The sequence below is a fragment of the Trachypithecus francoisi genome, unplaced genomic scaffold (assembly GCF_009764315.1).
Source record: "Trachypithecus francoisi isolate TF-2019V2 unplaced genomic scaffold, Tfra_2.0 Lachesis_group4, whole genome shotgun sequence".
NCBI lineage: Eukaryota > Metazoa > Chordata > Mammalia > Primates > Cercopithecidae > Trachypithecus > Trachypithecus francoisi.
The window spans coordinates 117554704-117615651 of record NW_022681469.1 but is presented as its reverse complement, the minus strand read 5'-3'; the positions used below and the strand labels follow the sequence as shown (position 1 = coordinate 117615651).

At 54.6% G+C, this 60948-nt stretch overlaps 2 protein-coding genes and 1 pseudogene across 7 annotated transcripts; 2 read left to right on the top strand and 1 right to left on the bottom strand.

Moving 5' to 3' along the window:
- The first annotated feature begins 313 nt into the window (after positions 1 to 313).
- On the top strand, positions 314 to 45281 carry DTX2 (deltex E3 ubiquitin ligase 2). 4 transcript variants are annotated; one of them, XM_033192612.1, is made up of 11 exons: positions 340 to 495; positions 2185 to 2357; positions 18945 to 19301; positions 21016 to 21655; positions 30609 to 30709; positions 35860 to 36000; positions 39694 to 39773; positions 41592 to 41750; positions 42727 to 42888; positions 43652 to 43741; positions 44665 to 45281. In XM_033192612.1, the coding sequence occupies exons 3-11, from the start codon at positions 19034 to 19036 to the stop codon at positions 44890 to 44892; spliced, it is 1869 nt and encodes a 622-aa protein (XP_033048503.1). In that variant the 5' UTR covers positions 340 to 495; positions 2185 to 2357; positions 18945 to 19033; the 3' UTR covers positions 44893 to 45281. The 4 variants fall into 4 exon arrangements, with proteins under 4 accessions (XP_033048506.1, XP_033048503.1, XP_033048504.1 ...); XM_033192615.1 differs by lacking the exon at positions 2185 to 2357 and having other exon boundaries at positions 314 to 495; positions 44665 to 45280; XM_033192613.1 differs by lacking the exon at positions 35860 to 36000.
- Positions 8375 to 9472, bottom strand: LOC117072453 (annotated as a pseudogene).
- Positions 45282 to 50122: 4841 nt separating the features above from the next.
- Positions 50123 to 56742, top strand: UPK3B (uroplakin 3B). 3 transcript variants are annotated; one of them, XM_033192619.1, is made up of 6 exons: positions 50138 to 50889; positions 51055 to 51204; positions 51796 to 52021; positions 53286 to 53365; positions 54173 to 54302; positions 55268 to 56742. In XM_033192619.1, exons 1-6 carry the CDS (start codon positions 50790 to 50792, stop codon positions 55425 to 55427), a joined length of 846 nt encoding a protein of 281 aa, XP_033048510.1. In that variant the 5' UTR covers positions 50138 to 50789; the 3' UTR covers positions 55428 to 56742. The 3 variants fall into 3 exon arrangements, with proteins under 3 accessions (XP_033048508.1, XP_033048509.1, XP_033048510.1); XM_033192618.1 differs by lacking the exon at positions 53286 to 53365 and having other exon boundaries at positions 50135 to 50889; XM_033192617.1 differs by lacking the exon at positions 53286 to 53365 and having other exon boundaries at positions 50123 to 51204.
- Positions 56743 to 60948: the final 4206 nt, after the last annotated feature.

Here is a 60948-nt window from a genome sequence, read left to right as displayed (position 1 = left end):
CGCTTGAGGCCAGGAGTTTGAGATTGGCCTGAGCAACATGGCAACACTACAAGACCCCCATTTGTACAAAAAGAAAAATAAAATTAATTTTAAAAACAAAAAAGGGAAACACAGTAGCACATGACCTGGCACCATGTATGTGCTAGTAAAAACTAGTTAAAATTAAGTCAGTAATTACTGAAGGAATAAGTCAATGAGTGAACAGGTGAAGGAAGAAAACAGACACCGGAGCAGGTGCGCCTTGGGTTGAGCCCCTCCCCCCTGAGCCCCGCCTCCTGTCCGCCCCCTGGGCCCCACCGGGACTACATTTCCCAGAAGGCCGCACGCCCCGGGCATGCGCAGCGGCGCGCTCGGAAGCTGCGACGCCGAGTTTCACTCTGGCTGCCTTCTCCTGAGAGTCGGAGCCACAGCCAGAGCCCTGCCCAGGCCGAGCCGGAGCTGCAGCCTGAGCGCGGTGGTGCCCTCAGTCCCGTCCCCTCGTCCTCCTCAGCCTCGGTGAGAGGGCGGGCAGGCCACCTGCGCGTCGCTAGGGCTGCGGTCCCGCGGGCGTGGGGTGGCGCGGGTAGCTGGAGCCTAGCTGGGACCGGAAGGGGGCGGGCGTGGGTGTGAGGTGGGGGCGACGGCCGGGGCGGCGGGGACACCCGGGGGTCCCGTGAGATCGTGGGTCTCGGGGCTGTCGGTCTCCGGGATCAAGGTCCTGAGGGCGGGAGTTGGGGGACTTGGGAGGCTCCGGGAGCTTTGGACGGGACAGGGTGCCAGGTGCTAGAGAGGACGTTCGGGTGAAGGCTGAGGGGCTCGCAGGCGGAGGGGCGCCGCTCCCGGGAGTCCAGGTCGCTCGGGAGGAGCGCACCCCTTCCCAAAGTACCCGGAGGAGGCGGTGACGAGATTGCCACTGGCTCCCTGACGAGGGGTGGGTCCTGCTGGGGTCTACCCCCGGGTGAAGGGACTCACTGGGCCATGGGTTGTACTTTGGAGGAGTTTGCTTCCTAACTCTGCTTCCCTGCTCTCCTGTGGGGAGCCTTCCCGGGAGTTCTTGGGCCCCTGGGTCACTTTTTGGGGTCTTTAAGGGGTGCCGAAAAAGATTTAGAACTGGGTTCCCTTTTCTGGAGCTGCGCTTTCATCGCGACTGTCTCAGCCAGCTGCCCTCCTCCTCCGAGCTGGCTCCACTTCTCTAAGCTCCAACAGCGATGGAAATAAATAGCATGTGTACAGACGTCTGGACCCTTGAGAAACTCAGAATATTTCTGCATGCCCTCCTAGCTCCTCTAGCGCTCTAGAAGGTAGACTTTCCGGTAGCCACCATCCGGGCTTGCTTAAGCCATCTGGATAGCAAGCCCTCTGATTCGGTTGCTCTGTGACCTTAAATATTTACCGTCTCTGGTGTGTTGATTTCCTGGATGCTTAGCTGCCAGACTGGCTTATGAAGTCCTTTTAGGGCTTTCTGTGAAAAAGCTCAGGCCAGGCACGGTGGTTCATGCCTGTAATCCCAGCCCTTTGGGAGGCCGAGGTGGAAGAATCACTTGAGTCCAGGAATTTGAGACAAGCCTGGGAAACAAGAAGATTCCTGAGATCACTGTCTCTGTAAAAAATCAGATGGGCATGTTGATGGGTGCCTGTAGTCCCAGCTACTTGGGAGGCTGAGGCAGGAGGATCACTTGAGCCCAGGAACTGGAGGCTGCAGTGAGCTATGGTGACACCACTGCACTCCAGCATGGGCGACAGAGGGAGACCCTGTCTCAAAAAACAAACAAACAAACTTTTTTTTTTTTTTTAAAGAAAAGGGCTCAGAGCCAGGTGTGGTGACGCATGCCTATAATCTCAGCTACTCAGGAGGCTGAGGCAGGAGAGTTGCTTGAACCTGGGAGGCGGAGGCTGCAGTGAGCCAAGATCATGCCACTGTACTCCAGTTTGGGTGACAGAGCAAGACTCCATCTCCAAAAAATAATAATAATAAAATTTTTAAAAGGGCTCAGGGTTTTGTTTGCTTTTTGTTGTTTTTTTCAACCATCTCCTTGATTGTTAAGTGGGTGGAGGAAGACTATTGTACTTTCTGCTCCGCCCAGGCTATTGGAAAATAAATCTGGTGATTTTCAGTCCCCAGGCACAGCACTGGGGACCCAACATCTGTACCTTTGTTTTTTACTAACTGCTGTTTAATTTAAAACCTGATCATCTTCTTCCTAGTTGGCAAAGGTGCCTTGGAATTTGTGTCGCTGAGTCAGCAAGCCTTTCAGCTTTGCCCGGTTTGGTTGTTTGTGGTTTGTATCAAGATGGGAACTCAAACAAGTCATTCTTCCTAAGGAGCTGGTGTCTTCATCCAGAAGGGACGGTTTGTGCCAGCTCTCCAGAGAGAAAAGGTGAGAGCCATGCGAACTTGACCTTGCTGCCTTCTCTATCAGGTGCAGAGAAGGTGGGGATTGGGGAGGGTGGAATTTGAGGTCTGCAGGATAAACGTGCGCCCTGGAAGTTGACTGTTGATTGCCACCTGTCTCAAATAAATTGCAGTGGCGTCTTGCCAGCTGCTTCTTCTGTTTCAATAACTAGTCTTAGAAGATGCTTTCCACTTGAAGACATGCTTTATGGGATGGAAGACACAAGTCACAATTTCTGCATTTGAACTGGCAGTTTTCATTTCTTTTGTTGCATAAACCTTTCCTGGGTGCCAGACAAGATCTCTGTCTTTTGGGAGCGCATTGTTTGGTGGAAAAGACAAACCAGAGTCAGTGACAAAGTGTTGTCAGCGTGACATATACTGAGCTGGGGGAAAGCACAAGGCCCTCCTACCCACATCCAGAAAGGGGAGGGCTAGAGGGAGGGTCAGGAAGGCTCCTGGAAGGTGGTAGTTGAGGGGGGTTGTGAAGGAGGAGTAGGACTTAGAAAGTGGGGCACAGTCGTCTGGGAGAGGAGTCAGCGTTTGCAAAGTCATGAAGCTACCGGGACACAGCTGGGCTACTGTAAGTAGCTTAGTATGTGGTAGAGGAAGCTGGAAAAGCAGGCAGAGGGCTGAGCGGGGAGGGTTATGTGGGCCATGCCAAGACTCGGGAGCGGAAGGATTTTAGGAGATTTCCATGAGGGGTATTTTATTTATTCTTTTTTTGAGTTGGGGTCTGCTGCCGCCGCCCAGGCTGGAGTGCAGTGGAGTGATCATGGTTCACCATAGCCTCAAATTCCTGGGCTCCAGAGTGGCTGAGGTGCCTACCACCATACCCGACTAATGTTTTATCTAGAGACAGTGTCTCTCTATGTTGTCCAGGCTGGTCTCTAACTCCTGGCCTCAAGTGATCCTCCCATCTCAGCCTCTCAAAGTGCTGGGATTACAGGCCTGAGCCACCATGCCTGACCTCATGAGGGACATTTTAAAGGCGCACACTGGAACATGTGGAATGGGTTAGACTGGATTATTCGCTTTGTGACAGTCTTCTTACACCATGCCAGCTTCTTCGTGGGGAGAGGCACATAAGTGATTTTGCCCCCGGTTGCTCATAGTCTGGTCGAAGAGATAAAGTGAACATAGAGAACTGATAAGGAAGTTGATAAGAGGGTGTTTTCTTTCATTCTTTTTGTTGTTGTTTTGTTTTGCTTGTTTACTTTTTGAGACAGGGTCTCACTCCGTCACCCAGGCTGGAGTGCAGTGGTGCCACCTCAGCTCACTGCAGCTTCGCCTCCCAGGCTCGAGATTCTCGTGCCTCTGATCTTAAAAGACAAGATCAGAATGGTAGTTCAGGAAGCTTAATCTTGTCCCCCGCCCCGCCCCCCGCTTCTGTCTGAGATGTACGAGGGGAAGAAAGCAGAGTTGGAGAAGCTGTTTGGGAGGGAGCGCTTGTTTGTTTGTTTGTTTTGAGATGGAGTCTAGCTCTGTTACCCAGGCTGGAGTGCAGTGGCATAATCTCAGCTCTGCAACCTCCACCTCCCGCGTTCAAGTGATTCTCCTGCCTCAGCTTCCCGAGTAGCTAGGACTACAAGCACCTGCCACCACACCTGGCTGATTTTTGTATTTTTAGTAGAGACGAGGTTTCCCTGTGTTGACCAGGCTGGTGTCGAACTCCTGATCTCAGGTGATCCACCCACTGTGGCCTCCCAAAGTGTTGGGATTACAGGCATGAGCCACTGCACCTGGCGGGAAGGGAGTATTTATTAAAGTGAGAGGCATAAGGGTCTCGGCCAGGTGTTAGCAGGGGGCTTCAGAGTTGAGGAGAGAGCAGGGCAGGCAGCTGCTAGGCCTGGGGGAGCGGGCTGAGGAGGACTGAGAACCTGAGGTTTTTCTCTTGGCCGCCTGGGGGAAATCCAGGGGGAAAAGGAGAATGAGGAAGGAAGATGCATTTGGCCTCAGACGTGTTGAAGGTATTAAGAGGCCAACAGGAAATGAGGCCATGGGCTAGAGAGAAGAGCACTGATTCATTCCCCAAATGCCTCCCGAAATTCTGTGCGCCAGGGCTTGTGCTTGGCACTTGGAGTACAAAGATGAATTCAGCAGTCCCTTTGGTGTTTGCCTTATCAGCTAAGCTGAGAGCAAGATTGATTAGTACATACTCCTCAGTGTTCATGCCTGACCTACTTTTCCTTATTTAGTAAGTTATTTTTAATAAATGTAGTAAGCGCTGGCAATCTAGGCACCCAAAACAAAAGCTGGGATCATGAAACAAAAGTATACATCTACTCTTTTTTTTTTTTTAATTTTAAAAAACTTTAAAAAGTTTTCTGCTTTATCAGGTCCCCTTAGAACATCTAATCATTTCATTTGAACTTGTTTTCTGTTCTTACCCTGAGGTAATCATTATCTCCTTTCTTTCATTTTTTTCCCTTTATCTTACATGTGTATTTCTTTTTCTTTCTCTTTCTTTTTTTGAGGCGGAGTTTTCGCTCTTGTTGCCCAGACTGGAGTGCAGTGGCGTGATCTCGACTCTCTGCAACCTCCGCCTCCCGGGTTCAAGTGATTCTCCTGCCTCAGACTCCCTAGTAGCTGGGATTACAGGCATGTGCCACCATGCCTGGCTAATTTTGTGTTTTTAGTAGAGATGGAGTTTCTCCGTGTTGGTCAGACTGGTCTGAAACTCCTGACCCCAGGTGATCCGCCCGCCTCGGCCTCCCAAAGTGCTGGGATTACAGGCGTGAGGCACCACGTCCAGCCTATTTCTTTTTTTAGAGATAGTGTCTCACCTTGTAACCCAGGCAGCTGGAGTGCAGTGACATGATCATGGCTCACTGCAGCCCCAAATTCCTGGGTCCAAGGGATCCTTCCCCTTCAGCCTCCGGAGTAGCTGGGACTATAGGCACAGGCTACCATGCTCAGCTAATTTTTAAAGTTTGTGTAGAGGCAATCTTACTGTGTTGCCAAGGCTGGTCTTGAACTCCTAGTCTCAAGTGATCCTTCTGCTTTAGCCTCCCAAAGTGCTGGGATTACAGGCATGAGCCACTGTGCCCGGCCTCCAGGTTTCTGGTATTGTAAGCATTCTGTTCCAAAATTTCCGTGTATGCCTCCTATCATACATATATAAGAATATAAACTTAAGAGTGGTATTTTGCTGGGTTATAGGGTAAATAAATGTTCAACTTTTTTTTTTGAGACAAGATGTTGCTCTGTTGCCCAGGCTGGAGTACAATGGTGTGATCATGGCTTACTGCAACCTCTGCCTCCCAGGCCCATGTGATCCTCCTATCTTAGCCTCCCAAGTAGCTGGGGCTACAGGCACGCACCACCATGCCCAGCTAATTTTTTTTTTTTTTTTTTTTAATAGAGATGGAGTTTCCCCATGTTGCCCAGGCTGGTCTTGAACTCCTGGGCTCAAGCAGTTCACCCACCTTGGCCTTCCAAAGTGCTGGGATGACAGAGAGCCACCATGCTCAGCAGTGTTCATCTTTTGTAGCTATTGCTAGACTGTTTCCTGAATGAAGTGCTTATCCCAGTATCCACTTCACCAGCAGTGTACTGTGTCTTGCAACTCCACAGTCTTACCAACATTTGCTGTTGGCCAAGTGAATGAGGAGAAAATGGAATCTTTGGGAACTTGGTTTCTAGGTCTCTGAGCCCTGTTGCTGACTATCTCGTCTTACGTTTATTGGCATATGTGTTTCCTGTGAAATATTCATGTCTTTTGCCAGTTTTTCACTAGGGTTCTTGGTGCTTTATTTTTTGTTGATCTATAGGGCTCTTTATATATTGCTGATTTTAATCTGTCATGTCTATTGCAAATATCTTCTCCCAGCTTTTAACCTATTATTCTGCTTTCTTTAAGGTATCTTCTGTTGATCAGCCGTTCTTCATTTTAACATAGTGAAATGTATTTTTTCACTAGTACTCAGTTTTCTGGGTCTGGTTTGAAGTCTTTTCCTGAACATAATCCTTGCCTTTAAGGAGCTTATGCATTCCCCAGTGGAGGAGACAGATAATGGCACTCAGACGTCATATGGGCCTTGATTGTTAGAAGTGGCCACTTCTGCTTGTGGAGCAGGAGTGAACGTAGGAAAGATCTCACAGGGCAAAGTCTCAAGTTAGGAATTAAGAGATGAGTAAGTGGACAAGGGCAATGGGCATTCTCAGTGGGGGACGAAGGGCATGAAACAGCCTGACCTGCCCCAGGCACTGCCAGGAGGTCCAGATGGCAGGAGCTGAGGGTTTGAGGGGCTCGGGCAGGGCATCATGAGGATAGCTTTGGGTGATCTGTATGCAGGGGAATATTGAAGCCATGGGAACAGATCCTGAGGATCCAGGGAGAATGGAGAGAGGAAGGGGAGAGGGAGGCCAGGGCCTGATTCCTGGATGCAGAGAATGTTATCAACACCTGGTGTGGCTCTGTTGACATGCTGCCTGCTGTGCTGTTGGATGCTGTATTTCACCCTTAGGTGTTGGGCAAAGGCTGACATGTCTGCAGAGGGCAGGGCGTGTTGTTGGCAAAGCTAGCCAGAGGCAGAGCACTCTCTCCCTTTTTGATAGAGATGTGAGTTCAGAGAAGTCTTGCTCAACTGTAGGAGTGTGAAAGCACTGTAATAGATGTGAGGGAGGCCACAGGGCAGAGGTCTGCAAATGATGGCCCATCAGCCAAATCTGGCCCACTGCCATTTTTTTTTTTTTTTTTTTTTTGGAGACAGGGTCTCACTCTGTTGCCCAGGCTAGAGTACAGTGGCGTGATCTTGGCTCACTGCAACCTCTGCCCCCTGGGTTCAAGTGATTCTCCTGCCCCAGCCTCCCAAGAAGCTGGGACTGCAGGCGCATGCCACTACGCCTGGCTAATCTTTGTATTTTTTTGATAGATATGGGGTTTTCCTGTGTTGGCCAGGCTGGTCTCAAAGTCCTGGCCTCAAAGATCCGCCCACCTCAGCCTCCCAAAGTGCTGGGATTCCAGGCATGAGCCACCGTGTTCAGCCCCACTGCCTGATTTAGTTCATGAGGTTTTATTGGTACGCAGCCCCTCCTGTTTAGAAATTGTTTATCGCTGTTCTTGTGGTCTAGTGGCAGAGTCGTGGCAAAGACTTTTTCTGTCCTTTACAGGAAAAGCATGCTGGCCCCAGCCATAGGGAGTCGTGGTAGCTGTGGTCACCCAGAGAGGACGTCCCAGCCACCATTGCAGTTTAGCTGGTGTTGCCAAGGAGATCATGGATCTAGGTCCCACCTGCAAATGTTGGCATCTTTTCTGATTTTCAAAGGAAGCTGGAAATCTAGATTTTTTTTTTTTTACTATGAATATTCCTTTTTTTTTTTTTTTTGAGACGGATTCTCACTCTGTCACCCAAGCTAGAGTGCAGTGGTGTGATCTCGGCTCACTGTGACCTCCGCCTCCTGGGTTTAAGTGATTCTCCTGCCTCAGCCTCCCGAGTAACTGAGACTACAGGCGCCTGCCACCACACCCGGCTAATTTTTTGTGTTTTTAGTAGAGATGGGGTTTCACCGTGTTAGCCAGGATGGTCTCAATCTCCTGACCTCGTGATCTGCCCGCCTCGGCCTCCCAAAGTGCTGGGATTATAGGTGTGAGCCACTTAGCCTGGCCAAATATTCCAATTTTTAAACATCCGCTCAGTTTTTAGAAGCCAAACCTCAGTAGCCCAAGCAAAACACATCTATAGGCCGATTTGTCCGGCGTCAGTCTGTCTTGGTGGGAAAGACAGGAACTCTGGAAACAGATTTGGGTTTTCTCAGTCCCTGGATATCCTTGGGCAAGCCGCATGTCTTCTTGTGACTCGCTTTCCTCGGTTGTGGAATGGAAATATCCCGCTTCCCCGGTTGTGAGGACCAACGAGAATTACTAGTCAGGTGCAGGGGCTTAGCGCAGTGCCTGGTGCCTGGTAAACCTTTACCTGGTAGCCATTGCTGTTGTTTATTTATTCTAAACAACAATTTACTTATTGAGAGCCTTCTCTCCCCACCCTTGCAGTCTCTAGGTCACTTTTTCCACTTGTAGATTTTGCACGTAAGCACCCAGAAAGATGGCTCAGGGCAGGGGCGCTGCATACTGTTCAGTGAGGCCCATGACGTGGCTCTGTCTTCTTCATACTGCAAGAGCACCGCCGGCAGATCCAGCTCCTCGTATCGTGCCTTCACCCGGGCCACCTTCTCGGCCTCCTCCTGCCTGTAATTTTCCTTTAGGATCTGGTACTATTCCAAAGTGGCCCGCTGCAAACACTGAACCACCAGCCAGCTGCATTTGTTGTCCTGGATGTCATGTCAACTCTGCCGGTCACACTGAGGTCCCCAAAGAGGTCAAGGTAATCATCCTGAATCTGAAAGAACTCTCCCATCTCCACCAGGATCTTCTTGGCATCGGCGTGCTCCTTCTTGTCATTCATTCCTGCCATGTACATGGCTGCAGCTACAGGAAGGTAGAAGGAGTAGAAAGCTGTCTTGTACTTGACAATAGATTTGTACCTCTTTTCGGGGAATCTGCCAAGATCCACATTGCCCTGGGGAGCTGTGATGAGGTCCAGAGTCTGCCCAGTCTGTCTGGTAGGAACTCTGCAGGAAGAGCTCAATCAGGTTCAGGTAACAGGGCTGCTCCCGGCAATACAGCTTCAGCAGGCAGTAGATACATGCTTCCAGAGGGATAGCATCATTGATGGCATCCAAACCCACTCCCGGCTTCTGATACCAGCAGATCTCTCCCCAGTGGGTGAGGGATGAATTCTTGATGTCATCTGCCACCAGGAAGAAAGCTTGCAGCAGTTCCACACACCAGTCCCCGGTTAGGGCCCGCTGGAGACTATCAGCATCCAGTTTCCTCGGCTCCACCAGCTCCTGGAACGCTACTAGCTCCGTCAAACCTCGGTGATACTTGCCTCCAATCACATTGTACTCCAGGATCTCCTTGAGCCAGGCAATAGCATCTCCTGTCTCTGGGTGCCCCATCTCATCCTCAGTCAGCACCCTAACAATCTGGGAGTAGGGCTGAACGAAATCCTGCTTTTCTTGGGCATAAACATCTGATTTCTGGTCTCCATTCATTCTGAGGGAGGAGCAGAGGGCTCTGTTCCTGGATGCAGGTTCCTGCTCCGCTGTTATTTTTTTCTAAGAGACAGGCTCTCGCTCTGTTGCCCAGGTTGGAATGTAGTGGCATGATCATAGCTCACTGCAACTTTGAACCCCTGGACTCAAAGCAGTCCTTCTGCCTCAGCCAGCCAAAGTGCTGGGATCACAAGGTGTGAGCCACCGCCCCAGGCATACTGTTACTATTACATATCCATTGCTGCCCCCTTTACTCCTCCACTTTGCCCTCTGGGTAGGCCCGTAAACCGGGGCTCTACCTTCTGTAGGTGGTCAGATTGCTCTTGGCCACCCAGGAGTCAGCAGGTTCTTGGTTCTGGAGAAGCTGGTTGACCACAAGGGAATTGTAGGTTACTGGGGCCGGCACCATGGCTGCCCTTTGGAAGGTTCTGCTCTGACCTGTCCCCGGAGGGCTCGTCAGGCCCCAGCCAGAAGAGTTGTCACTTCCCTTCCAGCCACACACTGTGCAAGGGACAAATCCCATGCTGGTTTCGTGCCATCTTTCAGTAAGGTGTGGGAGGCGCTGGCCTGAGTGATCCCTTTTCAAGCAAAGCCCCATCTCGCTGTACTCACAGGACTGCTGTCATAGTCAGGAACGTGGATGGTTGGTTCTTCCATTTTTGTGGAACTCGGGGATTGGGGGGATGTGTCTGTTGTCAGGGAGGTGCCATGGTAAATTGACAGGGCCTGATAGTGAAACCTCACTGGGATAACAGCAGCTATTTAAAGTAATGATGGTAAGACACAGTGGTGGTGGTGATTTGGTTTATATTTATGACCTTTTAAAAGTGTTTGGGATTTTAAGAAGAGGTTTGTTTTGTTTTGATTTTTGAGACTCATGTTGCCCAGACGGAGTGCAATGGTGCAGTTATCAGCTCACTGCAACCTCCACCTCCCGGGTTCAAGGGATTCTGCTGCCTCAGCCTCCCAAGTAGCTGGGATTACAGGTGCCTGCCACCATGCCTAGCTAATTTTTGTATTTTTAGTAGAGACGGGATTTCACCATGTTGGCCAGGCTGGTCTCAAACTCCTGACCTCGGGTGATCTGCTGCCTTGGCCTCCCGAAGCTCTGGGATTACAGTCATGAGCCACTGCGCCTGGCCAGGAGAGTTTTTTTCTGATAACAGAAGTAATGCTTTCTCACTTTAGAAAATGTGAAAATTTCAGATATATAAGGAAGTCGAACAAAACATCTCCTATGTATGAAGAAGAAAAGAAGCAAGTAAAAAAGAAAAAAAAAGAAAGGTCTCCTATGGTTTCTCCACTCAAAGACAGCTGTTAACATTTTATTGACTTCTATGGAATTTGCCCTATGCTTCTGTTTTACTTAATATAGTGCTGTAGTGAATAGCTTCACATCAAAATTCTTCTATAATTTTCTCAAGTTAGAGTCTTAATTATTGGATCAAGGGAAGTGAACAGTTTTAAACCTCTCGATATATATTACCAAATTGTTTTCTTTCCCCTTTCTTTAATAAATAGAGACGGGGGTCTCTCTGTGTTGCCCAGGCTGGTCTTGACCTCCTGGCGTCAAGCGATCCTCTTGCCTCGACCTCCCAAGTAGCTAAGATTATAGGTGTGAGCCACCATGCTCAGCCACTGATTTTAATATGTACGTTTTAAACAAAATTTCTAGTAAAGTAGAACATTTCTTTGATATGTCTGTGTCAGGATTCAACTTTCTCAGGTCTTTGGAGAGGCTTTCTAACAAGGTGTCCCCCGTAGGTGGCCATCTGCCCTATGAGAAGGTCATTTCTAGTTCCAGGTCATGCACACTTGTCAGCTGGTGGGGTGTGGAGTTTCAGGCCCAGGCCTCTTGGAAAGTGCCTAAAAGAGAAACAGCTTAGAAAATAAGGACTTGAACAGTGGTGTGGGTTGAGTTTGGAAAGTTTAGACCATGTTAGTGGAATCAGAGCTGGGAAGAGGTTCTAGAAGTTACCTCCTCTCACTGGTTTCCAGTCCACACTTCTCAGAACTCTCCCGTTTTCCAGTTGGGTGCAGTGCCTCACATCTGTAATCCCAGCACTTTAGGAGACCGAGGTGGGTGGATCACTTGAGGCCAGGAGTTTGAGACCAGCCCTGGCCAACATAGTGAAACCTTGTCTCTACTAAAAATACAAAAATTAGCCAGGTGTGGTGTGGTGCACTGTAGTTCCAGCTACTCAGGAGGCTGAGGCACAAGAATCACTTGAGCCTGGGAGGCGGAGGTTGCAGTGAGCCAAGATCGCACCGCTGCACTCCAGCCTGGGTGATGGAGCGAGACTCTGTCTCAAAGAAAACTCTCCTATTTTGCAAAGGAGCTTCATGGTTCTCTTGAAGAAAATTAGGAATGGAGGCCACCTCTGTATCAAAAACAACATCCCACATTTCTGTGTTTTACTTTTCTTTTTCTTTTTTTAAGAGATAGGGTCTTGCTTTGTTGCCCAGACTGGTCTCAAACACCTGGCCTCAAGTGATCCTACCACCTTGGCCTCCCAAAGGGCTGAGATTGCAGGTGTGAGCCACCACGCTCGGCCTGTTTTACATGTTGACAGACAGCATATGATCACGTGTATAAGGGTTTCTGAACCCACTCTAACTGCTGGAATCACAGAGCCTAGAGAAGGGAACATAACTGCCCTGTGGCTACCCAGTGGCTTTCATCTTCTCTCAGGACAGCAGAGGCAGGATAGCCAGCATTCTGGTGAGGATTGAAGAATTAGTCGTAACAGATTTCAGCAGGTCTGCAGTGATGAGATGGGTTTCTCACATATTGTTAAGTTGAAAGTAGCCGGGTCTGAGTAGCTATTAGGAGCAGTAGCTCAGTCTGAGTTGAGTACCTGTTTAAAATCTGCATTCAGGGCCTTCTTCCTAGAGGCCACAACTGCAGTGAGATCCATGTGTGGGGCTCACCTGCCCCAGAGCTCACAGCTGGGCAGGGTGATTGCCACTCAGATTCTTGTGCCAGCGCAGATCTTGTTCTGAAGCTTTTCTAATTCCCCTGAGACTAGAAAGACTTTTGGATACTTTTCCCTTTTTCTTTTGGATGAAATTTCATCTCTAGTAGAACAGCAGCATTCCATGGTGCCTCAGCCACGATGCTATGGACAGATTTGCAGCGAAAACCTGACGAGAGACTGTAAAGGAAAAGCAAGGTTTGTTTTTCCTGGTCAAAGTTGTTAATATTAAAAAAAAAAAAAAAAAAAAAAAACTTTGGCCCGGCACGGTGGCTCATGCTTGTAATCCCGGCAATTTGGAAGGCCGAGGCAGGTGGATCACCTGAGGTCAGGAGTTCGAGACCAGCCTGGCCAACATGGTGAAACCCCGTCTCTACTAAATACAAAAAAAAAAAAAAATTAGCTGGGCTTGGTGGCGGGTGCCTGTAATCCCAGCTACTTGGAAGGCTAAGGCAGGAGAATCGCTTGAACCCGGGACGCGGAGGTTGCAGTAAGCTGAGTTCACGCCATTACACTCTAGTCTGGGCAACAAGAATGAAACCTGTCTAAAAAAAAAAAAAGCTTTGATTATTAAAAAGTTATATGACTATTTTAGAACATTTTTCTAGTACAGAAAGAGGTAAAGAATAACCTGGGTGCAATGACTCACACCTGTAATCCCAGCACTTTGGGAGGTTGAGGCGGGTGGATCACTTGAGGTCAGGAGTTTGAGACCAACCTGGCCAATGTGGCAAAACCCTGTTTCTACTGAAAATACAAAAATTAGACAGGCGTAGTGGTGTGTGCCTGTAATCCCAGCTACTTGGGAGGCTGAGGCAGGAGAACTGCTTGAACCCGGGAGTGGAGGTTGCCGTGAGCCGAAATTGTGCCGCTGCATTCCTACCTGGCGACAGAGCAAGACTTTCTCAAAAATAAAAAAAAAAAAAGAAAATCCCATAATTCTTTAATTCCAGTGACATTTTAGTGTTGTTCTTTCCAGACTTTTAATTTTTAATTAATTTATTTTTATGAGACAGGGTCTGTCTCTGTCACCCACGCCAGAGTGCAGTGGTGCAATCATGGTTCACTGCAGCCTCAACCTTCAGGGCTCAAGCGATCCTCCCACTTCAGCCTCCTGAGTGAGTAGCTGATACTACAGGCACGCACCACCACACATAGCTAATTTTTCTGTTTTTTGTAAAGACGGGATTTTGCTGTGTTGCCCATGCGGGTCTTGTCTTCCTGGACTCAAGCGATCCGCCTGCCTTGGCCTCCCAAAGTGCTGGAATTACAAGCATGAACCACTGTGCCTGGCCCTTTCTTTCATTTTTTAAGACTGATCTGTATTCCATCATTAGAATGTTCCATAATTGGTGCAAGAATTCCTTTATTGTAAAGTGTCTAGGCTGCCTCCAAATTGAGGCTTTTTCCCATGGCCAATTATAATACTAATAATTTTCATAATGAAGAACCCGCATCATTAGGAGCTGAAACAAATTAGGTTTTTAAGCTGCAGCTAAGTGATGGTTAAGCAGAGGCTGCTGCAGAGACTGGTGCACCGACACGCCGCTGTATTGTGCGTAATTGCTGGGTTCAAGGGGAACACAGTGGGCGTTTCTGGGCAGTGACTCAAAGGTGCCTGTGCCCTTGGAGCAGAAGGCTCACCCCTCCTTTGGTGTTTCAGAGCCTCTGGGATAATGGGCACCTGAAGAGCTGCAGCCCTAGCTCTGCCCTTAGGGAGTTTCTGTTTTGGTGGGGAGAAGGCCACCGAAACCAGGGAGTGCAGCTGTGTTTGTGTAAGTGGCCTGTGCCGTGCACACAAGGGTGGGTGGAGCCAGCCCTCTCTGGCGAGAGTGTGGGTTGGGGGCACAGGAGAGGGGATGCCATGGTTGGGTCTGGAAGGATGGGCGTGTTTGCTTGGAGGCTGGTATAGAGGGAGGATCAATTGCTAGAGGGTGGTAAGTGGCTTGGAATGTTCTGAAACTTTCTAGAATTAGCTGTAGGTATCAAAGGTGGAGGGCTTGGTGTGAGTACGAACAGTGGCTGGTCATGGAGGGGCTTGTGTGCCTTGTCATCCTCCTCTGGAATCTCCAGTACCCTCCTAGGGCCTGGGCCATGGCACACCCTCCATTGGGGAGGCTGCGTGCCTTCGTGGAAAGTTTTAGCTGAAGTCCTCACCTGTATGTCCTAGGCTGTTTTGCAGAGTTGTGAGAGTTGTTTCATCCGGGCCGTGAGGACATGTTGGGACATACCCCGTGTGCCAATGATGGAGGCGGCCCTGGCTGCCCAAGAGATGAGTGACATTCAGGAGTAATTGGCTTGGAAGGCAGTCCTCTGATTTGTACCTTATTGTGGTTACAGAAACTTCTAATTGAAGACACTGAGCTGAGCCGTTCAGCCCGCCCGCCGGCCCGAGGGCACCCCAGGTCTCATCTTCTGGGCGGGTTGTGGGCTTTTGTCGGAGGAATTGGCAGCTCTGTGGCAGGCCTGGCACCCACAGAGCTGCCAATTCCTGTGTTCGGAGTTGTGGCAGGCCTGACTCACCTGTGTTCTCATGCTGTGTACTCAGGGCTGCCCTTGCGGCCGTTCCTTCTTAAGACTGAAAGGGTGGGCAAGTGCTGGAGGTGAGGGTCCAGGAGAGGCAGGGAGGCCAGGATGGGCTGACTGTCTGCTGTATGCCTAGTGCTGTGTGGGTACCTTATACACACCTGTCTGTGTTATCCCTATGAAAAGCACTTAGGATACATGTTGATAACTCCGTTTTCCCAAATAAAGCAAGCTTGGAGAGCTTAGATACTACCATCAAGATGATATGATAGTCAGGCATGGTGTCGTGTGCCGGTAGTCTCAGCTGGGTGACAGAGTGAGACTCCTGTCTCTACAAAAAATTAAGAGATCAGTTGAGTGTGGTGGCACATGCCTGTAGTCCCAGCTGCTCAGGAGGTGGAGGCAGGAGGATGGCTTTAGCCCAGGAGGCCGTGGCGCTGCAGTGAGTGGTGATTACGCCACTGCACTCTAGCCTGGGTGACAGAGTGAGACTCTAAATAAATACATAAATGTCACCTTTTATTAAGTAGTGTATGTGTGACCTTGAGTTATTCAATCAAGGTCACACATACACGACTAAGAGGCAGCACAGAGAACAAACCCAGGTCGGGTCTGGCTCTAAGGCCTGTTGTCTTAGCGAGGAGGGCTCAGTCTGAGGTTCACCTTGGGCTTCACTTACAGGCCCTGCTTAAAGAGGGAGAAAAGGAAAGGAGAGCATGACCCACGTCTCTCAAGCACTACACACCCTCATTGTGACAACACGCCCATGCAGGGCCCTGGCCAGTAGGGCCCCACTGATACAATCTGGAGATTCCCATGACTGTCCCCTCAAGCGTACACATCATATTTTATCCCCATTTTGCCAATGAGGAAACTGAGACCCAGGTAGTTACAGTGACGTCTTCATAGTTGTGTGGCTCGTGATAAGACTGGGACCCTGGGCGTCTGGTGTGGTCCCAGACTGTACTACCCCAGCAAGATTTCAATGAGAAGGGTAAGACCGCCTTCCCTGGAAGGGAGACAGATCTGGAGCAAGCCCTGGAAAGAAGCAGGCATGGGCTCTGGCATCAGCGTGCACACACACGCTGCATCAGCTCTGATTATTATTATTATTATTTTTTTTTTTTTTTTTTTGAGATGGAGTCTTGCTCTGTTGCCCAGGCTGGAGTGCAGCGGCACAATCTCAGCTCACTGCAACCTCTGCCTCCTGGGTTCACGCCATTCTCCCTCCTCAGCCTCCTGAGTAGCTGGGACTACAGGCACCCACCACCACGCCCGCCTTTTTTTTTTTTTGTATTTTTAGTAGAGATGGGGTTTCACTGTGTTAGCCAGGATGGTCTTGATCTCCTGACCTCATGAGCCACACACCTCGGCCTCCCAAAATGCCGGGATTACAGGCTTGAGCCACCGTGCCTGACCTGATTTTTTTTTTTTTTTTTTAGAGGTGGGGCCTCTAGGCCGGCGCAGTGGCTCAAGCCTGTAATCCCAGCACTTTGGGAGGCCGAGACGGGCGGATCACGAGGTCAGGAGATCGAGACCATCCTGGCTAACACGGTGAAACCCCGTCTCTACTAAAAATACAAAAAAACTAGCTGGGCGAGGTGGCGGGCGCCTGTAGTCCCAGCTACTCGGGAGGCTGAGGCAGGAGAATGGCGTAAACCCGGGAGGCGGAGCTTGCAGGAGCTGAGATCCGGCCACTGCACTCCAGTCCGGCAACAGAGCAAGACTCCATCTCAAAAAAAAAAAAAAAAAAGAGGTGGGGCCTCTTGTCACCCAGGCTAGAGTGCCTTTGGATTATAACTCACCACAGCCTCCAACTCCTGGGCTCAAGCCATCTTCCCGCCTCAGCCTCTTGAGTAGCTGGGACTATTGGCGTGCGCCTCCACACCTGGCTAATTTTTAAATTTTCTGCAGAGATGGGATCTCACTATGTTGCCCAGGCTGGCCTCAAACTCCTGGGCTCAAACGACCCTCCTGTCCCAGCCTCCCTAAACACTGGCATTACAGGTGTGAGCCACCACACCCAGTCCTCTTTCAGCCTTGGTTTCCTGTCCATAAGTGTCACCTTATCAGTCTGTGTGGCTTAGGAGAGACTAGGACATTTGATGTTGGTTGCTAAATGTTGGACCCTAGACCGGCACTCCAACAGCCAGTGCCATGGGGGGCAGCCATCATGTGGGGCATTTGCAGTCCTCTTCTCATTCAGACAACTGCAGGTGCCAACTGGAATCATTGTCCACCTTCACTCTGTCATTCTGAAGCGGTGTATAGAACATTCTAGAACACTCAGCACGTGGCATGCCCTGGCTGGGTCCCGGAGATGCAGCTGTGAATGAGGCAGGCTTGGGATTGCTGCCACCTGGGGAGGAGTAGAAGGACCGTGGTTACAGCCACGGGTGGATGCGGTTACTAGGGTTCTGGTCGGTGCTGTGGAGGGTGCAGAGGGCATGTGATAGGTCATCCTGAGCGACGCAAGCTGGGCCTGGAGGATGTGGAGTGTTTGCAAGGGAAGAGGGTGGGCTGGAGCAACTACAAGGAGAAGGTCTCAGGAGGTGGGGTGCTTGGGATGTGGGGGAGAACTCGCTGGGCCTGGTGGCCGGTCAGCAGGGGCCAGGCAGGGGAGTGGGTGCAGACAATCTTGCAGAGGCCAGAGAGGGGTGATTCGGTGCCCATCTAGGGCTTCCTTTGTGGTCAGTGATGCTTCCAGGGCACTCTGGAGACATGAGGAGCTAGAACCTGTGTCCCAGAACTCCTGCTCCTTTCTGAGACATGGTGGGTTCTCATCTTCAGCATGGTGGATGCTAATAGGGAGGCTGAGATGGGTGGATCACCTGAGGTCAGGAGTTTGAGACCAGCCTGGCCAACATGATGAAACCCCGTTTCTACTAAAAGTGTAAAAAACTAGCTGGGCACGGTGGCGCATGCCTGTAGTCCTAGCTACTTGGGAGGCTGAGGCAGGAGAATCACTTGAACCCACCTGGGAGGCGGAGGTTGCAATGAACCCAGATCACACCATTGCACTCCAGCCTGGGCGACAAGAGTGAAACTCCATCTCAATGAAAAAAGAAATGCATGCATGATGAAATGATACACTAAGCAGCTGGGCCAGAGGGGAATTACCAGTAGCAAGAAAGAAGCTGTGCTGGTGACTAGCACCCGGAATTTCCGCTGCTCTTTCTTCATGGGCCTGTGCGGCGGTATGTAGGCTGCAGGATTGACTTTGAATTCTTCCTGGCTGCCAGAGTAAAGAGGCAGGATCAGGTTCTTTTTTTTTTTTTTTTGAGACGGAGTCTCACTCTGTCGCCTAGGCTGGAGTGCAGTGGCCGGATCTCAGCTCACTGCAAGCTCCGCCTCCCGGTTTACGCCATTCTCCCGCCTCAGCCTCCCGAGTAGCTGGGACTACAGGCGCCCGCCACCTCACCCAGCTAGTTTTTTGTATTTTTTAGTAGAGACGGGGTTTTACCATGTTCGCCAGGATGGTCTCGATCTCCTGACCTCGTGATCCGCCCGTCTCAGCCTCCCAAAGTGCTGGGATTACAGGCTTGAGCCACCGCGCCCGGCAGGATCAGGTTCTTGATTCATGGTGCCCTTAAGGTGTTAGGGTAAGAAAAGCAAGCGTGAGACCAGGTGCGGTGGCTCACACCTATGATCCCAGCACTTGGGAAAGCTGAGGCAAGTCGATCCCTTGAGGCTAGGAGTTTGAGACCAGCCTGGGCAACACAGACACCGTCTCTACAAAAAGGAAAAAAGTCAGCTGGGTGTGGCGGCAAATGCCTATTGTCCCAGCTGCTCTGGCGGCTGAGTTGTGAGGATTGCTTGAGCCCAGGAGTTTGAGGCTACCATGAGCCAAGATCACACTGCTGCACTCCAGCCTGGGTGACGGAGTGAGACTCTGTATCCCCAAAAAAAAAAATCAGCTGTAGAAAAGCATGGTGTGTTTCCCCTGCCCTGAGGCTGACTCTGCAGGGCTACTGCTGTACATTGGTAACTGCTCGTGTCTGTCCTGTTCACAGATCTGCCGGAGGCTCTGGGCAATGACCCCAGGACTCCAGGCCAGAGGGGTCTGAAGCCATTTGGGAAAGCAGCAGGACTCCTTGGGAAGATGGCCATGGCCCCAAGCCCTTCCCTGGTGCAGGTGTACACCAGCCCCGTGGCTGTGGCCGTGTGGGAATGGCAGGACGGGCTGGGCACCTGGCACCCCTACAGCGCCGCTGTCTGCAGCTTCATCGAGCAGCAGTTTGTCCAACAGAAGGGCCAACGCTTCGGGCTCGGGAGCCTGGCCCACAGCATCCCCTTGGGCCAGGCAGACCCCTCGCTGGCCCCTTACATCATTGACCTCCCCAGCTGGACCCAGTTCCGCCAGGACACTGGTAAGATGCTGTCTGCCTCTCACACATATCTGGGCGCCGCGCCTGCTTTCCCACAGGCTCTGTGCCAGGTGTTGGGGTGATGGATGTGACCTACAGAGCTGCTCTCTCCCTGCAGCACACGTGGTGGTGGGTGGGTGCAGTGAGTGGGAATATCCACACAGGTTGAATGCAGCTCACAGTGAGACACTGTGGGAGGCCCTCCCCCTTGTCTCGCAAAGCAGAAATGCCTGTCCCGACCGCAGAGGTTGGAGGGTCTCTTTGGCAGGCAGGCCGGCATGGAGGTGGTGTGCCATGGGAGTTCAGAGGGCCCTGTCCCACCACTCAATGGCTGTGTGCCCTGGGCAGGCAACTGCGCCCCTCTGCATGTGTGCACTTCTGCTTTTTGGTCTGCGATGTGTTTTGATCTTTTTTTTTTTTTTTTTGAGACAGAGTCTCGCTCTGTTGCCCAGGCTGGAGTGCAATGGTGTGATCTCGGCACTGCAACCCTTGCCTCCTGGATTTGAGCAATTCTCCTGCCTCAGCTTCCCGAGTAGCTGGGATTACAGGCACCCACCACCACACCTGGCTAATTTTTGTATTTTTAGTAGAGACAGGGTTTTGCCATGTTGGCCAGCTGGTCTCGAGCTCCTGACCTCAGGTGATCTGCCTGCCTCAGCCTCCGAAAGTGCTGGGATTATAGGCGTGAGCCACTGCGCCTGGACCTGCAGTGTGTTTTGATCGAGATTGAGAATGAGGCACCAGTTTCCTCTTGGAGCCGTCCCTTCCTCCAATCCAGGGTGATTTTGTCCCCAGGGCCATCTGACAATGTTTGGAGACATTGTTGGTTGTCATAGCTGAGTAGGTAGGAAGTGGGGGTGCTCCTGGCATCTGGTGGGTGGAGGCCAGGGATGCTGCTCGCCATCCTGCAGCGTACAGAGCTGGCCCTGCAATAAGGACTTATTGGCCCATAGTGTCACCAGTGCCGAAACTTGAGAAACTGGTTGTTCCTTTTTTTTTTTTTTCCAATTTTAATTTTAAATTTTTTAAAAAAGTATGGGATTTTTTTTCTTTTTTTGTTTTTGTTTTTTGTTTTTTGTAGAGACAGGGTCTCCATCTCCCTGTGTTGCCCAGGCTGGTCTTCAACTCCTGAGCTCAAGTGATCTTCCTGCCTTGGCCTCCGAAAGTGTTGGGATTACAGGCTTGAGCTATCACGCCCAGCCCTGGAAACTCTGTGTTAATCTTTGTCGGGAGTGTCGTAGAGTCTGTGAAAACTGTGGCTGTCAGTCAGCTCCCAAGTCATTGCCTTCACGTTCTGTGAAGTCAGCTGAGAAAGATAGCAGACAGGATAAATAATAACACCGAAATTGCATATTGTGGTGGAGAGCAGGAAGTGTTAATTGGGGAATGAAAGTGGCAGGTGTCATAGAGGCCGTCGATTTGAAGTTAGCTGGGTGTAGTGTCATGTGCCTGTAGTCCCAGCTCTTCAGGAGGCTAAGGCAGGAGGATCGCTTGAGCCCAGGAGGTCAGGGTGGCAGAGAACTATGATCACATCACGGCACTGCAGCCTGGGCGACAAAGGGGACCCTGTCTCTCAAAATAAATAAACAAATAGCAGCATGACTGTGTACCTACTGTGTTCCTATTTGTTTATTTGGGCTGTTGAAGAAACAATTTGAACGTTCCTTGTATTTTGGGGATGCTAGCAGACTAACCTTTTGTTTTTCTTTGAAAACAGGCACCATGCGGGCTGTGCGGAGACACCTGTTCCCCCAGCACTCAGCCCCTGGCCGAGGTGTCGTCTGGGAGTGGCTGAGCGACGATGGCTCCTGGACTGCCTACGAAGCCAGCGTCTGTGACTATCTGGAGCAGCAGGTGGCCAGGGGCAACCAGCTCGTGGACTTGGCCCCCCTGGGGTACAACTACACTGTCAACTATGCCACCCAAACGCAGACCAACAAGACTTCCAGCTTCTGCCGCAGTGTGCGGCGCCAAGCAGGGCCGCCTTACCCGGTGACTACCATCATCGCTCCGCCGGGCCACATGGGCATTGCCTGCTCTTGCCACCAGTGCCTCAGCGGCAGCGGAACTGGCCCCGTGTCAGGCCGCTACCGCCACTCCATGACCAACCTCCCTGCATACCCCGCCCCCCAGCATCCCCCGCACAGGACCGCTTTTGTGTTTGGGACCCACCAGGCCTTTGCACCGTACAGCAAACCCTCGCTCTCCGGGGCTCGGTCTGCGCCCAGGCTGAACACCACCAACCCCTGGGGCGCAGCTCCTCCCTCCCTGGGGAGCCAGCCCCTCTACCGCTCCAGCCTCTCCCACCTGGGACTGCAGCACCTGCCCCCAGGATCCTCCACTTCTGGTGCAGTCAGGTATCGTGGGCAATAGCCACTCGTTTTGTCTGCCCTGTGTTTCCGCTCTTACTTGGCTGGGAAGACTCAACCCAATTCCTGCAGACGCGGCTCCTGCCCCCTGGGTGGTCCCTGCCATGGCATCTCATGTGCATGTGCCATATGGGTGCTGAGGTGCCATGGCCGTCCAGAGCCTACCTGACCCCTTGTACCCGAGTCCTGCCGGTCACCACACAGGTTAGAATCTACAGTCCTTTCACTCACGATGATGGGACCCTCCATGGGGAGCAGAGTTAGAGGCCTGTGGCCTCTGCTTGCGGGCTGCACGGCGAGCATTGTGCCCAAGAATACCGGGTCACTGCCTGTACACTGACTCCTGCCATGTGCCAGGTCGTGAGGACCCAGAGACCAGAGCATCAGCCCTTACCTGAGCCCCAGTCTAGTGTAGGAGGCTGTCAGCGCGGTGTGAGGGAGGACAGAATGTGGAGCATGTGGCAGTGGCTGCAGGTGGCATGGGTGACCTGGCCCCCTGCTGATGCAGCCCAGCCCAGAGTGCCTGGTAAAGCACTCAGCTCCTTGAGAGAAAGATAATGATGCCACGGGCCCGGTGCAGACCAGAGCAGGTGGCATTTAAAGTGAGGAGATTGGCCAAGCACAGAGGCTGACAATTTTAATCCCAGCACTTTGGGAGGCCAAGGCAGGAAGATCATTTGAGCCCAGGAGTCAGAAACCAGCCTGAGCAACATAGTGAGACCTCATCTTTACACACACAAAAAACTTTTAATTAGCCAGGCATGGTGGTGCACACCTGTGATCCCAGCTACTCAGGAGACTGAGGCAGGAGGATCGCTTGAGCCCAGGAAGTCGAGGCAGCAGTGAGCTGTGATCGTGCCACTGCACTCCAGCCCCTAGGCGACAGAGCGAGACCCTGTCTTAAAGCTGGGCCCAGTGGCTCACGTGTGTAATCCCAGCACTTTGGGAGGCCGAGGCAGACATATCATCTGAGGTCAGGAGTTCGAGACTAGCCTGGCCAATATGGTGAAACCCCATCTCTACTAAAAATACAAAAATTAGCCAGGCGTGGTGGTCAGCGCCTATAATCCCAGCTACTTGGAAGGCTGAGGCAAGAGAATCCCTTGAACCCAGGAGGTGGATGTTGCAATGAGCCGAGATCACGCCACTGTACTCCATCCTGGGCGACAAAGAGTGAAACTCCATCTCAAAAAAAAAAAAAAAGATAAAATGAGGAACACCCCTGGATTTCCCTGGATTTGGCCAAGGTGAATGCTCTGGGCTGGCCGTAGCCCTCTGACACTCTGGCTGACTTGGGGCTTCGTCATTCATTATTGAGAGTGTTGGGCTTGGAGCACATTTTGAGAATTCAGAGTGGTAGCTGGGACGGGGCTTTCCGAGAGTGTGCTGGTGTGGGTGGTGAGGTAGTGTGTGGGCACTGACCCTGGTCAGCATCCTGCTGCCTCCCTGCTCACTGGCCCACCCCTGCCTACTGCACCCATGTCAAGGGCTGAAACTTCTCAGGGTGGTCAAGACCTCCTTGGCAACTTCTCGGACCTCTAGTATTTTTTCAGACTGTGTTTCTGAGGACCCTGCCAGTTTGTGTAAGACACAGTGACAGCGCCTCCCACTTATTGGTTCATGTCATGTGCCAGGCCCTCCTGAGCAGGCTGCGTGAGTGACTTCACTCATGCCACGACGCACTCAGGCTGAGCAGTGCTCTTCACTTACAGGGGAGCACGTCCAGGCCCATGAAGTTGGCGATGCAGCTAGCAAGTGCCAGAGCTGGGATTCAGCCCAGGCCCCAAGAGTGCGCTATCTGGGGCACATGGGGAGTTCTTGACGCTCCTGGGAGGCAGGGGGCTCTTTTAATACATTTTAATTTAGTTTTATTACTATTTTTAGAGACAGGGTTTTGGTGTGTCACCCAGGCTAGAGTACAGTGGTGCAGTCATGGTTCACTGCAGGCTCGAACTGCTGTGCTCAAGTGATCCTCCTGCCTCAGCCTCCTGAGTAGCTGGGACCACAGGTGTACACTACCACACCCGGCTGATTTTTCAGTTTTATGTATCGGCAGGGTCTTGCCATGTTGTCCAGGCTAGTCTTGAATTCCTGGCCTCAAGCAATCCTGTTGCCTCAGCCTTCCAAAGTGCTGAGATTATAGGCATGAGCCATCACACCTGGCCCAAAAGGCCTCTTGAGGGATGAGCTAGGAGGAGGCCAGTAGACAGGAGGGTGATGGGCCTTGGGTGAGTCAGAGTTTTCATGGGCATCTTCTGCCAGGAGTTGGAGCACGTGCGTCTGAGATCTTTCTGGGAGTTTCGAGTACAGGAAGGTGTTATTGGGGTTCTTCTCAGAGGACATAGACATAGGCAAGTCAGGCTCAGGGAGGTGCTGCCTCAACTTCCCGCCCTGAATATCTGGGTCAGCCTGTTTCAGAGAACAGTGTACTCTATCCACAGGCCCAGGAGGGTTCTTAGAGGCACTGGGACTTCTGTCATTTCTGTTTCACCCAGCCTCCTGGAGCTTCTTAAGTTCTTAGGAATTATTTTGAGGCAAATTTCTGGATAGTGCTAGAGTGGGATTCTGGAGTTGAGTCAAGTGACTTAATGTGGCTTTGTTCCTTTCTCCTGGTATTGGGCCCCACCAGTCTTTACTAAACCATTTCTGTTTCCCCCAGTATTTCTCTGGGGTCCTTATCCCTAGCCTGAGGGCCTGTAGAAGTGCTGATGTGGGTCCTACTGGTATGGGCCAGGCAAGTTACAGAAAAGAAGGTGGCTGGGCCAGTCTGTCTTCCCTTGGTGCTGGGCTGGGCGTGCTGTGTCTTGCCCCACATTGTAAGTCAGGAGGGAACCAGGCCAGCAGGCTCTGTTAGTAGAAACAGCCTCAAAGGGGCCTGTCTCCTGGGGTAGGTGTAGGTGCATCCTGATTCCTTTGGTTTTCTTGGAGCTGGAGAGGTGTAATTCACCTGCACGGGCCTATCCATGCGCTGAAATACAGGCTTTTCCCCTGCCTGATTTGTAGTGAGGCCCCCTGCAGTTAACCCTCCTCTGATGGGTATAGAGCCAGATAGGGCTTGGTAAATACCTGACCTCTTAACCTAGCAGGCGGCAAGGTTCTCACAGCCAAGTGCTTGTCAACAGCAGCAGGTGAAAGTTACCTTGGATGTGAGGGGGGCAGGCAGGGCAGGCAGGGCCCGTCTAGAGCCAGCGCCATGGGGTGGGGAGGCCCGAGAACTGACTTTTTACTGGCAGCCACTAGAAATACCATGTGAGTGCATGAAATCGAAAAATTTCCAGGAACTCATGTGCACAGCTTCCACGTGCCCCCTAGGAATAGGCCATGATACAAGAAAGCATGTCATCTGGGGCTGAGTTGCTGGGTGGCAGTAGATTTCCTGGTAGCTGAAGTTGATTCCTTTAAGCATCAGAACTTGTGTTTCAATGATGTTGGATGGAAATCTTTCCTAAATGTGTCATGCACGCTCTTGTCTCCCTTAACGGAGAGGGTGTGACACTGCATAGCACTTGCGTGGCTTGGGGTGGTGGTTATGACCAGCAGTCTGTCACAGCTCAGCAAGGTGAAGCCTGTGGGCGTTTTGCTCTGTGCCGAATGGCTCAGTGGCCCTACAAAACTGCGGCCGCTCAGCTCTTGGTGGCTTGCTGCTGTGGTGGGCGGCTGCTGCTGCTCCTGCCCTTGCCTCTGAAAGAACTCACTTCCTCTTCCTCCTGCGGCCGCCTGTCTTTTGGCTTGTGGGATTGGAGTCATGGGGCCCAGATGGGGCCTTGCTCCTGACTTATGGTAGGCCCCAGGTCTCTTCTCTCTTTATTTTTTTCTTCTTTCTTTTCTTTTTCTTTGCTTTTTGTTTTGTTTTGGTTTTTTTAAGAGACAGGGTCTCACTCTGTCACCCAGGCTAGAGTGAAGTGGCATGATCATGGCTCACTGCAGCCTCAAACTCCTGGGCTCAAGGGATCCTCCTGCCTCAGCCTCCTGAGTGGCCAGGACTACAGGCTTGTGCTACTGTGTCCAGCTAATTTTTAAAATTTTTTGTAGAGACGGGTCTCACTATATTGCCCAGGCTGGTCCCAAACTCTTGGCCTCCCAAAGCACTGGGATTACAAGTGTGAGCCACTGTGCCCTGCCTCTTCTTCTTTTAAGCTGAGGGACTGGTCAGTTTCTGAGGTTGCCTTCTGCTCTATTGTTGCGGTGGTTTTCAGGATGTAGTTAGGGCCCTACAGGAAAGTACCTGGTGGACCTTAGGGCCTAGCTTCACCTCCCTCTGCTCCTGCAAGACCTGGACCCCACGGATATTTGTCCTGGGTCTCATCACTGCCCTGGCGGCCTTTGGGAATCATCCTCATAGGTAGAGGAATTGAGGCTCGGGAAGGGGACTTGCCATGCCCAGCGCACACGGCTTTGAGCGGGAGCATACGCTTCTAGCATCGTCTCCAGCCTCTGCAGCTCATGGGACTGGCTGCCAGCCCCAATCCCAGAGGGTGTGGCCTTGGAGAGGGGCTTTGGATCTCCTTCCTCTCCAGCCTCCTGGCTTTACCCCTCGCCCTGCATAGAAAACTCGGAGTCCTCATGTCTCACGTTTCCCACGCTGTCTGGGATCTCCTGGAGATGGTCACAGACAGGAAAGCCAGGGAGGGCCTAATAGGTGGACCAGGAGTCGGGGAGAGGAGGAGGGTGCCTGAGGTCATGACTATAGGGACTTCTCAGAGAAGGACACTTCGGGGGGCAGTTGGTGCCCCCATCTGGGAACGTTCTGCAGGTCCGAGCCCTCTGAGGATGATGAGGGCGATTGATAACCTCTGAGGTTCCATCCACCCCGGGGGCCCCCATCTTGGGAACCTCTGTATCCTTGTATGGATTCAGTTCCTAGAGGTCACAGCAGGGACACACACCAGGGAGGAACTGTGATTTTATGGGGGAAGTGGTGACATTTTTAGAGCTTTTTACAGAACACACTCCTGGTTTCCTGCTCTCCAGTCACAGGGTGAGCGCCCATTGGAAGCCTCACTGTGCTTCTGCTTACTGCTCTAGTCCTTGGAAGCAAGGACTTCTTGTTCGTTATTGTTAGAACAGAAGCAAGCCTTCTCGTTCAGATATGTGCCTCTCCCTGGTGAAGGAAGACCTCACTTCCTGGGATTTTTCTGTGGGGTGGAGCAGTCAGGGACCCCACCTCTGGTGGGGGTGGTGGGAGGAGGAGCACCATGGGCTTAGAGCCCCTCTGGGCCAGTGACGCCTAGCCTGCTGCATAGCCCATTTGTTTTGTAGACTTGCAGTGCCAAACTTCAGCTTTCTGGGCTCTAACTAAGGGCTTGAGCTCAGTGCTGCCCTGAATGCCTTCACTTACAGAACCTTAGAGTTGTAGAGACCATCAGAGATGATCCACTTTCCTTTAAAAAAAAAAAAAGACAAGAGGGCTGGGCAGGTGGCTCACACTTGTAATCCCAATGTTTTGGGAGGCCAAGGTGGGTGGATCACTTGAGTTCAGGAGTTCAAGACTAGCCTGGCCAATATGGTGAAACCCTGTCTCTACTAAAAATACAAAAATTAGCCGGGCACGGTGTCGGGCTCCTGTAATCCCAGCTACTTGGGAGACTGAGGCAGGAGAATTGCTTGAGCCTGGGAGGCAGAGAGGTTGCAGTGAGCCAAGATCACGCCACTGCACTCCAGCCTGGGCGACAGAGCGCAAGACTCTGAGGGGAAAAAAAAAAGGGTGGGGAAGAGTTGAAACCGGCTGAGGAAGGGGAGGAGTTTGCTCCAAATGAATGAAAATGTGAGTGTTCAGTAGAGCCAGGACCTTGATCCAGGTGTCCAGACTCCCTGCCCTTCTTGGCATTATCAGGGCCCCCAGATCCACTGCCAGCCTTGCCTTTGGATTGGGAGTAGGCAAGGAGAGCAAGAAGCTGCTGTTTGCGTAGCACGGCCACAGAGGCAATCCTGTTTGAGAACAGTCAACAGACAAACTCAGACCATGCACAGTGGCTCATGCCCATAATCCCAGTGCTTTCGGAGGCCAAGGTGAGAGGATCTCTTGAGGCCAGGAGTTTCAGACCAGCCTGGACAACATAGCAAGATTCTGTTTATATATATATATTTTAAAAACTAGCCAGGTGTGGTGGTGCTCACCTGTAGTCCCAGCTTCTCAGGAGGGTGAGGCAGGAGGATCACTTGAGCCTGGGAGGTGGAGGCTGCAGTGAGCTATGATTGTACCACTGCACTCCAGCTAAGGGCTTGAGCTCCAACAGAGCAAGAGCCCAACTCTATGAGCCCAGCATGCTTCCCCCGTGTCACTCTGCTGGCATGACCCTACCTCTAAAAAAAAAAAAAAAAAAGAAATATGATGACTTAAAACCAAATGAGTGGCCAGGTGTAGTACCTCATGCCTGTAATCCCAGCACTTTGGGAGGCTGAGGTGGGCAGATCACCTGAGGTCAGGAGTTTGAGACCAGCCTGGCCAACATGAAGAAACCCCCGTCTCTACTAAATATACAAAACTTAGCCGGGTGTGGTGGCACACGCCTGTAATCCCAGCTACTCAGGAGGCTGAGGCGTGAGAATTGCTTGAACCTGTGAGGCAGATGTTGCAGCGAGCCAAGATCACGCCACTGCACTCCATCCAGCCGGGGCACAGAGTGAGACTCTGCCTCAAAAAAATAAATACAAAGACCAAATGAGTGGCCTGAACATAATTGTTGTAGGGAACAAAACCCTTATATTAAAAACAAACAAACAAACAAAAAAACCTTTATTTTATAGTAATTAGGTTTCCAGAAAAGTTAACAAAAATAGTTGAGTTTCCATATCTCCCTCATCTGGCTGCTGACATTAACATCTTTCATAACCATGGTGCATTTGTCAGAACCAGAAAATTACCACTGGTTGGCCCGGCCCGGTTGCTCACTCTGGTAATCCCAGCACTTTGGGAGGCCAAGGCAGGCAGATCACGAGGTCAAGAGATCAAGACCATCCTAGGCAACATGGCGAAACCCCATCTCTACTAAAAATACATAAATTAGCCGGGCGTGGTGGCATGTGCCTATAGTCCCAGCTACTTGGGAAGCGGAGGTTGCAGTGAGCCAACATCATACCACTGCACTCCAGCCTTGAGCAACAGAGCGAGACTCCGTCCCCTCTCCCCTGGCCCCCCACCAAAAAGAAAGAAAATTACCACTGGCACAATATTCTCAAGTTTTTTTCTTCTTGATGTTTCACCAGTTTCCCATTACTGTCCTCTTTCTGTCCCAGGATCCAATCCAGGGTCCCACTTCGCTTCCAGTTCTTATTCTCCCCGTCCTCCTCTGGGCTGGAACAGTTTGTCAGTCTTTATCCTTCATAACCTTGTTACTTTCATAGAGGTGCTTTGTTGAATGTCCCTTAATTTGAGTTTGTCTTAAGTTTTCCCGTGTTTGGACAAAGATAATGCCCTTCATTATTTCTTTTTTGACAGAGTCTCCAGCCTGGGCTGGAGTACAGTGGTGAGATCAAAGCTCACTGCAGCCTTGAACTCCCAGGCTCAAGTGATCCTCCCGCCTCAACCTCTCAAGTAGCTGGGGCCACAGGTGCATGCCACCACACCTGGCTAGTTTTTTCTCTTTTAGAGATGGGGTCTTGATTGTTGCCCAGGCTAGATAATGCATTTTTGACATTAAATCCCCCCAAAATGGTGATGTGTCCCTCCCAGAGCATCGTATCATGGGGTTTATGACACTGACTTGTCTGTTACTGGTGATGAAGGTCATGAGCATTTGCTAAAGTGGTTTCTGCCAGGTTTCTCCTCTAAATAGGTGCTATGAGAACCTGCATTTTTTGTTTGTTTGTTTGTTTTGAGATGAAGTCTCGCTCTGTTGCCCAGGCTGGAGTGCAGTGGTGTGATCTTGGCTCATTGAAACCTCTGCTGCCCAGGTTCAAACAATTTTCCTGCCCCAGCCCCCCAAATAACTGGGATTACAGGCATCTGCCACCACGCTTGGCTAAGTTTTGTAGTTTTAGTAAGAGACGGGATTTCACCATCTTGGCCAGGCTGGTCTTGAACACCTGACCTCATGATCCACCCACCTCAACCTCCCAAAGTGCTGAGCTACCACGCCCGGGTATTTTTTTTTTTTTTTTTTTTTTTTAGATGGAGTCTCACTTTGTTGCCCAGGCTGGAGTGCAGTAGTACGATCTCAGCAACCTCCACCTCCCGGGTTCAAGTGATTCTCCTGCCTCAGCCTGCCGCGTAGCTGGGGCTACAGGTGCGTGCCACCATGCCCAACTAATTGTTTGCATTTTTAGCAGAGACGGGGTTTCTCCATGTTAGGATGGTATCAATCTCCTGACCTTGTGATCCACCTGCTTCAGCCTCCCAAAGTGCTGGGATTACAGGCGTGAGCCACCGTGCCCGGCCTGAAAGACTACATTTTGCTAACACTAGTGGCTGTAAAATATCTTTTTATTTTCTTTATTCACAATAGGTATGAAACAGTTGTTTTCAGAGTCTTTTTTTTTTTTTTTTTTGAGACAGGTTCTCACTCTGTCGCCCAGGCTGGATGGACTACAGTGACGTGATCATGGCTCACTGCAGCCTCAGCCTCCTGGGTTCAAGCCATCCTCCTGCTTCAGCCTCCCAAGTAGAGGTGTGCACCACTGTTCTTGGCAGACTTTTTAAATTTTTTGTGGAGATGGAGTCCCACTATGTTGCCCAGGTTGGCCTCAAACTCCTGGCCTCAAGTGATCCTCCCACCTCATCCTCCCAAAGTGCTGGGATTACAGGTGTGAGCCACCACACCCCTCCTGAGTCCTTTGAATTGCCCAGGAAAGCAAAACCAAAGGCCTCTACACAGAGGCACCCAAGGAGCGTGAAAACGTGAAGGCACCTCAGTGACTCCCACTTGGCCACGACACAGTGTTTCTCTCGCTCTCGTTTCTGATAAGCCAGCAGCACCGTAAGCTCTGCTCTTTTCTCCCCCAGTGCCTCCCTCCCCAGCGGTCCGTCCTACAGCCTGGGGAGCGTCCCTGCCACTGTGCCCGTGCAGATGCCAAAGCCCAGCAGAGTCCAGCAGGCGCTCGCAGGTAGGTGCCTGCCTTGGGCTGCAGAGCAGTCTGTGCTCCGCAGGACTCAGTGGGGAAGAAATTGTGATGTGGGGCCTTGCCACCCTCTGGACCCTCAGGGAGAGCCAAAGGGGCTTCCTAGGGGAGCAGTCCCTCTTTCTGGTGATGGTGTCCCCCCAGAGTGAGCCCAGGTACCCCTCCTTTGGCTCTCTGGGGACATGGGGCCTGATGATGGTGGGTGCTCGGGTGCAGAACTTTTCATATCCTTTAACATTTTTGCATCGAATTGCATTATATTTAAATAGTCACTTTCCTATTTTAGTCCACATTTAGTCCATAAATAGTCCAAATTTCCTGAAATGCTTTAAACATTTCCTTAAAGGAACCCTCTGGGGAATTAATAGACCTATTTCGGCTGTAATTACTCTTATATCTTGAATAAGAAGCACCTTTTGGCTCCAGCCAGATCTTGTGCTGTACTAACCATACATCTTACATCTCGGAACTGTTTTGGGTTTGGTTTAGTTTGGTTTCTTTCGTGAAACAGAGTCTCGCTCTGTCACGCAGGCTGGAGTGCAGTGGCGCTAACCCAGCTCACTGAAGTCTTAAACTCCTGGGCTCAAGCAATGCTTTCACCTTAAGGATCCTTAAAAATACCTACCACCGGCCCCCGCACCCATTCTGTTTCGGCAGCCTGGCTAGCAGGGTTTGCAGAAGCTCCACACATGGCAGGGTTTTGTTTTTGTTTTTTTTTCTCTTTTTTCTTTTTTTGAGACAGAGTCTGTCTCTGTCACCCACGCTGGAGTGCAGTGGTGGGATCTCGGCTCACTGCAACCTCTGCCTCCCAGGTTCAAGCAGTTCTCCTGCCTCAGCCTCCCGAGTAGCTGGGACTACAGGTGCCTGCCACCACACCCAGGTAATTTTTGTATTTTTAGTAGAGACGGGGTTTCGCCATGTTGGCCAGGCTGGTCTTGAACTCCTGACCTCAAGCGATCCACCCACCTTGGCCTCCCAAAGTGCTGGGATTACAGGCATGAGCCACTGCGCCTGGCCTTTTTTTTTCTTGTTATAAGAGACAGGATCTTGCTGTGTTCCCCAGACTGGTGTGCAGTGGTTCAGTCATAGCGCACTGTAGCCTCCAACCCCTGGGCTGAAGCGATTCTTCTGCCTCATCGTCCTGAGTAGCTGGGATTACAGGCACATGCCACCATGCCCAGCTAGTTTTTTATTTTTTATAGAGACAGGGTTTTACTATGTTGCCCAGGCTGGTCTTGAACTCCCAGGCTCAAGCCATCATCCTGCTTTGGCCTCCCAAAGCGCTGGGATTCCCGTCACGAGCTGCCGCGCCCCGCTAAGGTTATTTTCTAACTTCTGGAAAGTGCGAGGTATGTAAGGAGGTGGATGGCACCGCCGTTGCTCACAGGGTGATGTAGCAGAATTCAGTGAGTTGGTGTTTTAGGTGAGTTGCTGTCATAGTGCAGGGTGGCTGAGAGGGGACAAGTCTGGAGGCAGGGCGGCTAGTGCAAAGCCTGATCTCAGACCTGGGGGCACCAGCCAAGGCCTGACCAGCTTCAAGGCAGTGGAGTGGAGGAGGAGGTTTGGCTTGAAACATTCAGAGGCAGGAACCACCAGGCTAGGGGTTGTGAGGGGGGATTGGGGATAGACTGAGGCCTGCTGGAGCGCAGCCAGTCATGACTGAGGAGCAGCCTGGGGCTTGGCATGTGTGAATTCATTTCATCCTTAAATCACTGAGGTAGGGGCTTTTGTTCCCATTTTCATTAGAGGAAACTGAGGCTTGGAGAATTTAAAAATTCTCTGCCAGCCCTTAGCAGAGCTGAGACACAGCCCCGGGCCTTCTTGCCTGTGACAGTTTGGTGCTGCTGAGTCTGGGGGGAGGTTTGGAGGGGGCGATGGCTGTGGTGTGGCCAGTGGAGCTGTTCTGGGGCAATGGGATTTGGCTGTGGGCCTCAGAAGAGCAGTTTGGGGTGGAATGGGGTGCCCCTGACCCCTCATTGGAGCGTGTGTGCTAGAAACCGCGGGCGGGACTCTGGGAAGAGAAGCCTGAAGAGAAAATGAAGGAGCAGCCAGAGAGGTGGGGGCAGGAGGGAGGGGAGCTGGAGTGGGGCAGGGGAGACGGAATGAACAAGACACACTGGCCAGAAAATCCCTGCCCACTGAAGTCACCATGCTGCACTGTGGGGAAGTCACAGTGTACCGTGTATGCGCGTGTGCGTGGGCGGCCGTGGTGGTGTTGGAGACAAGTTGCGGATAAACAGACGGGGCCCCCACACGGTTCTCATGGCCCAGCTCCTTCCAGCTCTGGGGCTGTCGCAAGCCTTCTTGGCCAGTCCTGACAGTGAGCTCTGAGGCCATGACACAGATCTGAGTGCCCTGGATGTGGAGTTACTACCTGCCCCCTTCCTCTGCTCTTGAGGCTGAAGGTCCTATTCAGGCTGCGTCCCAAATTGTCCATCCTGTTCTCTGTTCCTGTGGATCTCAGAGCAATCCTGGAGCAAAGCAGGTATTTTAACGTCCATTTTACTTGTGGGGAAACAGATTCGGGAAGCTGGTTCGGGCCTAAGGAAATAGGAGAGCCTGGAGGCTGTGTAGCCTGCTGCCTCCCCCAGTTCAAGGCCCAGTGTTGGTACCTGTTGGGGGAGCGTTGTCTAGGGGAGTGGGGAATGAGAGGAGCCTGGCCAGCACCCCAGAGCCAGAGCTGGAGAGCGGTGTCCTGTCACCCTGGCGTGCTTGTGGGTTGAGGAATTGTACCATGCCCGGCTGCAGAGACGAGTCTTTGCGCACAGGGTTTTGCAAGGAGGTTTAGAACCAGGAGGTCATGCTTTGGAAGGACTGGGTGCTGGAGGCACTGCTTCCAGGTGACAGTGCCTCCAGGTGACAGCTCCCCTGGCTGTGGCATAGCCCAGCCCCTCCTTTATCGGGTGGGGGTAGGGACTGTGAGGCTGGGGCCAGGGTCTCCACCCCTCATCTAGTCACAACAGCGGTCCATCCACAGCTCACACTGCTGCCTGGGGCAGGGGTGGGTGTCAGTAGCCTGCCCAGGACTGCTCAGCTGGTGAGGGCTGGCCCTGGGCTCCAACCCAGGCTGGGGAGGTCAGAGCACACAGAAGAGAGGCTTGGATCTCAGCCCTGGCCCTGGGTGTTAGAAGGAGGGGTGTCTGCAAATTGGAAGTGAGAGTCAGTGAGTGAGGGCTTCACTCTTCAGGGCTCTGACAGCAGGAATCCTCCCAGATGGGTAGAGAAAAAGGCTGTGGCCCTCTTGAGTTATTCAGGTGATTTGGGGGCTGTCCCTAGCCCTTCTCCTCTCCAGGCTTCTGGGTTGAAACTTGTGTGTTTGTGACTTGAATTCAGGGGAGTGGGTCCTGCGTTGAAAAGGACACACATATCACTCACACACGCGTGGCCTCCTGGGGGCTGGTGGCGGCCCAGGGATGTCTTCATTCCTCAGCAAACACAGAGGGCTGCAGGCCTCCCAGGGACCAGGCACTGGAGATGCAGCTGCGGGCGGGACCTCGTGGAACTGGTGCTGAGGGAAGACAGTCCATAGAAACAGAGGAGAGTGCATAGCAGGAGGAGTCCAGCAGAGCGGGGCAGGAGGCTTGGAGGCCCAGGACCCGTGAGGCGGTGTTCAGAGAAGGCCTGCCCACCCAGGCAGTGCTGCCGGAGAACCCTGGGTAGGGAGACGTGTTCTGGTCTTTGGTCCTCCCAGAGGACGCAGGCAGTGCAGAGGCACCAGGTTCTCTTGAGGAAAACTGCACCTGTCCCTGTCCTCTCCCATCTCTCTGCCACCGCGCCCGCTTGTCCTTCTCTCCACCCAACATTCAGTTCCCACAGGAACCGCATTTGAGCCAGGAACAAGCTTGGGACGTTGGGGGCATTACGCTCCTGGGCTCGAACCTCCGTCCTCTGATGCATGCTTTGGTGTCTCCTGCTGAGCGGCCACTGCAACTCACCCTGCCCGCCTTGGCTGTGCTGCCCAGGCTGGTGGCTGGCCTCTGCTTCTGTCCCCACAGCCAGGCACATGTGCCGGGTTGAGAAACCTTGTTCTTCTAATGGGGGCGCCGTGGCTGGCCTGGCCGCCCCTCACCCCTGAGTCACGCCGTCTGTTCCTGGATGGGGAGTGGGGTCCAGGAGGGCTGGGATCTCTACCGACTCCCCCGGCACCCGGCTGTGCCCAGCCTCTGAGCCGGGTTCTGCAGACCCCGGAAGCCACCTTAAGGGATGGCTAAGAAGCTCCGGGCCTCCCCTTTCCCTGGAGAGGAGGTGCTTTTGACCTACTGACGAATGACAGGGAGGACCGGGGAGCTGGCACTATGGAGAGCGGGGTAGGCCGAGGGTGTGGCAGGAACAGGTTCGTCCAGCAGGAGGACACGCTGTGTCCCAGGAAGTGCTAGGTCATCAGGGAGCACAAAGGAAGCAGTGTCAGAGGAGAGTCTCCCCAGGACAAGTGTGGGGCTCCCTGCAGGTACTGGGCAGCGGTGAGCTCTGGAGAGAGTGGCCGGTCCGTCTCAGCATAGCTGCTGACCGCAGGCCCACCCTTGCCCGAGGGCATCATAGCCACAGCCTGGGGCTTTGCTGCAGCCCAGCCCTCACAGGATGAGGACGCTGCAGTGTGGGAGCAGGCCCAGGGGCCACGTTCCTGCCCGTCCACCCCAGTGCTGTCGCTGAAGGCCGTGGCACCCAGATCAGCCAGGAGGGGTGTGTAGCACACACAGCGAGTGCCGGGTGGAGGCTGGAGGCCTGGTAACCCCAAGCCAGGAAGGCCCAGGGCCTCCTGGGGAAGCTGAGCCCTTGGAGCCAGCCCTACCCAGGAGACCCCATGCCCTGGGCGGCTTTCTGGAGTGGTGTCCTCCGTCCTCTGCTCTCCTAAAGTCACGGGCCCCGTCCGGTCCCCACCTGCACACTGAGGGCATGGGCTTGTCTGTGGGCCCTGGGACCAGGGCTTCCATGAGCCAGGCTGCCCCACCCTCTGGTTCCTGGCCTGGGTAGTCCTGGCAGCCCCTAGAGGCTGCATTCCCCAGGGAGACCTGTGGGTCCCTGTGGCCATTGATGGTGTCATGTCCTTGGCCTGAGCAGAGTTTGTTGGCGTCACATGCCGAATGAATCTTCTAATGTCTCTCCCTCTCTGCGTGTCTGATCTCACACCCGTGCAGGCATGACGAGTGTTCTGATGTCAGCCATTGGACTCCCCGTGTGTCTTAGCCGCGCACCCCAGCCCGCCAGCCCTCCCGCCTCCCGTCTGGCCTCTAAAAGTCACAGCTCAGTTAAGAGATTGAGGAAAATGTCCGTGAAAGGTAGTTCCTGTTCCCAAAAGCTCTCTGGCCTTTACTAAGCCTCCTTCCAGCCTCGCTGCCTCTGACTGTCCTGCACAGACGCTCTTCCTTCTCTCTGCGCCCAGTCTCCTGTGGGAAGGGGCTCAGTGGCCCTTCTCCCTGCCCTCACTCGGCAGCAGAGGCGGCCCCTGGAAGCTGACTTTCCGCCACAGACCCAGAGTTCGGCTCCTCTCCTCTAGTCACAGCTGGCATGAGGGGGGCTTGTTCTTGAGGACTTTGTGATTTTTGTAAGCAACAAGTTGTGGGTGATAGGCGGCGCCCGGCTCAGGACACGGGGACAACCGTCCCTTCTGCCAGGGCCAGCATGTGTCTCGGGAAAGGCCCCCAGACAGTGGCCCAGGTCTGCTGCCCAGGTCTGCTGCCCTGGCCCCCAGCCCTGTGTGGCTGCCACGTGGGCTGCTTGAGAGGGGTCCCTTGGTGACCCCTGCCCTGCTCGTTGCATGGCCAGGGAAGGAGGGGCTTTAGGACCACAGCAGGTCCAGGGAGTTACAGCAAGACCTGCTCGGCGCAGCCTGTGATGATCAAGTTCTGAACCTTTCCCAAGCGGGTGCTGGCCCTGCTTCCACCCCTGGGCTGTGGAAGTGTGGACTGCGCCAGTCCAGACTCTCTCGAGTGGGCGTGGTGGCGGGCAGGGAGGGTGGCCGTAGTCCTGCTGGCCCTCAGTGGCTGTGTCATCTCAGCAGGTCCTCCTGGAGCCTCCGCTTAGCAGAGAGGCTGGGCAAGGACTAGGAAGTACTCGAAGTGCCTGGCATGTGGCAAGGGTGGCTTCCGATGGTGTCCGGCCGCCAGCCCGCAGGCGAGGAGGTGCGCTCGGAGGGTGGGCCTTGAGCTCCTGCCCTCAGCCCAGGGCTCTGCACGCCCTGCCCTTCCCCTGCCCTGGGGGAGGAGCCGGACTTGTTGGCAGGCCGGGCTGGCAACCTTCTGTGGCACTTGGGTTGACCTGGGAAGGACAGGCTCTTGGCGGGTCACCTGTCTGGCCCCTTTTGAGACACGTGGCTAATGGAAAGCTCCCTTCCGTTCTGAAAAGCTGCACGGGCTGGGGTGATGGGCGGCGTGGGATGCTGTGCCCGGCCTAACCAGCGCTGGGCAGAGGCGGGGCGCGGCCCAGGCTCACCCGGAGATGGCTCTGGAATTGGCAGACTTTTCTAAAGGAAAAGGCCCCCCTCAGCTTGAGTAGGGCATTCCAGCCACACGGAGGGCCACCCTGAGCTGGGGAACCATCGTTCTTTTCTGGCGTTCTCGCCACAGTGACTGGAGTGTGGGTTCGGGCAGTCTGGATGGGTGTGTGGAGGGGTGGGGTGTGTGGAGGTATGTGGGTTGTTTGAGGTGTGGGGTGTGTGGATGTGTGGAGGTGTGAGGTGTGTGGAAGTGTGGGGGGCCGTAGAGGTGTGTGGGGTGTGTGGAGGTGTATGGAGGTGTGGGCTGTGTAGAAGTGTGTGGAGGTGTGGGGTGTGTGGAGGTGTGGGGTGTGTGGAGGGATGGGGTGTGTGGAGGTGTGGGGTGTATGGAGGGGTGTGTGGAGGTGTGTGGGGTGTGTGGAGGTGTGGGGTGTATGGAGGGGTGTGTGGAGGTGTGTGGGGTGTGTGGAGGTGTGGGTTGTGTCGTGGTGTGTGGGGTGTGTGGAGATGGGTGTGTGGAGGAGGTGTGGGGTGTATGGAGGTGTGGGGTGTATGGAGAGGTGTGTGGAGGTGCGTGGGGTGTGTGGTTGGGGGTGTGTGGAGGTGTGTGTGTGGAGGTGTGGGGTGTGTGGAGATGGGTGTGTGGAGGTGTGTGGGGTGTGTGGAGGTGCGTGGGGTGTGTGGTTGGGGGTGTGTGGAGGTGTGTGTGTGGAGGTGTGGGGTGTGTGGAGATGGGTGTGTGGAGGTGTGTGGGGTGTGTGGAGGTGTGTGGGGTGTGTGGTTGGAGGTGTGTGGAGATGTGTGTGGGATGTGTGGAGGTGTGTGTATTGTGTGGAGGTGTGGGGTGTGTGGAGGTGTGTGGGGTGTGGAGGTGTGTGGGTATCTGGAGGTGTGGGGTGTGTGTGGGGGGTGTGTGGAGGTGTGGGTTATGTGGGGGTGTGGGGGTGTGTGGAGGTGGGGTGTGTGGAGGTATGTGGGTTGTTTGAGGTGTGGGGTGTGTAGAGGTATGGGTTATGTGGGGGTATGGGAGGTATGTGTGGAGTTGTGGGGTGTGTGGGGTGTGTGGAGGTGTGGGTTATGTAGGGGTGGGGGTATGTGTGGAGTTGTGGGGTATGTGTGTGGGGAGTAGGGGATGTGAGTGGAGGTGTGGGGTGTGTGGACGGGGATTGGGGGTGTGGGTGAAGTTGTGGGGTGTGGAGGTGTGGGTTATGTGGAGGTGTGGGGGCTGTGGGTGGAGTTGGGTGTATGTGTGGGGAGTGTGGGTGTGGATTGGGGTGTGTGGGTGTGTGTGTAGGTGTGGGGTCTGTAGGAGTGGGGGGTGTGAGTGGAGGTGTGGGGCGTGTGGACGGGCGTTGGTGGGTGTGGTCTTTGAGATCAGGGAACCGAGGCTCAGAGGTGACATGATTCGGTCACAGCAAGAGAACCAGAATCAAGCAAACCGTGCTGACTCCAGCCTCCACCCCACCAGGGTAGCTCCCTGCCAAACTGTCCCCTCCCTGGCCCTTTTTGGTGTAGGGGGAGTTCGGCAAGTGCAGCTGTGAGCCCTCAGGCTTAGAATTCTCTGCAGTCCCTGATCATGTCCATGAGCTTGGGTTCAAACCAGATCCCCTTCTGGTCCTGGAGTCTGGAACCACCAGCAGCCCCACCGTGACCTTGGGGTGGAGCCCCTGTCAGGAGCGCCTCCACGGGCGGCACTGGGCTCTCCGTTCCTCTTTCACCCCCGCATGGGCTTGGCTGCTGGCCTCTGTGGTTCTGCTACCCCCGCTATCTAGAGAACCCCCCGGGCCGCGCCGATCTTCACCAGCTCGGGGAGCTTCCTGTCTGTAGGAGGGACTTTACTGGATGCGGGGTTTGATGTTTATGGAGATGCAGCCCTTCTCCCTCCAGCTTCGTGCAGGTGTGCACAGACGGCGAGTGAGGCTGTCAGGGTGGGCTCCTACCACAACTCGGCCCCTCCCCAGAGTGGCTGGATTTAGGAGCTAATCCGCACGTGACAGACCCTCCTAGTCAGTGGCAGGCGTTTCCCGGGACAGTATCGGTGTAGCAGTCGGCGTGTGTGCAGCTGCCTGTACATGCTGGGCCCCAGACTCCCTTCTCCCCGCGATGTTCATGGCAGGGTAATGCAAGTTGAATCAAATTGTGCTGCCGCAACGCCCCCTGGAGTAGTTTGTGCCGAAGCTGCTGTCTGACTCTTTGGTGCAGCCTCAGAAGCGCCTGTGTCGGTTTCCTCACTGAATGTGCGTGGGGTTGCGGCTCCCAGGAGACTGTGCTGCTATTTCTGCTCTTCTGCATCCTCCAGGGCTCCTGGGGTTGAGCCAGGTCCCTAGACGGTGGGACTGGGTAAGGCTTTGCCCGGCGGAGCTCGGGGCTCTGTACCTGGTGCTGAGCTCTCCCGTCCTGCACACTGGCCTCCCTGTCTGGGACCCTCTCGCATTTCCTCCTGGCAGCTTGGACCTTTCCTTTGCCTTCGTCGCCCTCTGGCCTCCTCTCCAGCCTGTGTTCCTCAGGATGCTGCTTATGTACTTCTCTCTTCTAGGAGGGACCTCGAAGCCAGAGCCACAGCCAGAGCAGGTCATAAAAAACTACACGGAAGAGCTGCAAGTGCCCCCAGATGAGGTTTGTGTCTTGGGAGCTGGGCTGCCTTTGTTTCTGTTTGCAAACAACTCCAGATGGAAAGGACATCCGCCCCTTCTCGCTTGAAGGGTGCTTCCCAGGTGCCTCTGGGTGCCAGGACCTTGCTCCAGCCCCGTTGGTTTCATCTCCCAGCCTCCTGAGACCCATATCGTTATGGTCTGAGCTTTGCACTTAAGGAGCTGTGGTCCTGAGCAAAGTCCCTCCTCTCCCGGCCCTGGCCTCTCTATAGCCTGATGGCCGTCCTGGGAGCAGGAATCCCGGAGACAAGGGATGGGCCAGCCTGCCCCACTCTCCGCTGTGCAGATGCTGGTGTAGAAGTGAGGTGGCCTCGTCCCGGTGGCTGTCCTGCCCCTCCAGCTGTTGGGAGAGCTCGTCAAGGTTCCTATAATTTTTTTATTCTTAAAGACAGGGGCATGCGCTGTCGCCCAGGCTCAGTGCAGTGGTGTGATCACAGCTCACTGCAGCCCTGTCCTCCTGGCCTCCTGTAATGAACGGGACCAGTCAGACTCCTGTTGCTCTTCCATAGAACCTGAACCTCTGCTGAGCCACGTTTTGGGGGCTGTGGCACCCCTTTCCCCCGATTTTAGTGGGGAACCCTGGAGATACTGTTGGGGGGTAGGGTGAGTGGCTAGGAGTACCAGTACCCAGGCACTCTTCAGATACTGGGGGGCGGGTGAATGGCCAGGAGTGCCAGTACCCAGAGATCTTCAGATACTTGGGGACGAGTGAAAGGCCAGGAGCCCCAGTACCCAGGGACTCTTCACTTGTGTCTCTCTCCAGTCAGTTGAGTCCATGAAAAAAATCTGCTAAGTAAAGCTTTGGACAGGAGCCTCAAAGTCCTCCACATGCGTCCCCACCCCTTCAGCAAGCCCTTGCCGCATTCCCTCCTGCCCAGTGCTTGGCTCTGTCTCCGCCCTGGTGCCCATCTGGTATGACTGGGCCGTTTCACCCCAGGCTCCTCCTCTCCAAGCTGCCATCTGCACAGCCAGCACGTAGCTCAGATCGTGGGAGCACTCCCTGCCTGGAACCCCCAACAGGATCCCCAACTCACACACAGCCCCAGCCCCTGAGTGTGGCAGCCAGAACCCCGAGGGCCTGCCTCTCCCTGATCCTGTCTCATCTCCTGCTCCCCCTGCCAGCTTTGGTGCCCATGTGCCGGCTCCTCGTTCAGAACGTCCTCCTCCCTCTTCCCAGGTGCCCGCTCTGTGCTTGTCCATCTGGCAATTCCTGTCTCCCTTGTACGACCCCACTCCGAGGGCCTCCCCTAGGATCCTGTCCTGTCCATCCTCCCCATTTGGTGGCTCCCGCTGTCATGTCGGGCCTGTGCTGCTGTGAAGCTCTTTAAGGGCACAGGTCCCGGTGACTCACCTGTGTTTCCAGCCTGTGGAATGGACGATTTTTTTTTTTTCCTGAGATGGAGTCTCACTGTCGCCCAGGCTGGAGTGCAGTGGCACAGTCTCAGCTCTGCAACCTCTGCCTCCTGAGTTCAAGCAATTTTCTTGCCTCAGCCTCCTGAGTAGCTGGGATTATAGGCGCCCACCAACACCCCTGGCTAATTTTTGTATTCTTAGTAGACATGGAGTTTTCCCATGTTGGCCAGGCTGGCCTCACATTCCTGACCTCAGGTGATTGGCCTCCCAGAGTGCTGGGATTACAGGCCTGAGCCACTGCGCCTGGTCTTGGAATTGACTTTGACCACACTTCCAGCATTTCAGCACATGAAAGCCTCTTTTTCCAAGACAGGCCCTCGTTAGCCCAGCCCACTGTTGGTGAGCATGACCTGTGTTTGGTCTCCTCCAGGACTGCATCATCTGCATGGAGAAGCTGTCCGCAGCATCCGGGTACAGTGATGTGACTGACAGCAAGGCCATCGGGCCCCTGGCTGTGGGCCGCCTCACCAAGTGCAGTCACGCCTTCCACCTGCTGTGCCTGCTGGCCATGTACTGCAATGGCAACAAGGTGCCCCCACTGGCCGGGGGTGGAGGCGGGTGGCCTGCCCCCACAGTCCTGAGCTGTCCACACCTGCAGAGGCGGGAGGGTTCTGGGGGTGGCTGCGGGGACGGGTCTCTGCAAAAGATGGTGCCGGGCGTGGGGCCAGCTTGAAGACCTTTCTAAAGGCCTGGCCGGCTCTCCCAGGCCTGCCCTACTCTCCTAGGCCTGCCCCATGCTTTAGAAAGGGAGACCAATGGGGCTGGTTCCCTCCACCCCTCCAACCAGGCCTGAGGAGATTCTGGGCTTCTCCAAGCCGCAGGGCACCGCCTCCCCCTCGGCCACTTGTAAGCGCTGCACACGCTGTCTCCCTTCTTCCTTACAGCGTCCCTGTGCGGTCAGCACAGTGCTCATGAGGGAAAGGCTCAGAGCAGGGGCCATGCCCAGGGTCGCCCCGCTGGGAGGTGGGAGCCAGGCCTCGAGGCAGGGCTGACCCTGGGTCCCATGGCAGCCTACACATGAAGAGCCACGCCCAAGCCGACCCCCAGCTGCTGTCCCTGCAGCGGCCTTCAGGCAGGATGGGCAGAGTTTGGAGGCTTAGAGAACCAAGTCATGTGGCACGTCAGAGCCTGGCTTGGCCTTCCCTAGTGTCTGCCGTCCTGGGCAGCCAGGGCCCAGCTCCGCAGATCAGGCGCTGCAAGGCTGTCTGTCGGACTTCAAATGCGCTTCACCCGTGGAGACTTCTGCTCAGGATCCGAGTTTTCCCACTCACCACCTGTCTCCTGATAGCATGCTCCTTTAACGAAAACGGCATAATGAGTTGCTGGTGCAAAACAAAGCTTTCCAGGGAAGCTGTTGGAAGCCAGTTTCCGGGCGGGAGGCTGCCAGCAACTCCCTGGGATGGCGGCCGGCCCGTTCCCGGGGCCCTTTACCATCTGACAGTGGAGGTGACGGTCGTGGGTGCTCTCAGACAGCCAGCTCAGTGGGTCGCGTCTGCCTCTCTCAGGATGGAAGTCTGCAGTGTCCCTCCTGCAAAACCATCTATGGAGAGAAGACGGGGACCCAGCCCCAGGGAAAGATGGAGGTATTACGGTTCCAGATGTCGCTCCCCGGCCACGAGGACTGCGGGACCATCCTCATAGTTTACAACATTCCCCATGGCATCCAGGTGAGGGGCCTTCCTGGAGTCCCGCACTCCCAGCCACTCCTCTTCCCACCCTGCCCACGTCCCAGCAGTGTGCCCCTGGATCAACGCTGAGGATGCCCATGTGGCCAAGCTCAGGCCCCCAGGTCCCCTAAGGCCAGGGCCATGGAGGGCCAGGAATGGGGAGGCAGTGCCGGGGCTTAGGGCAAGCTCTTAGGGCTGTGGCAGCAGAGAACTGGCCCTCCACTCTTTCCCGAACCAGGGAAGCCTTCCTGGAGGAGGAGCCATCTTAGCTAGACTTGTTCTGGGCAGAAGGGCAGGCAGTTCAGTGGGAGGAACCCTGCGGAGGGGCTGGAAATGCAGGGCCACAGCAGGGTGTGCATCGAGGAACCTTAGGTTGGGAGTGGCGGGGCCAGGTGTGTGGGTGTCAGGAGCCCAGGCACGAGGCCCCAGCATCCCTGAGGAGAACCGGACGGGCCCTGGCCCTTTCAGTCTCCCGTCTTGGGCAGAGGTGGATGGCAGGGTCTAGGGCAGGGTGGGAAGATAACGGGCCAGCGGGCAGTGGGCACTGGGTACCAGTCAAGGTCCACCTGTGGTGGATGCAGTGGTCTTCTTGTTGAACCGTGAGCCTTTCCCCTGGTTTCCCTCCACTTCTCCACAGCTCAGAGGGAAATTAGGAACATTCGGAGCTGGCATCTGGGAACCGGGGAGAGGCTGGAGCAGTGCGGGGGCCTGTCCCTGTGCGGGCTCTTGGCGTGCCCTATCCTGGTGTCTGCTCCTCCTGCAGGGCCCTGAGCACCCCAATCCCGGAAAGCCGTTCACTGCCAGAGGGTTTCCCCGCCAGTGCTACCTTCCAGACAATGCCCAGGGCCGCAAGGTAAGTGCCACTACGCGCCCCGGGGGTGAACAGGGCCCTGACCACGCAGCAGGAGGCCAGACGCCACACTGGGCTCTACTACTGCAGTGGAGGACAGAGGTCGAGGCCGGGCTGGGTGTCTGCTGTTCTTTTCTGGGGACCTGCTGTAGGTACAGGGAGGGCAGCCTGGACCTCACAGAGCCTCGAGGGAGGAGGAGAGGCCATCGCCTTCCAGCACCCTGCTGGGTAGGGTCAGGAGCTCCTGAGAATCAGAGGAGGGATTGAGGGCTGTGTTAGACCAGGTGACCAAGGAGGGCTGGAGCAGTCGTGTCTGTCCTGAGACCTGGATAGGGACTTTGCGACTGCAGAGAAGGCTGGGGATGAGCCTTCCAGGCAGGCAGGACAGCTGGCGAGGAGGGCGGGAGCCCGTGGTGAGGGCGTGAAGGCAGGGCCACCCTCCAGGCCAGCCCCAGGGGTAGAGCTGGTTCTGAGCGCCCAGGGAAGCCACGGAAGTGGAGCTGCTGATAGAGCTTTGGAAAAGTTCCTCTGGCCGTGAGAATGGGCTTGAGGTGGCGGAGCTGGAGGTGAGGAGAGGGCAGGGAGGCCTGGATTCCACCAGGGAGGGTGGATGGGCAGGCGCTTGTCCAGCACCGGCTCTGGAAGCAGGGAGGACTTGAGCATGGTGCCTGGGCATCAGGACCAAACGATGGCAGTGCCCGGCACCGAGGCAGGGTGGGCTGGAGCCCAGGCTTATGTGGGATCCTAACGTACTGTCCAGTGGGCAGTTTTGGGGTCCCTGCAGATGGGGTGAGTGGCAGGGAGTGGATGAGGTCACCCGGGAGGGGCTGGGATGGGAAGAACATGGTGCCAGCCTGTGCCTGCTCACTGAGCCTCTCTCACTCCCCGTTCCCTCCTTCCTCTTCCCCCTCCTCCTTCCCGGGCAGGTCCTAGAGCTCCTGAAGGTGGCCTGGAAGAGGCGGCTCATCTTTACAGTGGGCACGTCCAGCACCACGGGTGAGACGGACACTGTGGTGTGGAACGAGATCCACCACAAGACAGAGATGGACCGCAATGTTACGGGCCATGGCTACCCTGACCCCAACTACCTGCAGAACGTGCTGGCTGAGCTGGCCGCCCAGGGGGTGACCGAGGACTGTCTGGAGCAGCAGTGACCTTGTGCCCCAGCACACCCGCCTCTGGTGGCCACCCCGCTGCCCCATGGCTGGCTGAGTGGCCAGGCAGGAAGCGCCCAGCCCGAGAGGCTGGGAGGTTTGTTGGGGGCGTGGGGTGTGCCCCACCTGAAGCCGGGGCTCCCCCTGCCTGCCTCTCCTTCCTCCCCTCCAGGAATTGGGCAGCCCTGGGCAGTTGTACTCATGGGGGCTTAAGATGCAGCTACCTCAGTGCGCAGGGCCCGTCTGTCCTCTGGGGGCTGCTTCGGGCCTGCGGTGCTCGGGGCCTGGTGTGGGGCAAGTAGAGACTTCCCCAGCCTGGACGGGCGTGGGTTCTGGGTCAGCTTCTTTTACCTCAATTTTGTTTGCAATAAATGCTCTATAGCCAAAGTCAGCAGGTCCTGGGTGTGTGCATGAGTACGTGTGTGTGCACGTGTGTGTTTGTGTATGTGTGCCCCCCCAACACTTGCTGCATCAGAGCAGGAGGAAGTCTTATGGGCTCATCAGCTCCCATTTGATTACTGAAGAACAGGCCACAGCGAGGTGTGGAGAAGCCCGTGGTACTGGACTGTGCTGCCTCCACATGCCTCACACTGATCACCCTGCTGTGCCAGGGGCTGTCACCCCAGAGCACCAGCTGTCACCTTTGTGGCCCTGGGGTTGTGGTTCACAAAATGCCATTCACTTAGGATTGGAGCTGCTGTGTGTTTTACTGATGTGGACACAGGTTCAAAGGTGCAACGACTTGAACCAGGGATGGTGACGCATGCCTGTTATCCCAGCTGCTCAGGAGGTCAAGACAGGAGGCTCACTTTAGTCCAGAAGTTTGAGACCAGCCTGAGCAAAATTGCAAGACCTCATCTCTGAAAAAAAGTTAGGCCAGGTGTGGTGGCTCATGCTTCTAATCCTAGCAGTTTGAGAGGCCGAGACAGGTGGATCACCTGAGGTCAGGAATTTGGGACCAGCCTGGGCAACATGGCAAAACACCGTCTCTACTAAAAATACAAAAATTAGGCGTGGTGGCGGGCGCCTGTAATCCCAGCTACTCAGGAGGCTGAGGCAGGAGAATCGCTTGAACCCAGCAGGTGGAGGTTGCAGTGAGCCAAGATCATGCCACTGCACTCCAGCCTGAGCCACAGAGCGAGACTCTGTCTCAAAAAAATAAATAAGCCAGGCATGCTGGCACCTGCCTGTAGTCCTAGCTGTCGGAAGGCTGAGGTGGGAGCCTCAGCCTCCCGAGTAGCTGGGACTAAAGGCGCGCGCCACCATGCCCGGCTAATTTTTTGTATCTTTTAGTAGAGATGGGGTTTCACTGTGTTAGCCAGGATAGTCTCAATCTCCTGACCTCGTGATCCACCCGCCTCAGCCTCCCAAAGTGTTGGGATTACAGGCGTGAGCCACTGCGCCCGGCCGAGCCCACATACATTTTTAATTTCTTTTAAAATCAGAAGGGAGAAAAATGAACCTTTAGGTGAGAGAAAATCCTCTAGTATTCATTAATATATTCATCTTTATACCAACATGTTGTAAAATAGATTTTCTTTTTTTTTTTTTTTTGAGATGGAGTCTCGCTCTGTCACCCAGGCTGGAGTGCCGTGGCCGGATCTCAGCTCACTGCAAGCTCCGCCTCCCGGGTTTATGCCATTCTCCTGCCTCAGCCTCCCGAGTAGCTGGGACTACAGGCGACCGCCACCTCACCCGGCTAGTTTTTTGTATTTTTTAGTAGAGATGGGATTTCACCATGTTAGCCAGGATGGTCTCAATCTCCTGACCTCGTGATCCGCCCGTCTCGGCCTCCCAAAGTGCTGGGATTACAGGCTTGAGCCACCGCGCCCGGCCGTAAAATAGATTTTTTAACAGAGAAAGGGGCTCGCCAAGGCCAAAGTGCCTCTGCGTCCCACAGCCAGGAACGAGGTGGCCCTGCCGTCCCTCTGGTCCCAGGCCCAAACTACTCCTCCCGGACAGGCAGCACGATCTTGACTGGGGATATCTGATCCAAATTCCAAGAGGGTCAACAATTAGAACTTTGACAATGGTGTCAGATCAACCCTGGCCTGGATTCCACCTACCTAGCCAAGCATTCAGTCTCTGTCTTTTTATTATTATTTTACAGATGGGATCTTGCTCTGTTGCCCTGGCTGCAGTGCAGAGGTGCAATCATAGCTCACTGCAGCCTTGAACTCCTGGGCTCAAGCAACAGAGCGAGACTTCGTCTCAGAAAAAAAAGAATGTATGTGGGCTCTTATAAACAGTGTGGGCACAGGGCACTATGCCTAATGGTAACGTGGTCCAGGAAAAAAAGGGTACTGAGGCCTCCCTAGAAGACCCCGGCATAGCTGGACCCCAAACTAGTTTGGTTCCACGTTTTTTTGTTTGTTTGTTTTTTTTTTCTGAGACGGAGTCTCGCTCTGTCGCCCAGGCTGGGGTGCAGTGGCCGGATCTCAGCTCACTGCAAGCTCCGCCTCCTGGGTTCACGCCATTCTCCTGCCTCAGCCTCCCGAGTAGCTAGTACTACAGGCGCCCGCCACCTCGCCCGGCTAATTTTTTGTATTTTTAGTAGAGACGGGGTTTCACCGTGTTAGCCAGGATGGTCTCGATCTCCTGACCTCGTGATCCGCCCGTCTCGGCCTCCCAAAGTGCTGGGATTACAGGCTTGAGCCACCGCGCCCGGCCTGGTTCCACGTTTGATTTGGTGGTTGTTCTTGAGACGGAACCTCGCTCTGTCACTCAGGCTGGAGTGCAGTGGCGCGATCGCGGCTCATTGCAACCTCCACCTTCCGGGTTCAAGCGATTCTCCTGCCTCAGCCTCCTGAGTAGCTGAGACTATAGACACCCACCACCACGCCCAACTAATTTTTGTATTTTTAGTAGAGACAGGGTTTCACCGGTCTTGAACTCCTAACCTCAGGTGATCCTCCCGCCTCGGTCTCCCAAAGTGCTGGGATTACAGGCATGAGCCACTGTGCCCGGCCTGGTTCCACATTTGAGACTCTGTACTCACATTGCCTGTGAGTGCAGGAGTTGGGGTGGGTGCCTGAACCTTGGATGCTTCTCCTTGAAAGGATTCTGAGGATGAGGATGGGAGAAAATATTTTCAAGTCACATTCCTGATAAGGGTCTAGTATCCAGAATATATAAAGAACCCTTAGAACTCAGCAATAGGTTGGGTGCAGTGGCTTATGCCTGTAGTCCCAGCACTTTGTGAGGCCAAGGTGGGTTGGATCACCTGAGGTCAGGAGTTCGAGACCATCCTGGCCAACATGGTGAAATCCCGTCTCTACTAAACATACAAAAATTAGCTGGGCATGGTGGTGGGCACCTATACTTCCAGCTGCTTGGAGGCTGAGGCAGGAGAATTGCTTGAACCCAGAAGGCAGAGGTTGCAGTGAGCCAAGATTGTGCCTCTGCACTCCAGCCTGGACCATGTCTCAAAAACAAACAACAACCTCAACAAAAAGACAACCCAATTTAAAAATGGGCAAAGAACTAGAATAGATGTTCCTCCGAAGAAGATAAATGGCCAGGCTAGGCACAGTGAATCACGCCTGTAATCCTAGCACTTTGGGAGGCCGAGGTGGGTGGATCACTTGAGGTCAGGAGTTCGAGACCAGCCTGGACAACATGATGAAACTGTGTCTCTACCAAAAATATAAAAAATTAGCCGGGTGTGGTGATAGCACCTGTAATCCCAGCTACTAGGGAGGCTGAAGCAGGAGAATTGCTTGAACCCGAGAGGCGGAGGTTGCAATGAGCCAAGATCATACCACTGTACTCCAGCCTGGCAACAGAAAAAGACACCGTCTCAAAAATAAAATATAAAAACCATGAGATGCCGCACTACACCCATTATGATGGCTATACCAAAACAAAAATAAAGCAATGTTGGAGAGGATGTCAAGAAATGAGACCCTCATCCACTGCTACTGGGAATGTAAAATGCAGCCACTTTGGCAAACAGAACCTCTGAAAGGAGCATTAGCGTGTGACCACAGTTCCGCTCCTAGGTATGTACTCAAGAGCATTGAAAATGTCCCCACAGAAGCCTGCACACAGATGCTCATGGTAGCATATTTACAATAGCCCCAAAGAGGAAAAAACCAAATTATGCATCCACTGATGAATCAAAGTGTGATACGTTCACAGGATGGAATATTACTCAACTGTGAAAAGGAATGAAGCAACCACAGTCAAGAAGGAACCTTGTAAAAGGAAAAGAAGCCAGACACAGGCCAGGCGCGGTGGTTCATACCTGTAATCCCAGCACTTTGGGAGGCCGAGGCGGGCAGATCATGAGGTCAGGAGATCAAGACCATCCTAACTAACACAGTGAAACCCCGTCTGTACTAAAAATACAAAAAAATTAGTCGGGCGTGGTGGCGGGCACCTGTAGTCCCAGCTATTTGGGAGGCTGAGGCAGGAGAATTGCTTGAACCTGGGAGGTGGAGCTTGCAGTGAGCAAAGATTGCACTATTGCACTCCAGCCTGGGCAACGGGGTGACACTCTGTCGGGAGTTCGAGACCAGCCTGACCAACATGGAGAACCCCTATCTCTACTAAAAATACAAAATTAGCCAGATGTGGCAGCACATGCCTATCATCACAGCTGCTCAGGAGGCTGAGGCAGGAGAATCGCTTGAACCCAGGAGGCGGAGGTTGCAGTTAGCCAAGACCGAGCCATTGTACTCCAGCCAGCCTGGGCAACAAGAGTGAAAACTCCGTCTCAAAAAAAAAAAAAAAAATTGGCGGGGGTGCCAGACACGGTGGCACACGCCTGTAATCCCAGCACTTTGGGAGGTTGAGGCAGGCGGATCACTTGAGATCAGGAGTTTGAGAGCAGCCAAGCCAACATGGTGAAACCCTGTCTCTACTAAAATACAAAAGTTAGCTGGGCCTAGTGGCATGTGCCTGTAATCCAGCTACTGAAGAGGCTGAGGCAGGAGAATCGCTTGAACCTGGGAGGCAGAGGTTGCAGTGATCCCAGATCACACCACTGCACTCCAGCCTGGGCGACAGAGGAGACTCCATCTTAAAAAAAAAAAATTAATTAAATAAAATTTTAAAAAATAATAAATTAGCCAGGGCATGGTGTTGCATGCCTGTGGTTCCAGCTACTGGGGAGACTGAGGTTGGAGGATTACTTGAACCTGGGAGTTTGAGGCTCCAGTTAGCTGTGATCTCACCACTGCCTTCCCTGGGTGACATATATATATTTAAGCCACTGAGCTGTGAAGGTATGTGAGTTATATATGTGAAAAATACACACATAGTGCCAAAACCCGGGAGTAGTGTAAGTGGCGGGTTTGTCAGCTGTCAAGGGCTCTGCAGCCCTTTCTCTGAATCCAAGTTCTTCCTTTGGATGGGGAATCAGGATGTGACCTGGGAGGATGTGACCTGGGAGGATGTGGCCTCATCAGGGGCAGGGCCAGCGCACTGTGATGGGGCTGGGGCTGGGCAGGTTGAGGTTGCCCGCTACTCCCCACTCCTGACTCTGGGTGGGGACAGACGGCCAGAGGGAGGCTCCTGGCACCTGCGGTGCAGGAATCTCAAGCATGTGGTCCTGAGCCCAAGTTTCCAAAAGCCAGACCTCAGGGCCTCAGGGCCAAGAGACTGGGAGGGGCCCCAATCCAGGCTCCCGGAAGGCCTGGCTGGCATCCGGGGATCCACTGGTCCCTCTCCCTCGGCCCTGGCAGTGGGGCTGGGCACTGGCCTGCCTCCCTCCAGAACCCCCCCGCCAGCTCCTCCCTGCTGTGGGCTGGACTGGAAGGAAGGGGGTGGGGTGCGTGTACATTTGCAGGTCTTTCCAGCCCCTGGGGCAGCCTGATTAACCAGCTTCTCCAGGGCCAAGCTGCTGGGGGTGGGGTAGAGCCCGAGGCAGCCAGACCAGCCCCTGAGCCTTCTGGATGCTGGCAGCTGTCATGGGGCTCCCCCGGGGGCAGCCTCTCCTAGGGCTGCACATGCTCCTCATGGCACTGAACTGTCTCTGGCCCAGCCTGAGCCTGGGTGAGTGGGGGTCCTGGATGGATGCGTCCAGCCAGACCCAAGGGGCTGGGGGCCCTGCTGAAGTGATTGGACCCTGGGCGCCCACCCCCCTCCGACTGGGAGAGGCAGCCCCAGGGACCCCCAAGCCCGTCTCCGTGGCTCACCTTTTGTCTCCTGTGGCCACAGAGCTGGTGCCCTACACGCCGCAGATAACAGCCTGGGACCTGGAAGGGAAGGTCACAGCCACCACCTTCTCCCTGGAGCAGCCGCGCTGTGTCTTCGACGAGCATGCCAGCGCCAGCGACACCGTCTGGCTTGTGGTGGCCTTCAGCAATGGTGCGGGGACAGCTGTGGGGCCTGGGTGACGGTGACGGTCAAGGAGAGTGGTGGGCCCTAGGAGCCCCTCACCAGCAAGCGCCTTCAATGACTGAGCCCTTGTGGGGCCTGTGGGAGATAGGTGTGGATAAATGGGGCTTTATCCAAAGGGGTGATATGTGTATTGAAAAATACACACATAGTGAGCACCAAATCCTGGGAGTTGTTTAAGTGGTGGGTTTGTCAACAGCTCTGCAGCCCTTTCTCTGAATCCAAGTAATTCTTCCTTTGGACGGAAAACCGAGGCTGTGACCTGGGAGGATGTGGTCTTGTGGGGGGCAGGGCCAGTGCACTTTGATGGGGCTGGGGCTGGGCAGGTTGGGACCGCCCACTGCTCCCCACTCCTGGCTCTGGGTGAGGACAGAAGGCCAGAGGGATGCTCTCCTTCAGGGGTAACAAAGTCAACTGTGGGTCTGGACTATCTCTGGGGGTCCTGAGGGAGGAGGTGGCATGGGGGGTCAGGGCAGGAGGGTGGGCGAACACAGAACCCCCGCTCATAAGCACAAAGCTGGTCTCTCCCCTCCTACCCCCATCTGTTCTTTCATCTTGCAGCCTCCAGGAGCTTCCAGAACCCAGAGACACTGGCTGACATCCCAGCCTCCCCACAGCTGCTGACCGATGGCCACTACATGACCCTGCCCCTGTCTCTGGACTGGCTGCCCTGTGACGACCCCATGGTGGGCAGCGGAGGCGTCCCTGTGCTGCGGGTGGGCCATGACCACGGTTGCCACCAGCAGCCTTTCTGCAACGCGCCCCTCCCTGGCCCTGGACCCTATCGGTGGGTGGTACCCCCACCACCGGGGCCCTGGGACTGGGGCTGTGCTTGGGGAGGAGGCGTTGCTGGGACCAAGGATGCTCTGTCTACCATATTCCCAGGGGTCCCCTGGCCCCTGTCCTCCCCTTTGCAAGTCCAAGCTCCTTCCACTGTAGAGTCAGCAACAGTGCTCACCCCAGCTGGGGCCGGGCAAGGCCCAGGAGGAGGAGGTGGGCACCGCGGGGAGGGGGGATCTTAGTCAAGGTGGGAGGGGGCAGCTTCCCCAAAGTCTGGGCCTCTGGCCCCCACCACTGGCAGATCTGGCAGGAAACTCGGGGGCCGAGTTCAGACCCAGTTTTGTGGATATGAGGCAGGGAGCAAGAGAGGTGGCTCCCACCCGCTCTTACAGATGAGGAAACTGAGGCACAGGAGGTCAAGTGGCCTGCCAAGGTCAGGGTAGAGTTGGGATGGGGAAGCAGGCTGTGTGTCTAGGTCAGGACTGTCCAGGCACAGGAGGAGGTGGGGTGGCCTCAGGAAGACCAGGCCCAGCAGGGAGCCGGGAAGGCAGGGTGTGGAGAAGCTGGAACAGCACCTCGCTCTACCCAGCCCCCCTCTGCCCTCTCACCCACTCTCCAGGTCCACCCTTTGCCCTCCCCGCCGCCACACCCTGGCTCAGCTTCCAGCTCCACGCCCCGCCCTGTCCCCCGCAGCCACTCTTTTCAGTGCCAACCTGCCAGGTCCCTCCCCACTGCCCAGACCTTCCAGAGCTCCCAGCCCTGCAAAGACACAAACTGAGCCCCTCTGCGGGGCTCCTAGTGCCCTCGGTCCTTGGGCTGCTGGTGACTGAGCCCCCCGCCCTCCAGCTACTGCTGCCCCTCTGGGAGGCCTGGGACCCCTGCCCATGTGCCTTGCTAAGCCACCTTCACCTGCACTTTTGACTCGTGGCATTTAGGAACTGGGGCCCCTAAACTATCCCCGGCCACCTTCACCTGCACTTTTGACTCGTGGCATTTAGGAACTGGGGCCCCTAAACTATCCCCAGCCCAGGTCTGGTGTCTGGAGAGCAACTGCTTAGGGGGATGGGGGCTGGTGGCACAGGCCAAGTGGCTGGAGACATCTCAGGGGATTCTCAGAGCAGGGCCAGGCCACCAGCTGCTGCTCTTGACTGGCACCCCCACTCCACATCCATGGGAGGGGCCCAGAGGAGCTGCTGGGGAACCTGGCCCTGCCCGGGGTGGTCCCAGCCTCTGAGTCTCTCCCCTCCTCCCCCACCACCTCCCGTCCCCAGCGTGAAGTTCCTCCTGACGGACGCCAGGGGCTCACCCAGGGCCGAGACCAAGTGGTCAGACCCCATCACTCTCCACCAAGGTAGCGCTGGGCAGGAGGGGCGCCCTGGCTTCTGTTTGCCTCCGGTGGACTCACCCATCTCTCTGGGCCACGTCGTCACCCGCTCTGAGCTGGGCGCACCCCTGCTCCCACAGGGCTGGAGACCTGGAGGCCATGTCCGAGCCAGGCCCAACCCCCAACAGATCCTCATGCTGGGGGCGTGGGGCACTGAGCCAGCCCCGTGGGCAGGGGCACCGTCTCGGCCCATCAGCAAGCGTTTGCCCACTCTTGGGCTCCAGCCACATTGTGGGCAGAGACAGCCTCCCCACTGCTATAGGGAGTCAGGCTGTGTCAGCCCCTGCTGGGAGGGAGGAAGAGGGTGTGGAGGAGGTCAGGGTCAGGTCGGGGCTGGCTGGGGAGGCAGCCAGCTTGAGTTCTGAGCAGACCCCAAGGGGCGAGTGTGAATGTACCAGGCCCAGGAAGTTTCGAGGGCCGCGGCCTGGGTGTCGGGGTGGGGGTCTCCTGGGAGACGGCTTCAGAGATCAGGGGGTGTGGATTGGAAGTCTTGTCATCTGAAGGCCTTGACTGCTGGGCTCCAGGGAGCAGGGCGGTGGATGAGCACGTGGGTGGGAGCAACCTAGAAGGTAGGAGCAGGGCGGAGGCCGTGGTCCAGACTGGCAGAGCACAGAGGAAGTGGAACAGGAGGTTGGGCTCAGGGGGGTGCCTTGGGATATGAGAAAGCCAGGCCTTGAGGCTAGGCGAGCATGGGTGTGGGGGGAGAAAGGGAGGAGGTGACAGCCAGCCCTGGGATCGAGGGACAGCCTCTCTGAGCAGCTGGTGTGTGTGCAGGGAAGACCCCTGGATCCATCGACACTTGGCCAGGGCGGCGAAGTGGCAGCATGATCGTCATGACCTCCATCCTCTCTTCTCTGATCGGCCTCCTGTTCTTGGCCTTCTTGGCAGCCTCTACCGCACGCTTGTGAGTGGGGACACCCCCTCGGGCCCCTCTCTCACCCAGAACCCCTTCCATTGAACTGGTCCCAGTGTCTGGAAGCCCTCCAGGCATGCCATGGGGTTTATTTTATTTTTGGTAGAGACAGGGACTTGCTGTGTTGCCCAAGCTGGTCTGGAACTGCTGGGCTCAAACCATCCTCCTGTCTCGGCCTCCCAAAGTGTTAGGATTACAGGCGTGAGCCACCTTGCCCAGCCCGATGCTATAGTTTCGAGCTGGGCAGCGCCCCTCACAGGGTCTGTGCAGGGAATTCCCACCCTGAGTATCTCGCACCTTGGGGGTCAGTGATGGGGGCCAGCAGCCCCTCTGGGGACAGGTTCAGGAGGGCCTGCCTCACTCAGGCCCTGTCTTTCAGTGTGTCCTCAGCCAAGGCCCTTCTCCTCCCAGGCCTCACCTGCTCTCTGTGGATCCTCTGGTGGTTTAGTAAGCTGATGCCAGGGTAGTCAGAGTGGCCACCTGGAGAGGTGGTCCTCCAATTGGTTCTAGAAGGGAGGAAGGAGGGATCAGAGACTGCAGGTGAGGCCGGGTGCAGCAGCTCATGCCTGTAATCCCAGCACTTTGAGAGGCCGAGGTAGAAGGATCACAGGAGGCCAGAAGTTCAAGACCAGCCTGGGCAACATGGTGAAACCCCGTCTCTACTAAAAATACAAAAATTAGCCGGGTGTGGTAGTGCGAGCCTGTCATCCCAGCAACTCGGAAGGCTAAGGCAGGGGAATCGCTTGAACTCGGGAGACGGAGCTTGCAGTGAGCCGAGATTGCACCACTGCACTCCAGCCTGGGTGACAGAGCCAGACTCCATCTCAAAAAAAGAAAAAAAAAAGAGAGAGAGAGAGACTGCAGGTGAGGGAGCAGGGAGGGAGAACAGGCCCTGACCCAGCACCCGCCCCACATGGCAGGGACATACATCTGTTCCTCCTCCTCTCCCCACCCAGCTCCAGCCTGTGGTGGCCGGAGGAGGCCCCAGAGCAGCTGCGGATCGGCTCCTTCATGGGGAAGCGCTACATGACCCACCACATCCCGCCCAGCGAGGCTGCCACACTGCCAGTGGGCTGCGAGCCTGGCCAGGACCCCCTCCCCAGCCTCAGCCCCTAGCTTGGCCTCTGTGCATGAGGCTAGGGGAGGTGGGGCGCAGGGAGCGAGTGCATGGTGCTCTGTCCCAGCTCCTGCACCCACAGGCCCCCTCAGGGCTGCTTGCCTTTCTCCCCCCAGCCAGCACACCCCCTACCCTGCCTGGAATCCCAGCACCAGCCCCCCTGCCTCTGCCTTTCCGGTTTCTCTTCCTCTCCAAACATCTGTAAGTTGCACTCAGGAGGGTTTAGGGGAGGGTCATTGGCAGACTGGACACCCAGTCCCCACCTCCATCCCCACCTCTGTCTCACCTGACCTCCTTCGAGGAAGGCTGGAGGCTGTGTGGACAGGCTACCCTGACCGCAAGCTTCCAGACCCCAGGAGGAGGCCTGCAGAGGACCGTGCTTTGCCTGGTGCAGGAAGCTGGGCTCATCCCAGGGCCTGTGAGACCTGAGCCGCCCTCTGTCCCCCCTCCCACCCATCAGTGGCTGGGCAGAGTAAGGATTCAGAGGCGTCTCTACTGCCCCTGGGCACAGCACCTTTCTGAGAGTGGGACTCTCCGTGGTCATCTGACTACCAATTCTGGCCACCACCTCCAACCCTCTTGTGCATACGGATGGCTCTCGCCCTTATCCACCCTCTCAAGCATTTATTAAGCACCTGCTGTATGCCACATACAGTGTTAAGACTTGGGGCTTCAGGCATAGCTGGTCCTGACCTTGGGGAGCTGCCTTCTCTAGACCTGAGACGACCACGTGTCCGGATGTGACCTGTTGCTGTTGGGGGTCTGTCACGCCCTTAGACTGCCATCCCAGGAGGCTCTCTGGGACCCAGGAGCCTCCATCACCTGGAAGGACCCTCTGTGCAGAACCACAAGTGTCCATCTGTGTACAAGACCGGTGGTTCCCGTCGTCGCCACTGGGGAGCGCCAGTGAGCCGCAGCCAGGCCGCCTCACGGCCAGTGCGCCTGCGCACTCCTATTCGCTGCCCCTCCTGTCTCCAAGGCGGTAGCAGATGCCACGTGGCGGGGTAGGTGGAGGTCAGTACTCTGGACCTCCTTCCACCAACCCAGAGGGATGAGCAGTCACGCCTGAGAGCCCGCTGCGTGCCATGCAGTCCGCACAGCCACCGCGATTTTCTAAATGGAGAAACTGAGGCTCTGTGACTTTCCCGCTGCACTCTGTCCACGGCCGCTACGCACGCCCCCTTGGGCCTCGCTCCCGGGCCTTCTAATGTGACCACGGCTCCCGGCCTGCAGGCCCTCCCCACAGAGGGCGCTCGGTGGTGACCCTTGGGCTGCAGCCCTCTTTGGAGGTGAATAAATGCGATCTGGAGCCCACCCTGGCCTGAATGGTGCCCCTGCCGGGACAGGAAATTTATACTGGGAGCCCAGGGCCTGCTCAGGTTCTGCCCCATGGGATTACCCCGAGCCTGTCCCTTGATTGCTGTCCTGGCTTGTACTTTGAGGTGCCCCCATCTCCTAATACCCCAGGAAAATCCACACATGCATTTCAGGGCCAGATATGTGGTTTTGGTCGTGCTCCCGCCCAAGCAAGCCCTTGAGCCCCTCATCTCTGAGGGCCCCTCCTCCATGCTGCCTGCACCCCCACCAGCCACCAGAACCCCTCCAGGTATAGAGAGAAACAGATTCAGTCAAATGCCTTGGTGTCCCAGGTGAAGTCTGGCCAGGGGAGCCAGCCCCTTTAAGTTACACTACTGTGATAGGCTGGGTGCCATGGCTCACACCTAGAATCCTAGCACTTTGGGAGGCTGAGGCAGAAGGATTACTTGAGCCCAGGAGTTCCAGGCCAGCTGGGGCAACATAGTGAGACTCCATCTCTACTAAAAATTAAAAAAAGATTAGCCAGGGGTGGTGGCATGCACCTCTAGCCCCAGCTACTTGGGAGGCTGAGGCAGGAGGATCACCTGAGCCCAGGAGTTTAAGGCTGCAGTGAGCTGTGATTGCACCACTGCACTCTGGCCTGGACAATAGAGTGAGACCCTGTCTTGAACGAACAGGCCGAGCGCAGTGGCTCACACCTATAATCCCAGCACTTTGGGAGGCTGAGGCAGGCAGATCACTTGAGGTCAGGAGTTAGAGACCAGCCTGGCCAATGTGGCAAAACCCTGTCTCTACCAAAAATACAAAAATTAGCAGGGCATGGTGGCGGGGGGCCTGTAATCCCAGCTACTCGGGAGGCTGAAGTAGGAGAATCACTTGAACCCGGGAGGTGGAGGTTGCAGTGAGCTGAGATCTTGCCACTGCCCTCCAGTTTGGGCGACAGAGTGAGACTCCATCTCAAAAACAAAACAAAACAAAACACACAAACAAACAAAAACCCACTACGGTGGAGCCCGGGTCCCTCTGCCTGGAATTGAGAGTTAACAGACGGGCTTGGTGGCTCATGCCTGTAATCCCAACTTTGGGAGGCCAGGTCAGGCAGACCACTTGAGGTCAGGGGTTTGAGACCAGCCTGGCCAACATGGTGAAACCCTATCTCTACTAAAAGTACAAAAGTTAGCCCGATGTGGTGGTGGGTGCCTGCAATCCCAGCTACTTGGGAGGCTGAGGCAGGAGAATCACCTGAACCTGGGAAACGGAGGTTGCAGTGAGCTGAGATCATGCCACTGCACTCCAGCTTGGATGACACAGCGAGACTCCATCTCAAAAAAAAAAAAAAAAAAAAAAAAGGCCGGGCGCGGTGGCTCAAGTCTGTAATCCCAGCACTTTGGGAGGCCGAGACGGGCGGATCACAAGGTCAGGAGATCGAGACCATCCTGGCGAACACGGTGAAACCCCGTCTCTACTAAAAATTACAAAAAAACTAGCCGGGCGAGGTGGCGGGCGCCTGTAGTCCCAGCTACTCCAGAGGCTGAGGCAGGAGAATAGCGTGAACCCGGGAGGCGGAGCTTGCAGTGAGCTGAGATCCGGCCACTGCACTCCAGCCTGGGCGACAGAGCAAGACTCTGTCTCAAAAAAAAAAAAAAAGAGTTAGAAGACCACCTCCCTATCAGTGACCCCCAGCGGAGACTGTCTCACGCTGTCCTATCCAGACTCAAGACAGCTGGCTAGGGGCGCAGCCCGAAGGGGTATGAGAGGGAGGAGGAGGGGGCCATTGATGTTTGCTGTGTGACAAGAAAAAGATGAATGAGTCCTCCCAGGGTCCAGGGACCAGCTAGGAGCAGGATTACCACGGACTTTTTTTTTTTTTGAGGTGGAGTCTCACTCTGTCGAGTGCTGTGTGCTGTGGAGTGCTGTGGTGCGATCTCTGCTCACGGCAACTTCCACCTGCTGGGTTCAAGCCTTGGCCTCCTGAGTCGCTGGGATCACAGGTGCCTGCCACCACGCCCAGCTAATTTTTGTGTTTTCAGTAGAGATGGGGTTTCGCCACGTTGGCCACAGGCTTTTGTATGTCCTGGGGCCCTTCTGTGTTTATACTGTCAGAATCCGTGCTGATGCCACACGTAGCGCCAGGGACTTCCCGTGCGAGCCTGCAGGTGCCCCTCCCTTCTGCACAGCCTCTCTGGGCCTACTGAGGAGCTGCCGCCACCCTCAGGAGCCGCCTGGAACTTGACTTTGGAAACACCCTCTAAACAGATCTTGGAACCTAGGGTGTAAAGACTGAATCTCCAGGAGCTTAGGGGAGGCTACTGACCCCCACTGAGAGCCAAGGGGGCTTCCTAGGGGTTCTTTCTTTCTTTCTTTTCTTTTCTTTTTTTTTTTTTTTTTTTGAGATGGAGTTTTGCTCTTGTCACCCAGGCTGGAGTGCAACAGTACTATCTCAGGTCACTGCAACCTCCGCTTCCCGGGCTCAAGCCATTCTCCTGCCTCCGCCTCCCGAGTAGCTGGGACTGCAGGTGCCTGCTACCACACCTGGCTAATTTTTGTATTTTTTTTTTAGTAGAACGGGGTTTCACCATGTTGGGCAGGCTGGTCTTGAACTGCTGACCTCAGGTGATCCACCTGCCTCGGCCTCCCAAAGTGCTGAGATTACAGGCATGAGCCACGGCACCCGGCCCACCTGGATAACTTCTAAAAATATTTTATAGAGATTAGGTGTTGGTATGTTTTATTTTGTTTTGTTTTGTTTTGTTGAGACAGTCTCACTCTGTCATCCAGGCTGGAGTGCAGTGGTGTGATCTCAGCTCACTGCAACCTCCCACCTCCTGGGTTCAAGCAATTCTCCTGCCTCAGCCTCCCAAGTAGCTGGGATTTCAGGTGCCCATCACCACGTCCAGCTAATTTTTGTATTTTTAGTAGAGATGGCATTTCACCATGTTGACCAGGCTGGTCTCGAACTCCTGACCTCCTGCCTTGGCCTCCCAAAGTGCTGGGATTACGGGCATGAGCCACTGTGCCCAGTTGGATCTCTGTGTTGCCCAGGCTGGTCTCGAATTCTTGGCCTCCCAAATTGATCCTCCTGCCTTGGCTTCCCAAAGTGCTAGGATTACAGACGTGAGCCACCACACCTGTCTGAACCTAGATTCTGTTCTTGCCGTGTGAAGTTCCTGAATGTTGGGAGCAGAGGTGCGATGTGATCAGGTTTAGAACCTGGTCCTGGCTGGGCGCAGTGGCTCACGCCTGTAATCCTAGCACGTTGGGAGGCCGAGGTGGGCGGATCCCCTGAGGTCAGGAGTTGGAGACCAGCCTGGCCAACATGATGAAACCCCATCTCTACTAAAAATGCAAAAAAATTAGCCAGGTGTGGTGGCGTGCGTGCATAGTCTCAGCTGCCCGGAAGGCTGAGGCAGGAGAATCACTTGAACCTGGGAGCCGGAGGGTGTAGTGAGCCGAGATCGTACCACTGCACTCCAGCCTGGGCGACAGAGTGAGACTCCGTCTAAAAAAAAAAAAAAGAAGAACAAAAAAGAACCTGGTCCCTCTGGATACTGAGAGGGGAATGGGTGAGGGGCAGGAGTGGACGTGGAGAGTTCAGCTAGAGTGGAGCCACTGACATCCCAGTGGGAGACCAAGGTGGCTCTTGCTTGGGGATTGCAGGGATGATGGAGAGAAATGGGTAGTTTAGACACTCCAGGGAGTTAAAGCGATCGCCGGAAGTGAGACGAGGGAGGGGTGTTTCCTGGCTGCCTGTGCCCACCTGCTGCCATCTGAATTCCTTTGATGTTTGGCCTGCTGAGTTATCTGCAAGTCATTACCCCACAACAGTTGCTGTTTTTTCTTTTTAACAATGCATTTGTTTTGAACCATTGAGCCATTATGTTCCGGGCCAATGGATTTCATGGCGTTTCCCCAACTACACAGTCCTGGAGAATATTTTAAATGCCATTTAATAAAAGGTTCTGCACAATGCCGTTCCCATGACATGTTCTGCTCAAAGCTGTCACGAGCTGGTCCTCAAGGGGATGGGGTTCGGCTGAGGACCTTCTTCGGTGTGACTCTGCTGGGCAGAACGCCCTGGCACAGCTCCCCAGGGCCTGATGTGACTGTGCCTGTGCTGGGCAGTGCCCTTGGGTCCTTTTTTTTTTCTTCTTGAGATGGAGTCTCGTTCTGTTGCCCAGACTGGAGTGCAGTGGTGTGATCTCG

Bases quoted from the DNA above. Each gene is read 5' to 3' on its own strand.
- DTX2 (XM_033192612.1), top strand. From the start codon at position 19,034: ATGGCCATGGCCCCAAGCCCTTCCCTGGTGCAGGTGTACACCAGCCCC. The intron at 39,774-41,591 runs GTTTGTGTCTTG...GGTCTCCTCCAG, and splicing joins TGCAAGTGCCCCCAGATGAG to GACTGCATCATCTGCATGGA. The intron at 43,742-44,664 runs GTAAGTGCCACT...CTTCCCGGGCAG, and splicing joins ACAATGCCCAGGGCCGCAAG to GTCCTAGAGCTCCTGAAGGT.
- UPK3B (XM_033192617.1), top strand. From the start codon at position 50,790: ATGCTGGCAGCTGTCATGGGGCTCCCCCGGGGGCAGCCTCTCCTAGGG. The intron at 52,022-54,172 runs GTGGGTGGTACC...GTGTGTGTGCAG, and splicing joins CCTGGCCCTGGACCCTATCG to GGAAGACCCCTGGATCCATC. The intron at 54,303-55,267 runs GTGAGTGGGGAC...CTCCCCACCCAG, and splicing joins GCAGCCTCTACCGCACGCTT to CTCCAGCCTGTGGTGGCCGG.